At 49.6% G+C, this 54513-nt stretch overlaps 2 protein-coding genes across 2 annotated transcripts; both read right to left on the bottom strand.

Moving 5' to 3' along the window:
- Positions 1-546: 546 nt before the first annotated feature.
- CXCR2 (C-X-C motif chemokine receptor 2) lies at positions 547-9110 on the bottom strand. Its single transcript, XM_081582739.1, has 2 exons — positions 9059-9110; positions 547-3249 (listed from the first exon to the last, which is right to left on the bottom strand). Exons 1-2 carry the CDS (start codon positions 9059-9061, stop codon positions 2161-2163), a joined length of 1092 nt encoding a protein of 363 aa, XP_081438865.1. The 5' UTR covers positions 9062-9110; the 3' UTR covers positions 547-2160.
- A 9477-nt stretch (positions 9111-18587) lies between these two features.
- On the bottom strand, positions 18588-38379 carry RUFY4 (RUN and FYVE domain containing 4). The gene is made up of 11 exons (XM_081576089.1): positions 38334-38379; positions 38122-38228; positions 36349-36474; positions 35894-36000; positions 35470-35613; positions 34950-35019; positions 33123-33770; positions 32289-32395; positions 24219-24365; positions 19255-19365; positions 18588-18690 (listed from the first exon to the last, which is right to left on the bottom strand). The coding sequence occupies exons 1-11, from the start codon at positions 38377-38379 to the stop codon at positions 18588-18590; spliced, it is 1716 nt and encodes a 571-aa protein (XP_081432215.1).
- Between the last annotated feature and the right edge of the window lie 16134 nt (positions 38380-54513).

Raw genomic sequence — 54513 nt, 5'->3', positions numbered from 1 at the left:
CGTTGAAGAAATGAATTCAATTGTTTGTTTTGTCTGGGTGACATAGTCATTTTCCCATTCTGCATGACTGTGGTGTTTCGTCAAACCTGAATGATGGGTGTGTATGTGTGTGTTTTGGGTGGGAGAGAGGAGAGAGTGAAGGAGGACTCAAAGTGGGAGCCGCTGGCTGACCTCAGGAGAGCCCTCTGACTTTCGGCTACCCAATCCAGCTGATTTGGTAGACTTTCTAGGCAGTTCTAAGTCCCACCCTTGACACTCTTGACTACTGTTTCACCCAAGGAAACAAGATGCACAAGAAGATCCCAGGATATGTTTCCTTCTGTAATATGTGTTCAGCAGCAGGAGGCTTGGGCTGGGGAAGAAGAAGGAGGAAATACTAGCCTCCATCTTGATTTTGGACCTTTTCTCTATGTACCCCATAAACAACAAAGGGATTTATTTATTATAAAGACCCTCATTGAGGACCTCTGCTCACCCTTGCCTGACCTCTCTGTAACACTTGGGATGCTTTTTGTTGCAAGTAATGAAATACCCAACTAAAAGTAATTTACACAAAATAGACATTTAATTATCTCACTTAAGTAGTTACAGGTAGGTGGTTCCAGTGGATCAAGTTTGCCTTTTTAGAACTATATTTGTTTGTTTGTTTGTTTGTTTTTGATTGTGGCAAAATACACTAACATAAAATTTACCATTTTACCCTTTTTAAAATGTACAGCTTAGTGGCATTAAGTACATTCATGTTGTTGTTCAATTATCACCATTGTCCATCTCCAGAACCTTTACATCATCCCAAACTGAATCCTGGACCCATTAAAGAATAATTCCCCATATCTCCCTTTTCCCTAGCCTCTGGTGCCTATGAATGTCACTATTTTAGGTATTTCATATAACGGGAAACATAATATTTGTGTCTGGCTTTGACACACAAAAGTTTTAAACTTTGATGCAGTCCAATTAAACTATTTTTCCTTTGGTTAATTGTGCTTTTGGCATCATATCCAAGAAATCATTGCCAAATTCAATGATATGAAGCTTTCCCTCTATGGTTTCTTCTAAGAGTTTTATAATTATGGCTCTAATTTGAGGTCTTCGATTCATTTTGAGTTAATTTTTATGTATGATGTAAGGTAAAGGTCCATTTTCATTCTGTGCATGTGGATATCTAATTTTCCCAGCACAGTTTGTTGAAGGACTATCCTTTTCCCATTGAATAGTCTTGGCACCCTTGTTAAAAATCATTTGACTATTTATGGTGGGTTTACTTTGGGCTCTTTATTCTCAGGTTCTTTTTATTGTTTGACTCCATCAGCTTAAGTGTGCTGGGTATACTTTTTGCCTCATTGTTACAAAGTGGCTGCCTCAACAGAACATATCCTACAACCTTATTCAAAGTCAAGAACCAAGGATATGTCACTCTCTCTCTCTCAAATCAGGAATGCTTTCCAGGTGTCTCCTGGCCCCAGCAGACTTCCTCTTAGATAATGATGCATTGAAACCAGTTTGTACCAGATGATGAAAGTTGGTTATTATTATTTTCTAGATTTTGTGAGCTCATTGCTAAATACCATCACCCTTGAAATTGGCTATGGTGGGAGTATTTATATACACCACGGCACATGGCAAATGCTGCAAATCAAGATTTTTTTTCCCCCAGGAGAGTGGTTTACCAGCACACCATTGCTTTTAAGTATTACAAGTCAGAACAAGATGATATGGCCACTCCTATCTTAAGGGAATCTTGGAAAGTGAGTGTCTGTCATTTTCAGCCTCTCTCAAGGGAAGGGGACTTTGCTGGCCGACAAGGAAAGGGAGAGCTAGGGAAGTAACCAATGGTGTTTTACATTAATGGTTCCCAATAGTAGGAACTTTTTGTAATCACTGAAAAGAATATCTTCAAAGAATGTCTGCCAGAAGATGGAGCACTGTGGGCTCAGTGGTAGGATGCACCAAGCTCTATCGGTTGACATGGCAATTACAGCAAGAGGTGGGGCCCAGGACAGGCTGTCTAATCCATGTGATGGGGGTCTAACAAGCACATGGCCTCAGCAACTTCCTGTAACCACAATGGGGAGCTGCCTTGACAGGGGACTGTGAATGGCCAGAGGACGTGGGGCTTGGGATGATGCTGAGGGGAAGCGAGGAGCCCGGTGTGGAGTCTCAGAGGGTAGTAGACGTATTCCCTGAAGAAGAGCCAACAAAGGAAGGCCTGCCATCCTTGGCCAAGAACTCCTTGCTGATCAGGCCGTGGATGGCCATGATCTTGAGGAGTCCGTGGCGAAACTTCTGGCCAATGAAGACGTAGATGAGAGGGTTGAGGCAGCTGTGCAGGAAGCCCAGGATCTCGGTGGCGTCCAGGGCCCGGCCAATGTCGTTGCGGCGCTGACAGGTCTCAGTGATCACATGGGCCCTCATGAGGGTGTCCGCAACAAGGACCAGGTTGTAGGGCAGCCAGCAGAGCAGGAAGACGAGCACGACAGCAAAGATGACCCGCATAGCCCGGTGCTTCTGCCCCATTTGGGCTGAAAACAGTGTGCGCAGGGTGAGTCCGTAGCAGAACAGCATGACCAGCAGGGGCAGGAGGAAGCCAAAGGTCTGGGGCAGGACCCTCATCACCATCCGCCATTTTGTTGTGTTGACACCCAGGTCCTCGTAGCAGACTGCACTGGAATAGGGTGGGTGGATGGCCCTGCGGAAGATGAAGATGGGCAGGGCCAGGATCACGGACAGGGCCCAGATGCCTAAACATATGAACTTGACCCAGTGCCGCTTCTGGGTCAGCGTGCGTGTGGCATGGACAATGGCCAGGTAGCGGTCCATGCTGATGCAGGCCAGCAGTAGAATACCGCTGTAGAAGTTGACTTCCTTCAGGAGTGAGACCACCTTGCACAGGGGTGTGCCGAAGATCCAGCCCTTTGCCTTGGAGGCGGCCCAGATAGGCAAGGTCATGGCAAAGAGCAGGTCAGCCATGGCCAGGTTCAGCAGGTAGACATCAGTGACAGAGCGACCGATCCGGCTGTATAAGATGACCAGCATCACCAGGGAGTTTCCCAGGAGGCTTAGCAAGAAGACCAGGGCATAGATGACGACCACAGCATGCTTATTGACATCCAGAGATTCTGGCCGACACGGGGCAGAATCTGGTAGAATAGAGGGCAGGTCAGTGTTGTAACTGTAATTGCCAAAATCTTCATCGCTGTAAGTATCCCAGTTAAATTCTGCCATATTTGAAGTAATTTTTATTTCACCCTAAAGAAGAGAGATCAGGGTTACTGCACAGTAAAATCTCCCCAGCCCAACAGCTTGTACATCTCAGATGGAATTCTTTGTGTTAGCTTGTATATTATATGGAAGTAACTTTCACCTCAAGGAGTCACTAAAGTTCTAAGGTTTTGGAGACACATTTAGAAAAAATGATTTCACAAAAAGCGTCTAGTTTCTTTCAGTGTCAGAGAGGTTCTTATCACTTTTCCATGACATTGCCCAAACCATTGTTGAAACTCCCCCTTGTAATCCCTACAGAACATGCTGTCTTGGATCCTTGGTGGTGAGCATTTGCCTGTTGAAGCTGATTTTAATGTCAGAAACAGGAGGTACCACTCATTTCTCAACCTAGGGAATTAAGCAGGCAATCTAATTGGGTTAGATCCCTAGAAAAAGATCATAGCTTGACTATAAAGCTAAGAGATGAATTCTTTTGTCCAACTTTCTGAAAGTTATTTTGGAAGAACTGCTCCGGTTGTTGGTGCGAATGTAAATTTGTATAGCCACGACGGAGAACAGTATGGAGGTTCCTTAAAAAGATAAAAATAGAGCTACCATGCTGCTGCTGCTGCTAAGTTGCTTCAATCGTGTCCGACTCTGTGCGACCCCATAGACGGCAGACCACCAGGCTCCGCCGTCCCTGGGATTCTCCAGGCAAGAACACTGGAGTGGGTTGCCATTTCCTTCTTCAATGCATGAAAGTGAAAAGTGAAAGTGAAGCCGCTCAGTCATGTTCGACTCTTCACGACCCCATGGACTGCAGCCTACTAGGCTCCTCTGTACATGGGATTTTCCAGGCAAGAGTACTGGAGTGGGTTGCCATTGCCTTCTCCCCATATGACCCTGCAATGCCACTCCTGGGCATATATCTGGAGAAAAACATGATTTGAAAGGATACACGCACCCCAATGTTCATTGTGGGACTGTTTACAATAGCTAAGACATGGAAGCAACCTAAATGTCCACCCACAGAGGAATGGATAAAGAAGCTGTGATATATATATATAAATAATATATACATATAATGCAATATTACCTAAAGCCATTAAAAACAATGAAATAATGCCCTTTGCAATAACATGAATGGACCTAGAGAGTGGACCTAGAGAGTGTCATATTGAGTGGAACAAGTCAGACAGAGAAGGAAAAATATCATATGACATCCCTTATATGTGAAAACAAAAATAAATGATACAAATGAACTTACTTACAAAACAGAAACAGACTCACAGACTTAGAAAATGAACTTATGGTTGCCAGGGTGGGGTGAGGGAAGGGATAGTTAGGGACTTTCAGAAGGTCATGTACACACTGCTATATTTAAAATGGATAACCAACAAGGACCTACTGTATAGCACATGGAACTCTGCTCACTGTGGCAGCCTGGATGGGAGGGGAGTTTGGGGGAGAATGGATACACATACATGTATGGCTGAATTTCTTCTCTGTTCACCTGAAACTATCATGATATCATTAATCAGCTATTACCCCAATACAAAGTAAGAAGTTTGAAGTTTGGGAAAAAATAAAATGAAGTGTTCTGGAAAAACGATCTGAGTGATAGCAGCATAGGCTTTCAGGGTGCTCAAGTTAAAAGGAAGTTGTACCATCCAGAGTTTTTCTTTTGATGTGGGAGGCTTCCTCTGGGAACACTGTGTAGTTTGAAAAAATATATTAAAAATCATAAGCAGGTGGATGACTGATTTTCCCACATGGGTGAAAATGTAGCGGATTGTCTTGGGAACTCTGAGCAGGCATATTCTGCCATGCAGGGGTGAGCAGAGAAAGGTAGTATGTTCCCAGCATAAGAGGAGGGCCAGCAGGAAGCAGAGAAGGCAGATGGAGACACATGATCCTTGTTTGGGTGGCTTTCCAATTCTGATGGAGATCCTTCCTGTGTTGCTCACGGGTGCCTTCTTCCAAACCTGACTCTCCAGCAACCCCCGACCCCACCGCAGACTATCCCTAGCTAACTTCTGTGGGCTCTGCCCTTGTTATGGGGGTAGCAGAGAATCTGCTTTTGGGGGAAGCTGCAGCCACTCTGAAATATTATCCCAGTTTTCTAAAAGGAAATAAACTAAAGTGACCAGCTACTGAATTAGCTTCCTTTTGAGCCACAAACTGTATCACTGTCATGTCATTTCTTTATAACAAGATATGGCCATCCTGTGACCCTATGCCAGTCTGTAACTCACCTCAACATGGTACCCAGTGTTAAAGAGACGAACATAAAATAAGAAGCCTCAGGAACTACCTTATACTCACTCTTATGATCATAATAATAAATAAGGACTATAATGATGATGATGGGATGTGGAGAAGTTGGACTCTTTATATACTGCTGGTGAAAATATGAAATGGTACAGTTGCTTTGTAAAACAGCTGTTAAGAAGGCTAAAACATAGAGTTACCGTATGATCCAGCAATTCCACTCCTAGTATACTCAAGAGAACTGAAAGTGTATATCCCCACAAAAACTTGTATGTGAATCTTCTCAGCAGAATGCAGCCAAAAAGCAGAGGTAACTCAAATGTCGATCAACTGATAAATGGATATGCAAATGGTGGTGTACACATACAAGGAATATGAATCAATCATAAAAAGTAATGAAGAACTGATACAGGCTACAACATGCTGCTGCTAAGTCACCTCAGTCGTGTCCGACTCTGTGCGACTGCATAGACGGCAGCCCACTAGGCTCCCCCGTCCCTGGGATTCTCCAGGCAAGAACACTGGAGTGGGTTGCCATTTCCTTCTCCAATGCATGAAAGGGAAAAGTGAAAGTGAAGTTGCTCAGTCGTGTCCGACCCTTAGCGACCCCATGGACTGCAGCCTACCAAGCTCCTCCATCTATGGGATTTTCCAGGCAAGAGTACTGGAGTGGGGTGCCATTGCCTTCTCCGGGCTACAACATGAGTGAAACTTGAAAACGTTATCCTAAGTGAAAGCAGCCAGAGACAAAAGACTTCATGAATTTATTCTCATGACCGCATGGCTGCTGCCTAGCATCATGAAAGAGTATCTTATTGTACATTGCTTGCTTGGGAAAAGATCAAAATTCAAAATTCAAAGAACAGTTTCCAGCTAAGGCATATCACTTTTGCAGCATTGCAAAGATGAAAAATTGTTAGTTGAACCATTGTAAGTTGGGGACTGTCTGTATACAAAACCTCGCTGAATTGTAAACTGTAAATGGGTGACTTTTATTGCATATGGACTATATCTCAATTACAACAGACGAATCAAAGATGTGCAGAAAAGAATGTGTATGTGTGTATAACAGAGTCACTTTGCTGAACAGCAGAGATTGGCACAACATTATAAATCAATTATGCTTCAATAAAAAAGAAAAAAGGTATATTGGGCTTCCCTGGTGGTTCAGTGATAAAGGATCTGCCTGCCAATGCAGAAGATGTGGGTTCAATCCTTGGGTTGGGAAGATCTCCTAGAGAAGGAAATGGCAACCCACACCAGTGTTCTTGCCTGGGAAATCCCATGGACAGAGGAGTCTGGTGGGCTACAGTCCATGGGGGTCTCAAGAGTCGGACACGACTTAGCTAATAAATAGCAACAACAACATAGGTGTAAAGGAAATAGAAATATTAAATCAGTAATATCATCCTCATCATCATCAACATGAAAGTCCCAGGAAGTTTTCCTCTTTAGCAGAAGAAACTGTTACTGTCAATCATACATAGCAAAGAAGAAGGCAGAATGAGGTTAGGAGAAACTAGAAAAACAATGTCCCTTTCCTCTAGAGTGAAAGAATTCTTACCTTTCACTTTCCTGAGATGGTATCTCTCTGCTAAGTGATGGGGGCCAGATAAATTGCCTTCTCAGAACACAGAGATCACAAATAGAGCAGATTAAGTCAGTCCATGAACCTAAAAGATGTGATGATAAAGATGGGGCCCTGCCTAGCCAGGAGACAGGGACCATAGTGAGAGACGTGACTAGTACAGCTGGCTCAGCCAGTGTTGCTTGCAAAACCTGCGAGAAACCACTGACTCTGCCATCCCAAGGTCAAGACTAAGTTTTCTCAGAAGTCCCGAGTAACGAAATCACAAGGTGGGTCACTTCTGGGAGCTGATTATCAGAGATGCTCTTCAGGGAACACATGACCTAAGAGGAGACCCACCTTTGAGAGTGGATACAGAGCACGATGGATGCAGAGGGCTTGTGCCCTTAGAGGGGAGAACCCAACATTTACAAGCATCAGCTGCGAGAATGCAGAGGTGGGGCAGCCACAGAAACTGCCTCTCTCAAAAGCAGCAGCAACAGCCAAGCATGTGTCACAGTCAAGTCTTCATTCTGGATACTCCAGTGCTCAACTGTGCAGGAGATGGGCTGGAGGTGTATCGGCGAGCTCCCATTTCTAGACATGGAGGCTCAGCCTCAGGGACCCCAGGGCAACCATGCAAGTCAGGACAGAAGGTAGAGAACTCAGAAATGGGAACCAGACCAGGGCAATGACCTCCGGGCATGGGAGGCTGGGCGAGGGGAATGTTTTGTTGTTGTTCGTTTTTTAGTTTACTGGTCTCTGGTGAGGATGTTTGACAGTTGAAGGGAGATGCATATTTGAGATCCGATTTGTGCCTCCCAGGTACATGGTCTTGCTTGACAGTTACAAACAGATAGGCACAGCAAGGCTCAGAAACCAGCTTTTGGTCACAGAGCCTCTCAGTGCTGCGACCAGAATTTCAACTAGGTGTGAATGACTTCACATGCTATTTTCAGTCCACAGATCTGCTTCTTTAAAAAAAATCACAACTCAACGTATCAAATATAGTTGTGGACTTCTCTGGTGGTCCAGTGGTTAAGAACCCACCAGCCAATGCAGGGAATGCAGGTTTGATCCCTAGTCCAGGAAGATCCCACGTGCCCTGGAGCAACTAAGCCCGTGCACCGCAACTACAGAAGCCCGTGAGCCTACAGCCTGTGCTCTGCACTAAGAGCAACCACTGCAATGAAAAGCTCCTGCAACTAGAGAACAGCCCCCGCTTGCTACAACCCAGGGTAGCCAAAAATGAAAATAAATAAGTGAATTTGCAAAAAAACATAGTTGTAAGATGATTTCTTCAGATATCCTGAGTTTAACCTGGCTATAGTTCCCTCCAATTGTTTGATGTTTCGTGCATTGCTTTCTTTGCTATTCCTTAGACCCAGGATGAAAAAAACAACCTTCACAGGAAATAATAAACCAAATGTCCTTGAATTGACTGGCTCCCTGCTGGTAGCCAGCCAATCATGTCCTTGGTAACCAAACAGGACAGTCCCTCACTGAGTGAAACTGCCAGCCCCCTAGTGACTCCATGGAAAGCATGATTCTAATTTATTTCACAAAAGTTTTACACTTAGAAGAGCCCGAATACTTAAGGCAATCTTTTTAACAGCAGCAACACAATAATAATGCAACAAAGTCCAGGTTGTTTGAATACAATTCCAGTATTCTTTCTCTCTAGAAATAGAATCCACACATATTTGTGTTTAATATGGGGAAGGAGGGCCTCACTAAGATTTGGCTCAGACTGAATTCTAGCCAAGGCAGGGAGAGCTGGCTGGGGGTGGGAAGAGAAGAGGGTGGGCAGTGAGTTGCCCTAGGTGCTTGTTGGAGAGAAGGATATGGAAGAGGAGTAGAGGCTCTCCCTTTGAGGACAGGGTGGTCTAAAGAGAGAATGGAGAGGCTGAGGGGTGTGAGGATAGATGGAGGGAACAAATGGAGCCTGGGTGTCAAGGGGAACAGAGAACAGAGAAGTGTCTGGAAGGTGGGAGGGGTGGGTGTTCTGAGACTTACCATGATTCTGGGCTTGTCACCTGTGGGACACCTCCAGGAAAGGCAAATGTGTCTGACTGAAGAAAGGGCGGCGGTGCTGAGAACACAGTGAGGAAGTGAGTGGTGGATTATATTGCTCAATTCTGGGGTGGAGCCCCTGAGGGTGCGGGATGCTTTTGATAGTTTGAATAATTAATTTCCAGGTCAGCTCTTTGACAACTAGTCGTCATTTTATGAACTGGCAGAGTTCATTTTGGGAAGGGGTTTCCTAGCCAATCTTTCCATTTCCCAGATGAAGAAACTGAGGCCCACCCACAGGAAGTAGTTGGCCCGGCATGGCACAGATTTCTCGTCTCTGCCTTGAGCTCAGCAGCCCAGAGCTCTTTCAGCTGCCTTGCCTGTTTCTCCCCACATTCCAGCTGTGTTGGGCTTCCCGTGCTTACCACCCAGCAGTTCTACGGCTCTTCAACATCCTTCCCATCTCAAAGGGAACAGCTCTTTAAGGCACCAGAAATGGAGCTTTAGCCTTTGGCACATCTGGTGGCTTTCTTCCCTGGCCTCTCATCTCCACCCCACACATCCCCGGTGTTCTTAAATCCTCATAAATTCCTTCTCCACGCCACGCCCCTTTGAGAACTTCCAGCCCCACATGGGTGCTCCATTTATCTCTTCTTGTCTTTCACCTCCCTCCCCAATCATCCTCTCTGACCATGCTCCTCTTTTAGGGCATTGCTATTTTTTCTTGGTTTGTCCACTTGGAATTGGGTCAGTAGTAGCTACTAATTTTGGAACTGAGACCATCTTGTTTGTAAAGAATGACATTTGGTAAGGGTTAAAATCCCACCCAAGTTCAAACACATTTTTGAAAACAGATGACACCAAGCATATGTTTTGTCACATTTGCTATTGATAACAATTGGAAGGATAAATTCAGGTGGAGCTGTGAACATTAATTCACTGCACCCTCCCAAGTCCTTACCCTTACAGTGATTGATACCCCAGGCCCTCTGCTACTTGTTATTCTGGCCTCTTGCCCTGCAAGAGGGCCCACAGGGTACTCAGAGCCTGTGGAAAACTCATCTCAACTGCCTACCCCTAGGAAAGAATCTTTGAGTCCAACCGTTTAGCAAACAGTCTCTGTCACCTTTCTCTTTACTATGCTGGAGAACCCAGAGACTCCTGGTCAGGTGATGGTAAACCCAGACAGAGACCCAGAACCTGTGGAGAGAGGCCATGAGTGCAGCAGGGAAGAACTCTGCTAGCCTAGCTGCTCTGGGCAAGTGACTTTTCCTTTCAGATTCTCAGTTTGCTCATCTGTAAAATGAGACTCATTTTAGACTCAATGGTAGACTCTGACTCACCAGGTTGTGCTGAGGATGAAAGGCGGGATTACCCATAAAACACTTAAGACACATATAAAGCACAGGGCTAACATTTATTGTTGGTATTATTATTACTGAAATAGTTGATCAGCTGAAAGCATGGGGTCTCTCCCACTACATTGCCAAGCAAAAGAAAGCAGCAGGTCTGCTTTCCGGGCTGACTTCCAGGTATATCTTAATTTGCTTTAACCTGAAATAACAGTCGTCACTTTAGCTCTAATGATGAGTGCCTGATAGGGCCTGGCATCCAAGAAAAGTACTTTTCAGAATCTATATCATTTAATCTTCACAACAGCTACATGAGATGTGCATTTTCTGAATGAGGAAACCGAGACTGTGAAGTTAGGCAACTTACCTAGAGTGACGCAAATGAAATAAGTTTTAAGCAGTTTTTAAGACACTTTTTTTTAACCTGACCTCAAATCTGTCTGCCGCAATGAGGGACTGGATCCCAGCCTTAGGTTTCTGAGCTCCTGTAAGTACCTCTCTGTTCCAGACAGCTGGATGTAGAAAGGAGAGTCCAGATCTGACATTTCCCAACCAGTCTACTTCTTTCTTTCTTTTTTCTTTTTGCCATACCATGAGATTGTGGGATTTAGTTTCCTGACCAGGAATTGAACCCAGGCCCTCGGCAATGAGAGCATGGAGTGCTAACCACTGAGCTAGCAGGGAGTTCCCAAGCAGCCTACTTCTCAATTTTCATTAGACTGATTTCATTTTCACTGAGCCCACTGCAGGACTACAGATGGTGGGGTGAATTCAGAACTGTTTTCCAGTCCTGGTTCTGCTGTTAATGATCAGGGTGAGCTTGGACAAGTCATTTCTCTCTGGGCCTCCATGTGGTCCCCTGGAAAACGAGGAGGTTAGTCACATATGGCTACTTAAAATTAAATTAATTAAAATAAAAAAATTAGTTTTTTTCATTTCAAGTGTTCAGTGGCCACATGTGACTCAGTTCAGTTCAGTCACTCAGTCATGTCCAACTCTTTGCAACCCCATGAACTGCAGCACACCAGGCTCCCTGTCTATCACGAACTCTTGGAGTCCACCCAAACCCATGTCCATTGAGTCGGTGATGCCATCCAACCATCTCATCCTCTGTTGTCCCCTTCTCCTCCTGCCCTCAATCTTTCCCAGCATCAGGGTCTTTTCCAATGAGTCAGCTCTTTGCATCAGGTGGCCAAAGTATTGGAGTTTCAGCTTCAACATCAGTCCTTCCAGTGAACACCCAGGACTGATCCCCTTTAGGATGGACTGGTTGGATCTCCTTGCTGTCCAAGGGACTCTCAAGAGTCTTCTCCAACACCACAGTTCAAAAGCATCAATTCTTCAGTGCTCAGCTTTCTTTCTAGTCCAACTCTCTCATCCATACATGACCACTGGAAAAACCATAGCCTTGACTAGACGGACCTTTGTTGACAAAGTGATGTCTCTGCTTTTGGCTAACATATTGGATAGTGCAGATGTCCTGTAGGACATTTCTGTTATTGTAGGAGATTCATTTGTACTGAGCTGCCTCAGTGAAGACTTAAATATTTTGTTTCTGCAATTCATCACTTCATTTCTCAGGGGACTCACAGGAAGATACTGAAGTTTCCAAGTTCCTTCTATCAGAACATGTCCCCAGCTGCCCGAAGGCCAAACTGCTCACCCATCTGTTGTCGTTGCTACCGTTGCTGTTATTGGAACAGCCACTGATGCCTCTATGGTGACCCAGGGCTTGGTAGCTGTCAGGGATGTTGGACAGGAGAAGACAGCTTCTGTGTGGAAACTTCTGACTCAGGGCTGCTGAGGGGGAAGTTCAGGAGGCTCACCAGGGGAGGTGTCCCCACAGAGGAGCAACGAGTTCTGGCCTGGGACTCTGACTGCAGGTCAAGGCACTACCCAGCAGTTCTGTAATAGCACTGGGACTTTTCACACCTTCCTGGCTAATGGTTTCTAGAGGAGTCTGAAGGTGGTGGTTTGCTTTGTCCATCTCTGTCTCATTTTCAAAATATGCCTTCTTCTTTACAAGGGAAATGCAAGCAACCCCACCGCCCAGCTGACGTATGTGCTGAATTTATGTGTACATTTTCTTCCTTCCTTCTAGGGGCAGGATGAGAAGTACCCTTTCTTCTCCTTCTTTTGAATTCCTGCACCTGGCCGTGGGACCCACTGCCTCTCATAACGTTAGAGTCTTGCCTCCTGGTCCCTCTGCCTCTCTTTCCTGGAACCACCTCTTTCCCTGAACTTGCATATGCCTTTCTCTCCCTTCCTCTGTCCTAGGACTCCTTCAGCTACTTCTCCCCTTGGGAGAAGTATTTGCCTCCATTTCAAAGGCAAACTTCTTGAAAACACAGCAAGCAGTTGCTGTATCCACTTCACTAATTTCTTGTTCACTGCTCAACCCACTGCAACCAGCTTCCTTCCCACTGTGCTGCGGAAACAGCTTTTGCCAAGGTTCCCAATAACCTAGGGTTGCTAAACCCAGTAAATCCTTCTCTTAAATAAAGCTGTTTTAATATTATAAAAATAAAATGGGCATATTGTAACGAATACAGGTGATACAAGAGCATATAAATTGAAATTGGATTCCTTTCCATCGCTCCTCCTCCAGAGGAGGATACAGATACTCCTCCTCTGTATCTTGTGTACAGGTGTATCACCTGTATCTTTCAGGACTTCTCCCTATGCATAGTTAAAATAGTGTTAAACTAGTTACATTGTTTTTCACTTTAACAATGTATCATGTTCCTATTTCATGTAGTCCATATAGATCCATCTTATTCTTTTCAGTGATGACATCATGGTCCATGGCAAGGATGTAACATGATTTATTTGGTAATTACCTTATAGATGAATGAAACCCTCATAACACAGTGGTAAAAAATCTGCCTGCAATGCAAGATACCCGGGTTCGACCCCTGGGTGAGGAAGATCTCCTGGGGAAGGAAATGGAAATCCACTCCAGGATTCTTTCCTGGAGAATTCCAGGGACAGAGAAGCCTGTCAGGGGTTGCAGAGTTGGACATGACTGAGCTACTAACACTTATAGGTGAATATTTAGGTTCTTATTATGAGCATCTTTGGATGTAGGTCTTTGGGAATTTGTATGTTTCAGTAGCTTAAGTACAATTTTGCTGGGTCATAACTGTGCATGTTTAAGTGTTGATAAATATACTACTCTGCTAAGTCGCTTCAGTCATGTCCAACTCTGTGCGACCCCATAGACGGCAGCCCACCAGGCTCCGCCGTCCCTGGGATTCTCCAGGCAAGAACACTGGAGTGGGTTGCCATTTCCTTCTCCAATGCATGAAAGGGAAAAGTGAAAGTGAAGTCGCTCAGTCGTGTCCGACTCTTCGCGACCCCATGGACTGTAGCCTACCAGGCTCCTCCGTCCATGGGATTTTCCAGGCAAGAGTACTGGAGTGGGGTGCCATTGCCTTCTCCGAAATACTACTCTTCATTCTTCAAAAGACTGTTCCAGTGTGCTCTCCTATTATCATCTCTTATTACCTACAGGTCCTTATATAGGTCCTTATATACAACCTTAACAGGTCCTTAAGAGGTCCTTATATAGGACCTGTTACCCTATCCACTCATACTGTCTCATAATTCTCAGTTATGGTAAAATATTTTCTCCCAATCAGCTGTATGCTTTTAAACTTTCTTCATGGTGAAACGGATACTATTCAAGTCTTATCTGATCTCTGCAACATTTCACCCCACCGACTCCATTCTTCTTTCATTTCTCTGAGAAACTCTTTTGGTCTCATTTGTTGCTTTGTTTCTTGATTCATTCCTCAAATATGGATGTTCTTTGAAGTCTGCCTTGGTCCCCATCTCTCCCTGCTTTCCCTAGACCAGCCCACCTGCCTCCTTGGCTTCAGCCCCTGTCCAGTCTGGGTCAGTGTCTCCCACACCTATAGTTCTCAGCTTCTCTTCTAAGCTTCTCTCTAAGCTCAAATTCTTACATGCAACCACTTCCTGAAATCTACCCTGAGGTCCCACAGATGCTGCAAACTCAACATGTAGAAAACTGGTCTCTGGAGAAGGAAATGGCAACCCACTCCAGTATTCTTGCCTGAGAAATCTCACGGACAGAGGACCCTGGTGGGCTATGCAGTACATGGCATCGCAGAGTCAGACACAATTTAGCAACTGAACAACAACACACAACCAGGCACATTGGAATTTAGAGAAATAGTTTTTGATGGAAATATGGCATGAAATGGAGAGTGAATGACCTAGCAATATGGAATACAGGGTTTTGTAAGAAATTAATATTTGTGTATGGAATAATAGTTGCAAATATTCAAACAATAAAGTCTGTGGCTAAAGGAAAAAAAAACAACTAGTCTCGTGAATTCCCTGACATGGGTGCCCCCGCTCCTTGACGGGGGAATGGGCATGCCCCTCAGGCTCACCTTGCTCCTCCTCTCTACCAAGGCCATCTCTCTAACATCTTTCTGTATTATCTCCTCCTCAATGTCTTCATTGATGATGTTAGGCCCCACTTTATTCTCTTGCCTAAGCTACTGGATTCATCGTGGGACGCCTCTGAATTTCAGAGCAAATCTGTCTGAGTTAGGATCCCAGCAATGTCAGTGGCTGTAGACTTTGGGCAAGTTATTGTGTCTTACTGGTTTCAGTTTCATCATCTGTAAAATGGGGATGATTAGAGCACTCACCACATAGGGTTGTCATGTGATTAAATGAGTCTATATTTACAAAACAGTTAGAATGGTGCCTGGCACTGTTGGTTCCTGCTGCTATCACTGTGATCAGATCACTATTTTCCTAAATGTTCTCTGCCTAAGTCTTTCCCCCCTCAATCCATCCTCCACTCTCTATCAGAACCATTTGCCTCAAATGTGAGTTTGATCACCTTCTTTCCCTCTTACAACTCTTCAAGAACTCTCATTGCCCTCAGTCAGTGTCAAATTCCTGATCTGGGCACCCGGTGCCCCTGCCTCTGACCCTGGATGCTTCTCCAACCTTATTTCTAGCCATGCCCTCTGGAATACTTAACTCTGGCCACAGGGAACAACGCATAGTTCCCCCACTACAGATGCTCTGGTTCCTCTTGGGCTTTGGCACACATTTCCTTTTCCCTCTTCCCCACCTTCTTGGGCCAGCCAGCTCTCTCTCCTTTCAGTTCAGCCCTGTTGTCACCTCCATGCATTGCCACCCCTCTCTCTGCTTCTCTGCATCCCCGGGCTTACCTCTACGATGGCATCAATTTCAGGGATTTATAATCATCGGTTCGACTGCTTCCTCCTCCACGCTGCGAGGTTCTTGAAAGAAGGGATTATATATAGATGAAATTTTGTCTCCCCAAAGCTATCCCACACAGAGCTTGGCACATTCTAGGTGCTTGATATCATTCTGTTGAGCACCGAATAAACTGACAGAGTGAGAGAACTGATGTATGTTGGTGCATTTGAGTGATATCTGATTTAAAGAAATAATTATGTCACCCAAATTTCCCAGGGCACTCCCAGCCTGTGAGCACAAATGAAGTCTCATCAACAGTGATAACCCAGATTGCACTGGCTCAGACCCGTGTGTTCATGCAGGGCTTATTCCCAGTAGACTGCTTCCCAGGAATATGGGGGGATCTGTTGGAGGCATCCCCTAGGTGTACCTCTGGTGCTACTGGGCTAGACTTGTGCCCTGGGCTCTTTTCTGGTGCACTGGTGCCCTCACAGTGCCATACTCTGGGATGGACTATGGTGACCCTTGTGGAACCTTCGGCTGGAGGGTCCCCAGGGTCTAACAAGCTTCCCAACATCTTTGTGGAGCTTCTGTGCTCTCTGTTGGACTTGGTGGGGACTCTTTGGGGGGCAGTGTTGAGCTAGAGGCTGGTTTTCAACATTGCCCTTCCATCTCTCCCAAATAAGGGGAGACAATCAAGCTCCCCCATATCTGGCCCCTGATTTCTTCCTGAGTTCTCTTCCCAGAGCACCTTGCTTCCTCTTAGAACATAGGCTTCTGCTGGGTTCCCTCTCCCCCATCAGTTCATCAGGTAGGTCTGAGCTCCCTGCTGGAGGTCCTACTAGAATATGATGTCTTCTGCTCTAATAAGAACCAGCCCTAATAAAAGTATCTGAGCAAGTCTAGTCTCCAGGAAGGGACCACTGTCCTTTAGGGCAGGGGTGATGCTATTGCCCTGTTTGCTCCTGTAGCCCCAGCTCAGCCCCTCACTCTGCCCATTCCCTACCCCCCCAACCCCCCTGCGCCAACCTCGCTGCTGCCTTTGTTAAGGAGAAGTTCTCACCAGCTCTCCAGGGCAGGAACTGCTGTTGCAAAATTCTTCCTCCTTGAGATGGTAATGGGATGAAATCTGGGCGGCCCTGACCCCAAGAGGCGGTCCGCAGGCTCTGGTCAGAGCCTCAGGGTTGCCCAACTGCTGCAGAGGCTTTGGCAGTCTGCTTGAGGCAGAGGGGCCAGGAGTAGCATGCCTCTTTGAGACAGTCAAGTCTGCCCTATAGCCCAAGTAGGGCAGCTAATCACCTAGCCACAGAATGGGGTCCACTCCTCTTCAGAAAGAGTGTTCTCAGAAGCACCATAGCTGGATGACCACTGTGTGTGTGCTTAGTCGCTCAGTCATGTCAGACTCTTTGCGACCTCATGGACTATAGCCCACCAGGCTCTTCTGTCCATTGGGTTCTCTAGGCAAGAAGGCTGGAGTGTGTTGCCATTCCCTTCTCCAGGGGATCTTCCTGACTCAGGGGTTGAAGCTGTGTCTCCTGCATTGCAGGTGGGATCTTTACTGTTTGAGCCACCAGGGAACTCCTACTGAGTAACCATAATTTGGGTAAGACTTCTTGAGCAGTCAGTGTATATGATCTCATACCATGGAGCTATAAGAGTCCTCATCAACTGTCTTTAGTATTGAAGTCTAGCTGCATAAGCACTGTAGAGAGAGTTACCTAGACTCAGCCCCTTCTTCTGAAGTGCTCAGAACTTGGACCCACCAAGTCATCATAGTGGTTGGAAGGAAAGGGCAGACAGTCTCAAGGCTCCCCTCAAGCCCACCAAACCAGATGCCCTGAGAAGTAACTGGTACTCCTGCACCCTGTCAGTGAGAAGGTACGACATATTAATATAATCTCTTTGGGAAATAACTCTGCCATTTCTTAAAACTTAAACATATACCCACCATACCTTGTCATTTGATGCCTAGGTATTTACCCAAAAGGAATAAAGGCATATCTCTACACAAATATGTGTACACAGGTGATGAGAGAAAACTTACTTGTAATAACCTCAAATTGGAAACAACCCAAGTATCAGCAATAGCTGAATGTGTCAACTAATTCAGTATATCCACGCAGTGGAATACTACTCAACAGTGAGAAAGGAACTCTGGACCTCTATCATGATATGGATGATAAAATAATTATGCTGAAAGAAGGCAGATAATAAAAAGTGTATACTGTATGATTCTTTTTGTACAAAATTCTAGAAAACGCAAACTAGTCTCTAGTGACAGAAAGCAAGTAAGTAGTTGCCTGGGGATGGAGAGAGTTTGAGGGTAGAGACGACAAAGGGCACAAGGAAACCGGGGCTGATGAATGATGTGTCTATTATTTTGAATACAGTGATGGCTTCACAGTGATGGCTTCAGGGTGTATATTAAAGTCAAAACTCATCAGATTTTATGTAAAGTGTATTACATGTTAATAGTACCTGAAGAAAGCTGTTAAAAATAAAATACAACATAGGCCCCCAAAGCAGACTCCAGACAAGAAGCTCCCCTGCGTCGTGAAGGGTGGGCTGACTGAGGAATGAGTGTGGAGGGGAAACATCTGGGCCACCAGGTTTTATTCTTGGACAAGACATTCTGAGCCTGAAGGGACTTTAGACCAAGATGGTGCCCACTCTCTCATGTCACAGCCTGACAGCTGTAACAGGGACTGAAGGGACTTTAGACCAAGATGGCACCCACTCTCTCATGTTACAGCCTGACAGCTCTGCCAAAGTCACTCAGCTCATCAGTGGGAGATGCAGGGTTAGAACCTCTTTCCTGACTGCCACCCCAGCTCCTTCCACCTTCCACACCACGGTCTGTCCACTCAAGTGCTGTCTGCCTTAGACAGCAGGACTGGTCAGACCAGAGGGCCGGCAAGGGCCAAGGGGAGGGGTCGGGTGGGATGGAGCAGCCAGTCCTGGACGGGTCTCGGTCAAAGAACCTGGGCGTCTCTCCTCTGGGAGCAGGGTGGGCAGTGGCGCTCTCTCTTCTTGTAATCCACAGAGCAAGCATGGCAAACCAGGCCTCCACAGAGCCTGGGGAGCAGAGGCAGAAGAGTGGGTGCAGGTGGGTGCATACGAGGGATGGGTCATGAAGTTTGCGCATCTTTGTGTCTGTCTCTGCATTTCTCCTCTTCTGGCTGAACGGCCCTGGGTCTATCTCAGGAGGCCTCCTCTTTCCTAAAAGGTGTCCTGATGCCCCACCTCTCCAGGGTCCTCCAAGTGGCAGGTTCTCCTGATGGCCCACTGTCCTTTCTCTTGCTATCTGTCCTCTCACCATGTTCCCAGGGCAAGGTGAAGAGAGCAGCTTCCTTTGGACAGGAACTCTCTTCCCAGATAAGATTAGCTGGTCGATTAATCAGTCAGCTCCTGGAAGGGCCACCCAGTCCCATCTTGCAGAGGCCATTCCTTGTCTGCCCCCTTTCTACAGTTCTTGCTCATGTCTCTGCTAGGTATTGGATAAAATGAGTGGCCAGCTTCAAGTGGCCTTTCACAAATGCCTACTTCCTGTGTCGCTCCCTTCTCTGGAGTGGGCACGGGGCTGTGGGCTGGTGGAAACTGGGCTGTTCTAGAGGAAGGATTCTGTACCCCACCCGTTACCTGCATGGGTACCGCCGAGACAACCGGCCAAAGATCTTGCTGCAGACGACACAGCATCCAGGGGCCACGGAAGAGAGATGCTGGACTTTCTGCCACAGGATATCCTTCTCTCTGATGGGCAAGTGGTGGTGGGGACACACACGGATGGAGGGAGAGAGAGGAAGAAGATGATAGAGGAAGATAAAAAGATGGAGATGCACAGATAAAGAGACAGAAACAGACACACAGAGACAAAGAAGAGGGAGAGACAGAAAAATAGAGGAAGCCACACAGAGATATACACATAGAGAGGCAAAAAGATGAGAAACAGAGGAGCAGAAAGACAGAGACATAGAAATGGAGAGGGAGACAAGGAGGGAAAGAGATATAGGCACTCAGAGAGAGAGAGAGGAAGTCAGGAAGTTGGAGAGGGAGACAGACACACAGAGAAGGAGACAGGGAGATCATTGTGGAGGGAGAGAGAGAGACACAGGGGAAAAATGCAGAGACAGACACGGACAGAATCACAGAGAGAGAGAGAGACATATGGAGCAAGATGGAGAGACCAAGAAAGAGACGTAGTAAGGGGGAAAGACACAGACAAATGAAGAGACAGTGAGAGACACACACACATTAGAGATCAGCGAGTCTCCAGTTTTTCCAGGAGGATGGACGATGACACCCAGGCTCCCTTCACCCAACATAATCTTGACCCATTATTTAAGAATCTATTCATATCCCACCTCCTCCAAGAAATGCTCCCTGATCCTGGAAGCCCGGAGGGGGCTCTTGCCCAGCTTCCTATAGTATATAATGCCTATTATTTTTATTTGGCACTCACTCAATACAAACTGCCTTGTAGTTATGTATGTTCATGCTCCCCCAAAACTATCTTCACTGTTTTGTTTTTTTTTAAGAATGTTTAGGAATGTGGGTTGCTTAACATTTTTACCAAAATGACATGCACAGGCACGATTTAAACACTGAACAGTCCAGAAGGAATTATATCAAAAGGAAATCGATATACCTCCTTCCCATTCTCAATGGCAAACCACTTCTTACATCCTTTATGTTTTTTTCATTGATATTACTTCCATATTGAAGTAATATGCTCATATTCCTCCACCTTGATTTATCAAGAGAGAGTATCTTTCATATAGCTCCTTGATATCACAGGATACAGCTTATTTATTACCATCCTTACTAACTCCTTCTTCCTCTCATTGCAGTTTTATCTCCATTTTTGGTTCCTTTATTGGGTACTCCTGGAATTTTATAGAATATACCCACACATTTATTTCTCATTCATTCTATTAACTATAGACAGCATCATATGACTGCCATTCTGTAATAAGATGGTGTCAGCATCCCTTTTCTTCAGCGCTCCTCCTTCTCCACCTCCTAATTTGTCATCTACTCCTGCAACATCCAATATGGTGGCCAGTAGCCATATGCGGATATTTAGGTATATGTTTAACTTATTATTTTTATTGAATGAAAGATACTTTAAATTCTACAGTACTTTACAATTTTCAAAAGTTTCACATGCACGATAATCCCACAATAACTTCCTTTAAAAAAAATCCCTTATATTGCCCCTCCCTCCTTTCCTTTCTTCACTGGTAACCACTAGTTTATTCTCTATATCTGTCAGTCTGCTTCTTTCTGTTTTATTCACTAGTTTGTTGCATTTTTTAGATTCCACATATAAGTGATATCAGGTGTTTATTTAACTTAAAGTTAAATAAAGTTAAAACTTCATTTTCTCAGTTGCACCAGTCACATTTGAGGTACTCAGTCGCTACATGGGACTAGTAGCTACCATATTGGACTGGGCAAATGCAGAACATTTCCATCTTCACAGGTATTCCTCTTGAATCCTATTATATACTTGACACTGTTTAGGTAGTAACATTTAGGTTTGTTCTATATTTATAATTGTTTTCTCTGCTTTACCTTTAGATTGATTCTAACATTGAAAATAATCAATGAGCAGTATTTACATTATTAGACAATACATAAACATATTGCATCATCTGGAGCTGAGTTCTGTGATATTTCCTTTCTTGGAAATTTTTTGTTTTTCTGGAACTTTCTAATTACTTTTCTTTGCTCCTTGCATGACTTGCATTTAACATGGCCTAATCTGCACCCACCCCCTTCTTCATCATCTCAGATACTCTATTGAAGATTTTTCTCTCCTGAGACCTCCCTCCTGGGCCCTCCACACTTCTGCTGTAGTCTGAACTGACTACTTCCTGGGCTTGCTGCCCACTTGTCATCTTGGGAATTCCCTTCCCTTTCCTCATGGGCTAGAACTACTATTCCTGAGTTCCACATCTTCTCCTTTCTTAGCTTACTTCCTGTTTCTCTGGAGCACATCCTTAATTAACTTCTGAAGAAAGTCTGTGTGGGAGGTGAATTTTATGTAATAACCTGTCTATCTGAAAAATGTCTTTTCTCCACCACCTCCCCACTTGTTTCATAGTTTGGCTGGATGTAGAATTCGAGGGCAAAAGCCAGTTTTTCTTAGAACTTGAAAGCATTACACCATTGAGTCTTAACCATTGAACCCTACGTCACTGAACCCTTAAAATTTGTTGGGTTCTATTTCTTGGACCTGTCTTTTAGGATATTCTCCTTATCTTTGTTTTAATGAATTTTCATAATGATGTATCTAGATGTGGTTTACTCTGCTCTTTCCTTTATTATGCTGGCTGCTCAGTGAAATCATTAAATCTGAAGAACAACTCCCATCAGAACTGGAAAAGCATCTCACAGTTTTATTGGATAATCACTTTCTTTTTATTCTCTCCTTTTTTGGAACTCCTGTTAGTTTGGAACTCCTGGATTGATTCTCTGTGTTTCTATTTCTCTCATGTCTTCATTTATCTGTGCTTTCATTATGCTTTCTGAGAGACTACCTTATCTTTCTTTTCCAATCTGAGTGAATTCAAACATTTCAGTAATCATATTTTTAATTTCCAAGAATGTTTCTCATCTTTTGATGGTTGCTTTTCATAGCATCATGGACAATGGATCTTTTTTGTTTGTTTATCTTTGTCACTCCCCTTTATTTTCTAGGCTCTCCTCAAATGTCTGGGGATCCTCAGTTGTCATTTCATGTTTAAGAAAGAGGTGATAAAAGCTGTTAGAGCTCCAAGGCGTAGATGGGGATGACTGACTAGTAGCCTCACTTTAGGGCAGATTGGGCAGGGAGCTAGCTACCTGCCACTTCAACTTTTAATTATTTGCCTGATGATAGACCCCTCACTCTTAGATGTTCTGTAGTTGGGGAGGCAGGCAGAAAGTACTGTACATTGTACACTGCACAGCTGTACAGAGCAGGACGTAACTGCTCTTTCTAACGACTTTATCAATAAATTTTCCCAGTTTCTGCCCCTCATCTCCCTTCTGCCATCTGTGTTCTTGGTGTCTCTGGGCCCTGGAGTACTAACTTGGGCTAAATCCAGTGTCCCCTTCTCCACCTATTTTCTGGCTTCTGGAAATTAGCTATAATCTCTCACTTGTGGTTGGCTCCTCCACTTTCCTCTCTGTTTGTTTTATTCTTTTACAATCATTCTAGTGAGAGCTCAGGATAGAGGCTGGATAACGTGTGGTCACCTGATGTGAAGAACTGACTCATTTGAAAAGACCCTGGTGCTGGGAAAGATTGAAAGTGGGAGGAGAAGGGGATAACAGAGGATGAGATGGTTGGATGGCACCACCAACTCAATGGACATGAGTTTGGGTAAACTCCGGGAGTTGGTGATGGATAGGGAGGCCTGGCGTGCTGCAGTCCATGGGGTTGCAAAGAGTCCGACAAGACTGAGCAACTGAACTAACTAACTAACTAATTAACGTGTGGTCAGTCTACCATTTTGACACAGAAGTCAACCTTCTTGCTCCACCCTCCTTTCTTTTTTGGCTTAGGGCCATGTCTTCCATAATGCTTCTGGGAGGGACATTGTACTATGTGGTTTGGGACCTTGTGATTAATTTCTTTAGCAAATTAGGAAAAACATTTGTCTCTCTTGGTGAACTGGTATTGCTCCTTCGAATGGATGGTGAAACTTTCTGCATTTCTCTTTTTCATCCTGCTACCAAGATGTTCCGAGTTAAGTTTTAAACCTGACACTTCAGGAGTATCTTTTTCATCTTTCAGGAAATCTTCTATTTTTCTTTAACAATCATATGTATGTATATATATATATATCTCCCTCTCTCTATTCATATATGTCTTATTGTTAGCTACCTAAAATTCTTTTGTGAGATATATAGCTAATTTTTTTTAGCTTCTTCCCAGTTGACAGCTCCTCAGGGGAGATTATTCCTTAAATTCTTCTTTCTTTCCTGGCTGATCTCTCCTTTGTCTCACCTTTAATCACTTGGATTTTGTGTGAGAGGATGATCCCTCAGCAGCCTTCCAGTTCTAATGGAACCTGAGTCCAACAGTCTCATATTTTCTGAACGAGGTAAGGGTACAGTGTATATCTGGGAATTATCTCCTCACTGGACTGAAGGGTAGAAAGCAGGTTTTACGCATTTCCTCCTATCCTTCAGTGAGCTTAGTGGTTTGGGATGAATCCTGGCGAGCTCAGCCTCTGGAACCCAGGACAGCTGACCCAGGACAGGCCACAGACCCAGCGGTCTGAGGAAGTCCAGCAGGCAGGCAGGATAGGACATGAGATTACCCTCCAGTTAACTTCTGGGCTCCTTTCCCTTCTCCTAACCTTGGTTGGTGCAAGTGTTTGTGGAGGTTGGAGGGGGGCTTGCCTTAGAGGCAGAGGACTCTATGCAATTTGTACGCTGTGTGTCCTTGGTGGCCAAGTCAGCCTCTCTGACCCTCAGTTTTCTCATCTGTGACATGGGGACAACAGCAGAGGTGGCTGAAAGGAGGAAATGAGTTGGTATACACAAAGGTCCAGAGGGCATGCCTGATACCATGCCCTCTCCTGCACCCCACCCCGGGGTCCCGCCCTTACTGAATCAGCTCCAGCACCCGATTCTTCATGGCTCGGACCAGGTCCCGCTGCCCGCCAAGCTCCTCCTCATACACGGCGTCCTTCCTTTCAGCCTCCCGTTGCTTCTGCTCCAGCTCTGCCTGCAGCCGGGCCCTCTCCTCCTGACACCTGGGCACAGAGGAGGGCTGAGTTCTGAGGGGATGGCGCAGCATCTGTGTCTGAGCCGGGCTGAGTGACAGGAGCCCCACCTGGGAAGCTGGTGGTGCCCCTGCAGCTGAAGTGAACACACACACCATATATTCACAACACTGCACACACACACCACATATAACACACAACCACAACACATACAGGCACACACTACACTAGACACTACACACACATACACTGAACACACTCACAACATAGCACACACACACTACACAGTATACACACACACCACATAACACCCCACATACCATACAATCACAACATAGCACACACACACCACATATAACACACATTTGCAACACATACAGGGATACACGCCACACTAGACACCACATACACTACACACACTCAGAACACAACACACATACACTGCACACTACATACACACCACAAACCATACATTCACAACACAGCACACATATATCACATAAACACACACAATTGCAACACAAACAGGTACACACACAACACTATACACTACACACACATACATTGAACACACTCACAACATAGCACACACACACTACACACTGTATACACACACCATATAATACCCCACACAACACCCCACATACCACACATTCACGACACAGCACACCCATACCACATATAACACAAATTCACAACACATATAGGTACACACACCACACTGGACACTACACACACATAGCACACACTACACACACACACCCCATACACAACACCCCACACACCATACATCCACAACACAGCACACACACCACATACAACACACATTTACAACACATACAGGCGCACACACCACCCTAGATGCCATACATACATACCACACATACTCACAACACAGCACACACACACTACACATATACTGCACACATCACATATACCTATACCACACCCAGACTAGACATACACACTCACAATACAACACATCACACACATACAACTTGCACATCATAACACACATCACACACATGTACATAACATGAACACCACACACACCACACAACAAGCACATACTTCATACATATTCACAACACATCAGTTCAGTTCAGTTCAGTTCAGTCGCTCAGTTGTGTCCGACTCTCTGCAACCCCATGAATTGCAGCACGCCAGGCCTCTCTGTCCATCACCAACTCCCGGAGTCTACCCAAACCCATGTTCATCGAGTCGGTGATGCCATCCAACCATCTCATCCTCTGTCGTCCCCTTCTCCTCCTGCCCCCAATCCTACCCAGCATTAGGGTCTTTTCCAATGAGTCAACCCTTCGCATGAGGTGGCCAAAGTATTGGAGTTTCAGCTTCAACATCAGACCTTCCAATGAACACCCAGGATTGATCTCTTTTAGGATGGATTGATTGGATCTCCTTGCAGTCCAAGGGACTCTCAAGAGTCTTCTCCAACACCACAGTTCAAAAGCATCAATTCTGCGGCGCTCAGCTTTCTTCACCGTCCAACTCTCACATCCATACATGACCACTGGAAAAACCATAGCCTTGACTAGACGGACTTTTGTTGGCAAAGTAATGTCTCTGCTTTTAAATATGCTATCTAGGTTGGCCATAACCTTCCTTCCAAGGAGTAAGCGTCTTTTAATTTCATGGCTGCAGTCACCATCAGCAGTGATTCTGGACCTCCAAAAAATAAAGTCTGACACTGTTTCCACTGTTTCCCCATCTATTTCCCATGGAGTGATGGGACCAGATGCCATGATCTTAGTTTTCTGAACGTTGAGCTTTAAGCCAACTTTTTCACTCTCCTCCTTCACCTTCATCAAGAGGCACACACCAATAACTCCTACAACACACTACATACACTCACCACCCAACACACACATCACACCAATCAAAGCACTGTGTGACCTGACACCTACAGATTGACTTATCAACCGATCAAAGCAATGAAAACAGGGTCTAGCCTTGCATGTTCCTTTAAACAGAACAAGCCAATATTTTCAACTGTTTTCCTTCTTTCTCTCTCTCTTTAATATTTTCATTTTAAAATATAATTTTTTGGAAAGGCATGCTCATAATCCTGGCTGATCTCTGGGGGCAAGCGGGTGTCTGGGAACCCAGGCTGGATGGGCAGTGCCAGCTGAAAACAACTGTGGTGTTTGGAGAGAGCAGTAAGTGATGTAGGATTTGAAGTGACTTTTTGGCTTTAAAATATTTTGAAAAATTGCATTACATTGTCTTTTCAGTTAAAAAAAAAGTCATATTAAACATATGGCTTTCTTAAATTTGTTTCATTTTGGGCTTGGAAACTCCTCAGTTCTATTCTTGCCTTTTTCTTTTGTCTTAGTGGCTTCCTAGAAGTTTCTAAGAAATCTAATGGACTGGAAATAAAAAGGTCCTAGCTCCAGGCCCCCACCTCTTACTCCATTGTTCAGACAGGTGGGTGTTGTAATGGTGGTGTCTATGACCTCTGGATGTATGTGTGTGTGTGTGTGTGATTGTGTGTGTATACCCATGCCCCTAGGGGAAGAGGTTTGACAATGAATTGAATTATTAATTTAAGAATTTCTGCCATAGCATGCTGCAGGGAGGAAAACTGGGTGGGCCATGACATCAGACAGACAACAGTTAGCCACTGAAATCCAGAAAGGCCAGTCCCTGCAGCCGTAGGGAAGAGTGACTTAACAAACATTCGAGTCCTCAGTCTCTTCAGTTTCTTAGCATTAGGATTTCATTTTCCTAAGCTAAGTTACTTGCCCAGTGATCCCAGGGTCTCTGGTGTGGGCAGCGCAGGCCCTAATGTGACCACTGCGGTTAGTCAGTGTCTTTGGGGTTAGAGGGAACATTTATTAAGCACCTGTTATTAAGTCACTTCAGTTGTGTCTGACTCTTTGTGACCCTATAGACTGTAGCCTGCCAGCCTCCTCTGACCATGGGATTCTCCAGGCAAGAAATTAAGCATCTACTGTGTGTCAATGACTGTGTTAGGTGCCAGGACTACAGCAATGCCTAAGGTTCTTGGTGGAGCTTATAGCATGTTTGGGGAGAAGGCACTGGAGACCCACTCCAGTACTCTTGCCTGGAAAATCACATGGACAGAGGAGCCTGGTAGGCTGCAGTCCATGGGGTCGCTAAGAGTCAGACATGACTGAGCGTCTTCACTTTCACTTTTCACTTCCATGCATTGGCGAAGGAAATGGCAACCCACTCCAGTATTCTTGCCTGGAGAATCCCAGGGACGGAGGAGCCTGGTGGGCTGCCGTCTGTGGGGTCGCACAGAGTCGGACATGACTGAAGTAACTTAGCAGCTTAGCAGCATAGCATGTTTGGAGCAGTGGTCAAATGAGTGATGGACCAATAAGATAATTAAGTGTGTGACAACGACAAAGGAGGGGCAGAGACGCAGAGCTGAGGGAGCACTCAGGAGGTCTTCTTAGACAGGGTGACCTTTAAGCAGATCTGAAAGACAAGGAAGCAGCCTTGCAGAGCCAGCGAAAGGGACATGCCAAGTTCTGCAAGTTGGGAAGAACTTGGCTTGTTTGAGGAAACGAAAGAAGGATGCGTGAAACTATTGGATTGGCCAAAAAGTTTGTTTGGGTTTTCTATAAATTGTAACAGGAAAACCCGTATGAGCTTTCTGGCCGACCCTGTATAGGGGTCGGGCTGGAGTGGGGCAGCAGGAGGCGAGGCGGGAGGTAGACAGTGTCCTCAGTGCTCCAGGAGGAATGGACTTTGATTTCAGTGCCATGGAAACCACTGCAGCATTTTAAGTATTTAAGGGCTTCCGTCATAGCTCCGTCCGTAAAGAATCTGTCTGCAATGCAGGAGAATCGGGTTCGATTCTTGGGTCGAGAAGATCCCCTGAAGAAGGAAATGGCAACCCACTCCTGTATTCTTGCCTGGAAAATCCTATGGACACAAGAGTCTGGCAGGCTACAGTCCATGGAGTCACAAGAGTCGAACACAATTTAGAGACTAAACTGCCACCACAGACACTCCTAGGGCAGGAGGTGTCCTCTCTTAACACGGAGGGAATTAAAGTCTATTGAGAATCTACTATGTGCCTGGCACTGAGCTTAGTGCTTTATAGCCTTGTTTCATTGAACTTTCACAAATTTATGGGACAGGTGATATGATCATCACGTTATAGGAAAGAAAACAGACCTTCAGAGAGGGAGTAACACTTGCCCGGGGTCACACAACTTGATAAGTGGAAGGAGCAGAAATCTGAGAGCGGGTCTGCTCAGCTCCTATCTCTTCTTGCCTCCCAACACTTGCATGCATGCAGGGCCCTGGTCACCAGAGTCTGTGGCACCAGGGCTGAGTGGACAGCAGGTAGAAGAGTGTGATGCATCCTTACGGTCCTGCAGTAGCCTCCGGGGAGCTCAGTGCTGCCACCCAAGATGGGGGGAAGATGGGATATTTACCTAGTTTCCCATTTGAAGACCTTCCACTCGTACCTGTCCTAATCCCTTCTGCTTTGAGGTCTAACCCAAGGGGCAGATCTGCTTGGAAAGAAGATCTCACAGAGCATCTAAGCTGGAAGAGAGTCAACTATCTCCTTTTGCAAATCAGGGACCTAAGGCTGAAGAGGGAAGGCCAGTGTCCCAGGGCCACACAGTCAGAAAGTGAGGGAGCGGGTATGGAAAGCCCATGTGTATTTTTATAGTCCTGGGTTGGCCTGCTCTGGGGCCTGCTGCATCTCCCCTGTGCATCTAGCCTGGGGCTCTGCACCCTGCCCATCCTGAGTCCATTCTCCCCACCAGAGCCAGAGCCATCCTTCAGAAACCCAATCGGACCATGAGACCCTTCTGTTCATGACCCTGCTTCTAGAGCATGTGGAGGTCTCTGCTCTAGCCACACGCCTGCTTGTCCCCAAGCTCACATATCCTGGGCCTTTGCATCTGCCAGTCCTCCTGCTTGCAGGACTGCTCTCGAGATACCTGGTCCAGCTTTGCCTGTGGTTGGAATTTCTGCTCAAATGTCACCTCTTCAGAGAGTGCTTCCCTGACTCCAATTCTAGATGATTCTCTTCTCTCTCTCTCTGGCCCCTGCAGGACCCATGACTATCTAAAATTGTATTTCTATTTGTTGATCTGTCATCTGTCTCTGCAGGCCTCTGAGAGTAGATGTGCCTGTCCTGTTCCCTGCTGTGCCCTCCCTGCCCGTGGCCACAACAGAGGCAGAGCGAATATTGTTCACTCTAATTTTTCACTCTCTGCCTGGGCCCCATAGCCCTTCTCACTGGTGGTGACATACTGTCACCAGCTTGAAGCCCATGGCTGCTTTCCCAGGGATGCGTGGTCTAAGTTCCTGGCTCCCAGGAGGCAGGGGGGCACATTCTTGTCCCGGCCTCAGAAGCTTCTGTTACTCTCCACTCGCCTTCCAGTGACTCTCCAGTGGGTCCTCTGGCCCACCTTCTCTCCTCCACTCCACTCAACCACCCGTCCAAAGCTCCACTTCGTGTCTAACAGGGGTCTCGAACTTGGCAGGCTCCAAACCCAACGCCTGAGCTGTCCCCGCCGGCTGGCTCCTTCACACAGTGACTCTAGCTTTCCAGTTAGTCAGGCCGAAGGCCTGGAGTCATTCTCGACTTCTGTCTTTCTCTCTCACCCCACATCCAGTCCCTTGGGAAGCCTGACTTCAGGATCCAGCTGCTCCCTGTACCCCCATCACCGCTAGTATATCCCAGCTCCCCTTCCTTATCGGTCTCCCCACTTCCAGCTTGGATCCCCTGGAGACTAGCTCTGTGGAGCCAGGGGCATGAGTCCTTGAAGACATATGCCAGCCTGGAACAGGCACACCCACGCAGACAGAGGGCAGATTAGTGGTTGTCCAGGGCTAGGAGGTGGAGGAGGGGGGTTGGGCAGTGTCTGCTAAAAAGTACCAGGTTTCTCTTTGGGGTGATAAAAATATTCTAAAATTGATCGTGGATGCACAACTTTGTGAATACACTAAAAACCCCTGAATTGTTTTTTAAATGCAGAGAAACATATTTTTAATAAGCAGAGTTACATCATGTCCCTCCTTTGTTCAGGAGGCTCAGTGGTTCAAAGTCATGCCAAAGTCAAGGTCCTCTGATGACCCACTAGAGTTTCCCATTACCCACCTGACCTTTTCCTCATCCTCTCCCTCTTCCCCACCACTGGGGCTATAGTGGCACTCCTGATGCCATGCTTATTCCCATCACAGGGCCTTTGCTCCTGCTGTTCCCTCTGCCTGGAACGTTCTTCTATTACATATACAAATGGCTCCTTCTCACTTCCTTCAGGTCTTAACTCAAACTTCACCTTTCTAGGGAGGCCTCCCCTGGTGAGGCCACCTCATTTAAAATATCACCCCTGTTACTCCCCATTCCTCTCTCCTGTTTTAGTTTTTTGCTTCTTAGAACTCATCACAATCTGACATTCTTGTATTTAGACTGCCTCTCCCACTGGTGTGTAAGCTCCACAAAGGCAGGCATTTTGTGTTTTATCCTTGAAAGTATCTTCTGTCTGTCTGTCTGTCTCTTTTCCTGTTTGTCTCTCATCTTCTGGTTCCCTGTCGTACAATCTCTCTTTCACCCTCTTGATCATCATAATTATAACTCTCATAGCACATAGAACAGGCCTGGCACAGTGTGGACATGTGGAGTGTTTGTGGAATGACTAGGTGATGGATGGGATAATGGGGGCAGGACAGGTGGCTGTGAGACAAGGGCTTGCCCAGCCTCAGGGAGCAACTGGGGCTGGGTGATCTTTCCAGAACCTCCCAGCTTCTCCCTGCAGCCTATCTTGGTCCTCAGAGATGGCCTTGGGTGGGCAAGGTCCCTGCACTCACTTAGGGTCTGAATCATGGGATACTTTGCTGAAAAAACACACAGGACTCAGCTGAGCATCTGGTGGTAGGAGTCCCTGGGGACCTTTTGGGGTTGGCTCCTGGGTCCCAGGCCTCTCTGCGCCTGTTAAGCAGTCAGTAGATGGCTCTGTGATTCATTGTGAATCACAGCTACGCAGGCTCCCCTGGGTTAGGGCAGGTGTCAGCCACGTGGGAGAGGCAAGGCCGGCGGGCAGACTGAGGCACACAGACACCAAGGGAAAGACACATGGTGAGACTGAGTCAGACCAAGGATGAACATCGCGTGGTGTCATAATTTAAAAATAAACTGTGACCAAGAACCTAAGAAAATGAAAGGCTGAGGAGGAAAGCAGAGACAAATGTGCACTTTAGACCCCTGAGGTGGATGTGATGATGGGAAGACGAATGTGCTGGTTGCTAAGAGAGGGAGAGATGGGGGGATTGATACACAGGCATAGGGGATACTGGCCTTTAGCACACTGGTTCTGGAGTCAGCTGCAGGGTCTGGATCTCAGCTCCTCTACTACCTAGCTGATGTTGGGTGAGTTGTGTAGCATCTTGGAGCCTTAGCCTCCTCATCTATAAAACGGGGGTTCTTGAAGGACTGATCTCCTGAGGTTGTTAGGAGCAAGCACCTGGAAGAATGCCAGGGATGTATGTGCTCCGTGATGATAGTTATGATTACAGTGATCAAGAGGGTGAAAGAGAGATTGTACAACAGGGAACAGGAAAAGGAAAGGCAAACAGAGGGAAAGAGGGAGACAGAGAGAGAGTGGGGCAGGAATGTGGTGGACAGGGGGGCTTCGTGGATGGAAAAGAGAGAGGGGAACCTGGAAGAGGCAGCACAAAGTGGCAAAGGGGAGTGTGGGAAGGGAGGGACGCATAGTGCTCTCCTGGGGTTACTTAGGGAGGTCAGTGAGAGAGGGGGCTGGCAAGGTGTAGCAGGAACAATGCTCTGTATACCTCAGCACCCTGAAGTTGTGCCTGCACCCAGCCTGGTACATGGGAGGTGCTCAGAAGATGCTTGCTGGTGTGACCGTGAATGAGAGCTTTCTGCCCCGAGGTCTTCCAGCTCCCATACCCGGTTGTGATGCTGGTTGCCTAGGTTACCTGCTGAGCTGCTCCTGCAGTGCCTTCAGCTCCCCTTCCTGCTCCTTCAGCAGCTGCTCCTGGTGCTGGGCTTGCTCCTGGGTTTTCTGCAGCTCATGTCTGAGGCTCTGAGGGCAGGGAGAAGGTGAAAGGAAATGGAAGCTGAAGGAGGAGGGCAGACCCCAGCCCGGGACTTGAGCTGGCAAATACCCCCATGAGACCCCAGGTGATTGGAAACAGCCCTTGGGTGGAACACAGGACTGGGGACAGCTCTGGGAGCTGTGGTGCCTGGCTGTGCCCCTGGGTGAGCCTGGAGCCATGATTTCTTCCTTCACTAAAAAATCCAAGTCACTGATGGCAAGTATCTGGAAGCCTCTGCCTAGGGAGGATGCTGGAGGAAGGCTTGAAAACAATTTGGGTGACCTCGAGGAGAAGCAGCCACAGGAGCAACGAGGTGGGTGGGGCCTGCAACAGCAGAACTTAGATATTGGGAAGAAATCTGCCAATAAAGAGGGTTATGGAACTTGAGGACAAGCAACTGCCCTGAAGAACTTTTGGGAAGGGATTGCAAACTCAGATGCCTACAGGGGCTGGGCAGGTAGCATGGATGAACAATTTAGACCTGGTGTGAGGCAATAAGGAGAGGTGGGGATTGTGATAAATTGAAGAATGCATGTTCTTCATGTGATGAATCAAAGAACTTCAAACGGTATCCTCAAATCATAACGGTTCTGTGTGGACCAATACAAATTAGTCTATGGGCTGGAAGGGCCCAGGGCCACCCTTGAAGACACCCGCCTATGGGCCAGGTTAGAGCAGGGAGCAGAGACAAGTACAGAGCTCAACTGTTCTCACCTTGACCACATCCTGCAAGGCCATCTCTGCTTGTTCCTCCCTCCTGATCACACTGGTCACTCCTGTCTGCTCTTGAGGCTTCTCTGCAGTGGAGTCTTCCTCAGTTCCCAGGCCCTGAAGGACCCAGAGCTCCCCTGGGATACTAGGCACCTTCCCATCCTGCTTACCCCATGACACTACATCCTCTATTGTCCCTCTGGGGCTGGAGGCCAGCAGTCTGTGGATATGACTTCTCTCTGCTTCCCCTTCATGAGTGCCCTCTGTTGTCCTCTGGCCCTCCACACCCAGCAAAGCTCCCTTGCCCTCAGCCTCTGACCCTATCACCTCCTTCAGGGCTCCTCTGGCCCCCTCCCCCTGTCCCTGGATGGTGGGTGTTGAGTCCTCCAGGCAGATCCCTGTCCTTGGAGCTCCTTTCTCCTGGTCTTGCTGAAACTCCTCCCCCTCTAGTTCCCACATGCTCGGGGGGGATCCAAGGCTCCTGGGATCTTCCTTCTTCTTTTCCAAAAAGTGGGGATGACGCCTGTATTGCTGGGACCTGGGAAGTCCAGCCAACCCGTCTTCCCTGGGTGCATCTCGCAGACAGCTGGCTTGGCTGGTGTGCAGCTCTTCCAGGTGGACTTCTGTGGAGTTCCCATATGTGGCTGATATCTGCAGAGAAGCCCCAAACCCATCATCACTCTCAGCACCAGCTCACCATCCTGGTGCATGGGAGAAGCCACAGCCTTAATCTAGTGTGTTTGCTAAATATATGAATTCCTGCATCCTCCTACTAGAAGTCTGATTCAGGAGATTTGGGGTAGGGCCCAGGAATCTGAGTGTTGACAACCTCAGGTGACCTGAGGCCTGGGCTTTCATCTGATCAGGGAGCAATAGTGCTTCTCAATGCCCTTTCCTTCCTCACCTCCAGTCTGCATCTTCCTCCCTCCTTTACCTCCATCTTCTGCATCTATCTGATTCCCCCTAAGTCCTTCCCACAACTTTCCTCTGATCTTCCCCCCTTGAACTTGACTTCTCTGTGTTTCCTTTTTCTGATCTGTAAAATGGGAATAAAAATATCTCCTTACAGGGTTGTGTTGAAAGCTTAAATAGACCAACAGCTCCTAAGAGTCACCTCTGTTAAGAAGCCTTCTCGGGGCTCCTGTGTTCCCAGGCATGTCTGGTCACTGCATTTAACTTTTGTTGCAATGTGTTCCTCTAGGGTCTGTCTCCCTGAACAGATCTGGAACTTCTCAAGGTCCGAGACTGAGCTATAGTATCTGCACCCGGGTCCTGGAAGCTGGCAGGGTGGTGGTGCAAAGTAAGCCCATGGAAGGATGAGAAACACAAGCTATTGCCCAGTGGGTGTGTAGCAGGAGCCTTGCCCTGCACTGCACCTGGGCTGATGCATCGTCACAGCCCCCGCCCCCACCCCATGAGGCAGAACAAGTTTTGTGCCAAGGACTATAGTTAGTAAAGGATGGAGCTGGGGTATGAAGCAGGCAATCTGGCTCTTTAGTCACTCTGAATTGAATTGACATGTTTGCAAACTGTCCAGCAGAGGTGGTTTCCTTGGGCTGTTTCCCACAAGCTTCCAGTCACCCTCCCCAGGCTTCCCTCCTCCCCGAGGCCCACAATGGCGCCTGCAGGTGCTGCCAGTGGTTCCTTTCTCTCCCTGGTAGATATCCTCACCACCTGAGGAATGTAAGCCTATGCTACTGTGGCTCCCGAGGTCCACATGTTGGCCTCTCCATCTTTGTCCAGCTGGGTTAGAGCTCAGTTACTTTTCAACCTGGGGGTCCCAACAGAGATAGAGAAGAGGTAACTAGAGTGAAGGTTGGGAAGAAGCACCTCCTTTGGAGAATCTTTGGTCTTTCTGGGTCTTCTTCCCTGGGCCTGGCTGGAATTGGAGCAGTGGGACCTGAAAGTGAAAGAAGCAGAGAGATGCTAGGTCTCTCTCCAGCAGTGGTCTTGGTCCTCAGATGCAGGATACCTCATCTTGCCAGCCACCCATTCATCCCCTGACCCTCCCGCGTTCCTGCCTTTTCACCCTGATGCATGCATTCCTTCTGTCCATCTACCCATGCATCCCACCTTCCATTCATCCTTACATTCCATCCCAACATCCATTCATCCTTCTAATCATCTACCCCAACAATCCAGGAACTCTCCCATGCAGCATCATGGGACATCCTAAGATGACACTAAGAAGACAGAAGTCTAGGGAGGTGGAGAACAGGGAGTTCAGGGAGTAATAAGGGAGGGAGGAAAGATGGGGCCAGGGACTGAGGGCTTAGGGTTAGTTTGGGTGGGTAGTGGTACTGGGAGCAGGCATTGTAAAGAAGCTCCCCTCCGTGCTGCCCCCACTCACTCTGAGAACATGGGCCAGGCCCCATCCAAGTCTGGCCGCTGCAGGTCCAAGTCGAAGGTCATCCCGTTGAGAGCATAGAGGGAGTCCAGGATGTCTTCCCGGAGCTCAGAGCACACCAGAGGGCTCCGGGGGCCATACCACTCCCTGTGTTAACAGTGATCCAAGCCCTTGGCCTTTGGTTCTGGTGCTATTGCCACCCCCGACCTCAGAGAATCCACGTCCACTGCACACCATATTGGGATGGTTCTGCAGAACAGGGTTATGGCCCCTGGGGACCAGGAGGCCCAAGCATCATGATGCTACCAGGACTAGGGCTCTAACTTCCCCCTCTGCCCTTTCTTCCTTGACTTTCCCTTTACAACCCTTCCTTTATTTGTCCTTGATATCAAATCATCCTTTTTGGGATAAAGAGGCTCTTACCCACCTGGTAAGCTGTGGGTTCAGGAGGCAGAGCTGCAAGGACTCGGCCAGTTGTCCGTGGGCAAGGCAGAAGCGGATGAAGGCCCGGCCTTTCCCCAGCGGAGTCTTCAACTGAGAATGCATAGGGGACGAGTGGCTAGATGGAGGTGTTAGGACAGAGGGAACTCAACCAGGACAGAGGGAGAAAAGATGGAATGACTGCATGGTTGATGAGAAAGAGTGTTCTGGTACTCAAGTCTGTGGGAGGAAAGAGAGTGCCCAGAGGGGTGCTGAGGGCAGGGCTAATGACAGGTGGGGAGCCGGTGAGGGCTCCTGTGGTCAGGGGAGCAGGGATGGGTGAGAAGGGGGACCTCGGGCAGGGCTGTGTCCCCTCCAGCCCCCGAGCCATCTTTGTCAAGGGCCTGGGGGCAGGACCCTACCATGCCAAGGCTAGCCTCCCTGTCACCTGGCCCTGGATACCTTGTCCTGTGAGTGGACGAAGCGGATTGGCTCTGTGTTCCCTCGCTGCTGCCACAGGGCTGTACAGAGGAAGTCCCAATAGTCTTTCCGAGGCCTCAAGAAGCTCTTCTGCTCTTTCTGGTCAAACTGGGAGCAAGAAGGGGGAAAGGAAAGTGTGGAAAGTCTTCCTGCCAGAACCTGCTCTGCCATCCAGTGTGCTGAGTGGGCACGTGGTGGCAGGGAAGGGGCTCGTGCAGACAGAGCCAGCTTAGGGTCCTGGTCTGCTCTCACTGGCTGTGTGACCAGGAGCAAGCTGCTTGATCTTTCAGAGCCTTTGATGTTCTCATTCATTCATTCATCCCAGAAGTACTTATTGAGCACTTACTATGTTCTGGGTCCCATTTTAAGCCTTGGGGATACAGCAATGAACAAAGTGAATAAGCAAAACAGATAGTACATTATATTGCACTGACTGATAAGGAGAAAAAATAAAGCGGAGAAAGGGAATGGAAAGTGTGTGGTGTGTGCATGCATGTGTGAGATGTGTGTGGGGTGTGTGAGTGTGTGATGTGTATGTGTATTGTGTGTTAAAAATGTAGATTAGGGTGGCTCAAGAAAGCCTCACTGAGGAGGTTTTACTCAAGTCCAGATCTGAAGGAAAATGTGCCATCCAAATTTCTGGGTGAGGAGCATTCTAGGCAGAGGGAACAGCAGGTGCAAAGGCCCTGAGGCAGGTGCTTTCCTGCTGTGCTTTAGGAAGAGGCAGGTGTGACTGGTGTGCAGCACCTGAGGGGCAGACTGGCAGGAGACCATATAGGCACACAACATACACCACACACAAACAAACCTCACACATACATCCACACTCACACCATACACATGTACATGCACGTTGTCAGAGAAGGAGGAAGGGGATGTGTGTGGGGGGTTGGTTGGGGATGGGCTGGTCAGCAAGCACCACAGGGGGTTAGAAGAAAAATTAAACAAGAAAGAAAGTGAAAGTTGCTCAGTTGTGTCCAATTCTTTGCAATCCCATGGACTATAACCCGCCAGGCTCCTCTGTCCATGGAATTCTCCAGACAAGAATACTGGAGTGGGTTGTCATTCCCTTCTCCAGGGGTTCTTCCCAATCCAGGAATTGAACCTGGGTTTCCTGAATTGCAGGCAGATTCTTTACCATCTGAGCCATCAGGGAAGCCCAAATTAAACAAGGCGGGCATGTAAAAGGTTTAGCTGGCCACATAGTAGGTGCTCAATAAAAGCGAGTGCTACTGATGATAGGAGCTGTAACCAGCAGCAAGGATGGCCAGCCCGGGCACATCCATGCCTCTGAAACTTTTGTCTTTAGGGCAGGAGCCTGCCTCCAGCCCTGCCCAACCCTACCCTAGCCTTGCTCTGGTTCACTTCCCTCCAAGAGTGAGGTAAGATGTCTGGAAGGATTTGCCAGTTGACAGAGAGGAGGCCCCAGTGGCTCAGTAGTAAAGAATCTGCCTGTAATGCAAGAGACATGGGTTCGATCCCTGGGTTGGGAAGATCCCCTGGAGTAGGAAATGGTAAACCACTCCAGCATTCCTGCCTGGAGAATCCCATCGACAGAGGAGCCTGGTGGGCTACAGTCTGGTGGGGTCGCAAAGAGTCGGACACAACTGAGTGTGCACGCACAGTCACAGAGACGAGGTAGTGTGTGGTAACAAAGAGTGGCAGGGGCTCTTCCTTCAGCGCCTGGGAAAGCTCATTTGGTTACTGGTTATTGGGACCTGGAGAGATGGGAGAGACGGGGAGGGGAGGACCTACCTGCAGCAGAAGCTCCAGGCAGCCACAGAGTCTGTGCAGCTCAGCACTGGCATCTGTCACTGGCTGCTGCCCGGCCCTGTAGCCCTGAAGGATGGCAGAGACAGCAGCTGTGGGGAGGATGGTGGACGTCAGACCTCAGAGAGGAGTGGGGCTCCCGAGACCCCTCACCTCTCCCCAAGTGCCGTCCCAGAGCTCTCTCTGGACACACTCACCCTTCAGGTCCCTGGTCATCTTGAGGACAGCCCCCTCTTCCGCCATGAGTGTCTGAAGGACGTGATTCCTTATGGTCTAGAATCTGGCCTGGGAAAGAGCCTCCGGTTACAGCTGCCCAGCGCTCTCCTCATACAAAGGAAGAATCGGAGCCTAAAGAACAATGTGACATTTCTGGGGTCACACGGTGAGTCCACTGGTAGGAGAAAACCCCAGCTCCTTCTTGCGAGGCAGGGTGGGAGGAGGATGGTGGGGTTCCCCCACCCCCACAGGGAGCCGTTCCTGGGAGGCAAGTACTGTGCCTTTGCCTGATACCCTTGTCTCACTCAGTCCCCACAGTAACCCTGGGAGGTTATTAACTCCATTTTATATAAGGAGAGGGGTCTCAGAGAGGGTGTTCTATCCAAAGTCACCAAACTCTAAGGGATGAAGCTAGAATTTGAACTCAGGTCCCTGTGCCTGCAGGGCCCATGTTCTCAACCCTGACTGGCCGTGAGCAGTCCTATTAGGTCTCATGTGTGCAAGCCATATGGATGCTGGGCTGAGGGAGTGAGGCCCCATTCCCCACAGGGGGCCTTGCCCGAACAGTCATCATACTTGGGACACACATTCATCCTCTCCTGGGCCCCAGCTGAGTGGAAAATGTGTGTTCTTTGAGGAAAAGGAGGCAGGAGGCAGAAGCAAGGAAAGGCCCCAGAGTGGGGCCTGGGCCAGAATGCTGGGGTGTGGGGTGTGGGGTGTGGGGAGCAGGGTTTTAATCCTGCTGCTCTCTCCCCAGGGAATCTTGGCCTGTTCCCCCCGACAGTGGGTCCTGGGGCTCATAGAGGAATAACGTGGCCCCTAGGGCTCGTGGGCTTATTCTCTGAGCCTGAAGTAAGGACAGGCACAGGATGGGAAAGCCAGGTATTCTGCCTCCCACGCTGTGGTGGCTGGAATTTGGGGGTGAGAGGGAGTGAAGGAGTGCTGGGACGCAGAGGAGGGGAAGGGAAAAAGAAACGAAGGGAGGATGAGGGAGGCTGGGGGGATGGCATTCAGGGAGCATGGTGCTGAGAGTCAAGAGACCTGCTCCCCCAACCCGGCCCTGTTGCGAGCTCACTGTGTGACCTAGGGCACATCCTTCACCTTTCGTGGGCCTGGATGTCCCCACCTGTAGACCAGGGGGTTGGATGGAGGGTCTCTGCAGCTCCTTTTAGCCCAGATGATCTCTGAAATCCACAAACACCTAGCTGGACTGCCTCCCCTTCCTCATCTCTATCCAGGACTCCTCTGCCCTTGCTCCTGGCATCACTCCCTTTCTCCAGCCACCCCCAGAGACCCAGAAGTCTCCTGGCTACTCACCTGGAAAGGCCTGGCTCTTTGGGGCATGGAAAGCTGGGGCACTGCAGCCTGAGCCTGTCATCTGTGACTGAGCGCTCCGTACAGCCTCTCCCAGAGTCTGCTGTCTGGGAAGTGACTCACGCCCAGTCCAGCACCCTGGACAAAGGGGAAATCTTGCTTAGAGCAGGAGGAACAGAAGACTGTACACAGGGGAGAAGTGGTAGAGGCAGGGTCAAGGGCACCAGAGTAGATGGTGAGACGGCAGACGGTTCCTCTTAGGCAGACCAGGGGTAGATTCACTAGTTGGCAGAACAGGGAAGGGGACCCAGAGGTAGAGGCAACTGCTGCTTTGCAAACGCTTTGCAAGTTCTTCCGCTTCTCATCAAGGTCACTTGCTCTTGTCTTTCCTCCTTATCACCACCAGGTGGCACAAAGAGGCTATGATGCTGCCCCCATGATCACCGCTGGGCTTCACTATCACTTAGTTGGCGTGTAGTACAGGTGGGGAGAGGAGATCAAGGGTCCCACCACGTGTCTGCCTCCTCCTCCCCGTGAGTGCTGATCACCAGTGCCATCTCCCCAGTTCTGGGAATCACCCCAGAAAGGTCGAAAGTGAAAGCACTGGTGAAAGGCTGTATCCAGGAATGGGCTGGGTGGATTGCCCAGGTGGGCTGTGACTCTCCCACCCTGGCTATGGCTCTGCCTCCTTGAGTCTGGGGTTTTTCCCCCGTGGGGTCCCCAAGAGCTAGTATTGAGGGCGGGGAACAGAGCAGCAGGCCCTTGCGAGGACAACCCACTTTACCCACCCCCGCCCTAGGAGATGCGCGTAAGCCCTGGCGCGCACGCGGTACCCAAGCTTGGCTCTGTCCTTCCGTGGGGACTGCCTGCCCGTCTCTTCTTCTCTGGGACTTGGTCTCCCGAGTGCAGAGGCTCCATCCCCCCTCTCCATCCCCCGTGTCCCCGTCTCTCCCTCATTATCTCTCCTTATCTGGTTCCTGCCTCTCCCGTCGCGCCCGCTGGCGCTCTCTCCTGGCTGGTCCGCCGCCCCGGGGTCCCGAGACCCCGCGCGCCCCACCCCGCGCTACCGCGCCCTCGGGTCTCCCTTCTCACTGGCTGCATCCGGGCGCCGGTGTCACCGCCCCTCGCTCGGCCCCGCGCTCCCCCGCTTCCTGGCACTGCGGGCCAAGGAGGCTCCGGGCGGGGACGGGCTGGGGGCGTCACCGTCCCCCTCCCGACGCCGCCGGCGCCCTGGGACGAGCGGTGGCCAGGGCGAGGGGCGGGAGGGCGCCCGGCCAGATGGGTTGCACGGTGAGCTTGATGTGCTGCGAGGCGCTGGAGCCCGGGCCCCTCTGCGGCCCCCAGCCCCCGGGGAGCCCCCTGGCCCCCGCGCCGCGGGAGTACCGAGAGCCCCGGGGCTCAGTCCGAGCCCAGAGCAGGCGGCTGCTGCTTCAGGTAGGGCGCTGTGCGGGTAGGTGGCAGGCAGATCCTGGCTCACCTGAGACAGGTAAAGAGCTCCACGGGGAGAGCACCCGACATGGGTCAGGGCGCGCTGGAGCCTGGACCAGGTGAAAGGGCGGCGTGTTAGGTCTCATGTGGCTGTCTTGTGACCCTTGGAGAAGGGTGATGTAGGACCTGACCCTTAAAAGGACAAATAGTTCAGGTGAGATTTTAGGAGCCACCCAAGAGAGGCAGGGTTGGGCTTGCTGGGAAAGGTACTGAAAGACTGAATTTTCCCTAAGCTAGTCCAGCAGTTGACTGTGTGTTCCTGCCCGTAGCCGCACTGTTGTCTCTGACCAGGGCTCCATAGTCAGGAGGGAGGGGGCCTTCTGAGTCAGGGAGGGTCCAGTTAGAGCCAGGACCGACCTGAAGATGGGGGGGGAGCTCTGCACTCTCTGTTCTGGGTAAGTCTTGGAGCCTTGCAAGTGGGAAGCTGACCCAGGTGGGTGGGAATAGGCCGGTGTAGGGAAGCAGGTGTTTGTCCTGGATAAGGCCTCTGTCCTCTGAACTAGCAAGCTTGGTATAGGTGTGGGCATTGGATTCCTCCAAGGAGGAGGAGGGATACTTGGGGTCACTGGGGACTAGACAACCTTGCTGTAGGCTTCCTGCACAATCCCAGCCTACCTCCCTGTTTGGGGGCTGTGAAGGCTGCAGCCTCCCAAGTTTCGTTTGCTGTATGGGGTTTGGATTATGCTGGTGTCATTTGTCCCTCCACCTGGGGCTCACAGAGTTTGGGCAACTCAGAATGTATGGTGTGGGTAATCCCTGCTCCCTTATCCCCCTTATTTGAGGCAGCCAGTGAAGCCAGGTGTGTGCGTGTGCATACGTGTGTGTGCGTGCACCGAAGTGACTCCTCTGCCCCCCTTGACTGGATGCCCTTCCAGATCAAAGATCTGGCATATTCGTGGTTGTACTCACAATGCCAGGCATAGGGCTGCGCTTATAAACTGTACTCTGTCCTTCCCAAACTCTAGCGCCAGTCTTCACCGCAATGACTGACCATGGTGAGGGGACAGGCTTGGTGGAGTGTAGATGTTTTCTGGGTCCTCACAGTGGCTGGTGGCCCAGGGATGATCCTGTTGGAAGCCTGATCCCAGCTTTGGGCCCTGAGGGTAGGATGAGGGCTGAGGGTGTCAGCTGGGCATCCCAGACTACCGCCTCTCTGTCTTGGAAAAGGGGCAGAAAGTGAAGGTGATGTGGCCTAATTCTTGGACTCTATATCTCCCTCCCCAGATGTCATCTAGGCTTCTCCCAGCCTCAGAGCCTCATGAACCCTCGTCTGTCCTTGGAAGGTTTCAGGGGGAAGTGAGTTCACAGTCTCCCTTCCCTGTCTGTTCCTATTGCAGACCCTTCCTGACTTTTCTCTCTGTTTGTGGATATCCTGATTTCCCATCTCCCTACCTTCTCTACTCTGCATGTGGTTGTGGGGCAGGGGATGGTGGGTGGGAGCCAGGGGGCCACCTGAGGGTGGGCAGGGACAGGCAGTCAGGACAGTTCAGAGGAAGGAGCCAGGGGCCCTAGAGGAGGATGATCAAGGAGAGGGGAGAAGGTGGGGGCAGGGAAAGTGGGCGTGTGGGCCTGTGGACACCCACATGTGACAGCCACAGGGACGGGCATGGGGACGAGTGTCTGTCTGCATTCGGATGAGCTGGTTTCTGAGTGACCTCTTGAGAGAGCCTGGTGCTCACCCATGACTCAGTCTGCCTCCATCTGCAGGATGGAACTGTCTCAGTCCTAGCTCATGCCCACCACTCCTCTGGCTTCAGCGGGTGGGGGGGGCAGGTACTGTCGCCAGTGTGGTCCCCCCTCTCCAGGCCCCCCATTCATACTGCAACTCTCAGGAGACTTCGGTCACCCTGGAAAGGGCAGCCGGGCTGCAAATCACCTGCCAGAGGAGGTGTTTTATCACGTTCTTGTGGTGGATAAACATCTATCGGGCACTTAGCCTCCCTTTGGAGTCAAGGCTTAGAAGCTACTCAAGCATTTGGGCTCCTGGCCAGGGCACTCCTACCAATGGTCCTGCCACTGAAATGCCACCCTCCCTGTCACAAGACCCCCTTCCCCTCCGCCTCCTTCCATAAACCGAATTTCTCTTCTTGGGCCACAGGCTGTGCTCACATAACCTGTCCCCACCTGCAGTCTTGCTCCTCCCCTCTCCCTTCTGGCAAGCCCCCTTCCCACCAGGCCATCTTGTCCTCTAGTCCCTGCATGCTGGCCACACTAACCCCCCTAAGCAGTCTGTCCTCTACTCAGGCCACACTGCCCTCCTTGCTCTGGTGGCCTCTTTGTCCCCCTCAGGCCCCATTGCCCACACCTCTCTCCTCCCCTGGCCGGAATCTGTGGCCTGCTCCTCCTCTTGGCTTTGAGGAAGTTTGCCCCTGCCTTGGTACCCACACCTCTGATCCTCAGCTCTGAACTAGTGGAGCCTGGAGGTGTAGGCCTTGCACCCTTCAGGCGGCCTCCTCATGGTCCCATGACTGCCCTACACTGGGAGCCCTCCCTTAGTCTTACACAGCAGCCTGCCAGCCTCGGGAGAGGGGAAGGTGGGGCTTGGCACTCCTCCGGAGCATTCCCGCCAAACCTTCTCTGACCTGGGCGCCAAGGGGCCTGGAGGGCATCTCCAGGTGCCAGCCTCGCCTCCTCGCTCTCTGCCATATCCCAAGACAAGTGGCTGCTTGTCGGATGCTGGTAGGAGCAGAGGGGAGGAGACTCCGGGGTGCCTCTGCCTCCTCTCTCTGGAAGCCGGCTCCTGGGGTCAGTTCATCCGGCCTCTGCCCAATAGCCCAGAGCCCTCCTGAGTTTAGGAGATCCCCAAGGATAAAAGGTCCTGCAGCCCGCCTTGCCCCCACATTCCTGTTGTGGGGTCCTATATCTGTGATGGGAGTTCTGGGGTCTCATCCACCTCTCTCTGCTCTGGGTTGAATTGCTTCCTCTATTTCTCTGTCATACATAACCATAGACCTCACAGTTGAAGGAGTTTGGTTAGTGGCTCTGAACCTTGAAAGGTCATAGATTCCTTTGAGAATCTGATGAAAGCTATGGATTCTCCAGCTAGGGAAATGTGCACAGGCGTGTGCACACACATATACACACGCAGACATGCATGCACACACACACTCCACCACTGTAGGATCACTCTCGCATAATATCATAAACCCCCTCAAGACCCAGGTCCTGATCCATACCAACCCTGCACTGCACAGATGAGCACACAGAGGCCCACGGAAGGGAGATGACTCGTCCAGGGCCACACGAGGGATAGCAGAGCCATAACAGAGGGATAGAGAGGACCATAACCCGTGTCCTGACCCTGCATAAGTGGGAATTTGGTTCCCAGACTGCCTGCAAGGTATGCAGGTCTGGTCATTCATCTATTTAACAAACTTTTTTTTTTTCTTTAGTTTTGGGATATTCATTGCCCCAGTTTGTAACAGAATTAACTTCACTGTAAGTGTATGCATTGAGCTTCCCAGATGGCTCATTGGGGAAAGAGTCTGCCAGCAATGCAGGAGCTGCAAGAGACCCAGGTTTGATCCCTGGTCTGGGAAGATCTCCTAGAGGAGGGCATGGTAACTCCCTCCAATAGTCTTGCCTGGAGAATCCCATAGACAGGGGACCCTGGCGGAGTACAGTCCATGGGGTTTCAAAGAGTCAGACACTACTGAGACAACCGAGCACGCTTGCATCCAGGTTTATGTATTTCTTAAATTTATTTTTATTGAGATATAATTGACATATCACATTGTATAAGGTGAAAGTATACAGCATTTTGATTTGTTGCGTTTATGTATTGTGGTGTGATTACCACTGCAATGTTGGGTAATACCTCTATCATGTCACATAATTATCACTTCTTTTTTTGTGATGGGAGCAATGAAGATCTGGTCTCTTAGCCCATGTGCATTTTTGAGCACCTGCAGTGAGCCAGCCATGGAGCTGGCAGCTGAGGCCCGAGCAGGAATGCAGGCAGTCCCTGTTCTTTTTCTAAAAAAAAAATTTTTTTTTAAATTTTTTATTGAAGTATAGCTGATTAACAATGTTGTGATAGTTTCAGGTGAATAGTGAAGGGACTCAGCCGTACAGATACCTGCAGGCAGCCCCTGTACTTGGCTTCAGAGTGGGTGTCAGTCCAAGAGGAGAGGGAGAACCAAGTGCAAACAAGCAATTGTGCAAATGCATTGTTGGAACCAGTGCGATGGAGGAGAAGTAATGGAAGTAATGGGGGCTACCAGAGGGATTGGAGTTAGATCGGGAAGGTGGAGGAAGTGGCATTTACCCAAGGAGCTGAAGTGCTGGTAGAAGTTAGAGAGGAGAAGCGTTCTAGATGGTGGGACCAGCACACGTGAAGGTCCTGAGATGGAGGAGAGTTGGGAGCGCCTGGGAATTTTACAAAGGCTTTCTCCAGCTGCTCCCCTTGAGCCCTGAGATCCATGCAGTGTGTGTGTGTGTGTGTGTATTGGAAGCAGGGAGAGGCAGAGCAACAAGACCTGGGGAGGTGGTCGCTGTCACCTGGGGGAGAGATGATGGTGGTTTGGGTTAGAGAGGCCACAGGTCATGGGGAGGGGTAACTGTGGGGTGGGTGAGGCCAGGACTGATTCCAGAGGAGAAGGACAGGACATGGAGATGGCTTGGAGGTGGGGTGAGAGGGAGCAGGAAGGAGGGTGTGAGGTGAAGATGACTCCCCTCATCTTATAAAAATACAAGGTGGTAAGGCTTCATTGGGCATTCCTCCACTTTAGTGAAGTATTTCATAAATGCATTAAAGTACACAAACTTTCCACAAAATGAGCACGCTCCTGTGGCCATGTAGCCAGCACTAGTCAAGAAATAGAGCCTTGCCCACACCCAGGAGGCCCTCTTCCCTGTCCCCTTCCAGGTACTAATTGCCCTCTGAGGGTTATTCACTGCCCGACTTCTACCAGCATAGATTTGCCTATTATAGAACTTCTTATACATGGAGCATGTGTGTTCTTTTGTGTCTGACTTCTTCTGATCAATGTGATGGTTGAGAATTTCATCCACGTGCTTGTGTCTGGTTGAAGAGCGTTCCTTCCCACTGCTGCCTAGTGTTCCACTGTGTGAAGCTATCAATTCTGCTATTGACAGGCATTTAGCTTGTTTCTAGTTTGGGGCTATTGCGCATGGCACTGACGTGAACATTTTCACTCATGTCTTTCGGTGATCCTATGTTCTAATTTCTGTTGGGCAGACTCATCCATATGTCTTGATGGGTGTCTCTTTGTTGCTGTTCAGTTGCTCAGTCGTGTCTGACTCTTTGCAACCCCATGGACTACAGCACACCAGGCTTCCCTGTCGTTCACTATCTCCATGAGTTTGCTCAAACTCATGTCCATTGAATTGGTGATTCCATCCAACCATCTCATCCTCTGTCATCCTCTTCTCCTCCTGCCTTCAATCTTTCCCAGCAACAGGATCTTCTCCAATGAGTTGGCTCTTTGCATCAGGTGGCCAAAGTATTGGAGCTTCAGCTTCAGCATCAGTGCTTCCAGTGAATATTCAGGGTTGATTTCCTTTAGGATTGACTGGTTTGATCTCCTCACTGTCTAAGGGACTCTCAAGAGTCTTCTCCAGCATCAGAGTTTGGAAGCATCAGTTCTTCGGCACTCAGCCTTCTTTATGGTCTAATTCTTACATTTGTTCATGACTGCTGGGAAAACCGTATCTTTGACTATATGGACCTTTGTTAGCAAATTAATGTCTCTGCTTTTTAATATACTGTTAGCTTAGTCGTGCTAATGGTGTGGTGGTCCTGCTTGGAGCAGAGGGCTGATTCTACCTGGCCTGTGACACTGCTCTCTGTTCCCCTCCCCATCTTCCCTTTCTGTTGAGGTCCCTCAGTGCTGAGGGAGAAACTGAGGCACAGATACACTGGGCAGGTGCGGGTTCCGGATGGAGTCACTTAGGAATCTGTATTGCACTGAGTGGCCTCCCTTTCCCCCCTGGACGGAGCCATCCACTTCAAAGTTCATCCTAGGAGAGTCTGGGCAGCCTGTCTATGCTTTTAATTTTTTAATTTTTTTTCTGCTTTTTGATACGCTGTCTCTAGAAGACTCAAGTATCTCAAGAGTCCGAGGCATCATTCTATAAAGGGAGCACTTCACCGTCTTGACAATAGGCATGAGAGACATCCAGGGGAAGGGGAGAACATTATCTAGCTCCCTAATATGTCCCTTTGCGGTGACTCTTCTCATCTTGCCACCCCTCGCCGCCCCCCATGTGGGGCTCATGTGTCAGAGAGGAAGGAGGAAGAAGCCCTGGAGGTCTGTATTTGAGTCAGGGTGGGTGGAGGGCAGCTGACCACCTCTTTCAGTTTCACCCACTCTCTGGGGGTAGGCCCAGGTCCCTGATGGGTCAGGAGTATACAAGGCTGAGGGCTGTGCCCTCTAGTCCTCTCTCTTTGCTGAGGGCAGGAAGCCAGCCACTGCTTCCTTGTTTGATGTATGAACTTGCTGGGAGACCCTGGCACCAGGAGGGAGTGCAGCGCCAAAGGCAGGCAAGCCAAGACAACCCCTGGAGGGCCAGCAGCTGGTGAGTGGGAAGCCAAGGCTGCCATCTGCAGAGAAGCCCAGTGGTGGGGAGCGAAGGAGACCCAGGCGATGCCAAGGGTCCAGGTCTTCTTGCTGACTGTCCCAGCTCGGAGCCCTAAGTTGACCCCCTCCTCATCAAGAGACCCCAGCCCTGGTGCTTCCAGCCAGCCCCTCTCTCTCTCAACCTGAATAGCCCTGGAGTCCACAGCAGGACGCTGGATCTCCAAACAGACCCCAGGAAAAGAGGGTGGAGAGGCCTCAGCTTTAGTGCTCCTTTCTGGCCAAGACAAGGGGAGTGTTGGGTGCTTTGGGTGATGTCTATTCACTAGCCTGTCTCCCCTGTAAGTCTGTGAGCCAGTTTAGTGGATTAGGTATCCCAGGATGTAGATCAGATAGATGCTCAGTAAGGGCTATTCAGTGGATGGATAGTGGGGGTGGGCAGGTGAAGACGCTGGAGAAGGAGAGAGAACCCAGGTGGAGGCCTGGCACAGGGGACAGTGATGGGCAGGTGGGGCTGTTGTTTTTCTGCCTGGAAAGCCACCTTCTCCCCTGGGTCGTACACTTTTCTGGACACCCACTGGGTGGTGGCTGGGGCTGGAGTGTGGACGGAGCTGGGATGAGACCACCTGGGTCAAGCTCAGACCTGATTGCGGGGTCAAATAGGAATGTCCGGAGGGTCAGAAGAGCAGGCATTTTGACGGTTTGGAAGGCATGGGAAGGGAGCTAAGACCCTGGTATTCGGGGGGACCAGTAGCGGGTGGCAGTCCCAAGGAGGCCGGTGGTGGTGAAGGGGTTGTCTTCTGCTCTCAGCTCAAGCTTTTGCCTCTGCCTACCTCCTCTGGGCATTCCTGCCAGCATCTCCTCAGGAACTTCTAGGGGCCCCCATCAAGCCCCATTCACCCCTTCTTCTTGCCACAGCTGAAATCAGAGTTGTCAAGAATGGCTGAGTGGGTCCTTGGACTCAACTTTCAGAGCCTTCTGGCAAAGCTTTGGACTGATGTTCCGTAGGCCCTGGTGCGCTGTATGTGACACGTTGGCTCTGTTCTTCCCAGTTCTCATTTGCCTTCTCACCTCTCAGCCCATCTACCTCTCCACCTGCCTGCTCCTGCCTCCCTCTACCATCTTCTCTATTCCATCCACCCTTCGTCCTTGTCTCCATCACCCTTCTTCTCTCCCACACACCCACCCTCTGCCCAGGCGCACACACGTCATCTTCCCCAGTGAGTCCTCACTCTGTGGTGGGAGGGGCCCTGTGGGGGTGGGGGCGGGTGGAGGGGGCCAGAATGCAAACACCTCATCCTGAGACAAGGTGCAGGCAGGCCTGTGCAAGCTGGCACCTGGCTCTAGGGTAGGGAGTGGCTCTTCTGCCTGGGGCAGTTTGGAAAGCCCTCCCAGAGGAGGTGACATTTTGACCTGGGTCCTAGCAGGTGAGTAGGAGTTCACAGAGGGGAGCCAAAGCCACTTTTTGTCAGGCCGGGGGGTATGGAAGTGTGTGATGTCCTCAGCGGGCTGGAGTAGAGGGGAGCAGAGGAGAGGCTAGGAAAGAGTGGGTCAGCATGGGGAGGGCTTTGAATGCCAAGCTAAAGAGTTTGGACCTTAGACTTCTGTGAGTCACAGAGAGCCTCTGGAAGTCTCAACCAAGGTTGGAGGGGAGTCTGCATTTTAAACTATGGTATAGGGTAGGGGATAAGTGACAGGTGGGTGTGAGCTAGCTGGTGGGTCATTCTCTTGTGACTATGGCTGGACCAAATGGGGATTTGTGTGTGTGTGTGTGTGTGTGCAAGTGTGTGCATGTGCTTGTGTTTGTGTGTGTGTGTGTGCGCATGTTAAGGGGTGCCCCCTGGAAGCTGCTTCCCCTTCCTCGTCCCTGACTTCACCTCCACCCCCCCCTCCCCTAACCAACAACCCCAAGAACTCGGGTCTGGCAGACTAGGAGTTAAGCTGCGAGCTCACCTAGGGGAGGTACGTCCCTGGCTCTCTGCCTCGTCCCTTTGGCTCAGTTTCACCTGCTGCCCAGCCCAGACGTCACTCCCACAGAGGCTGGGCAGGGGACAGGCCTGGCTTTGTTGGGACCCTGAGACCTGGGCTGGGCCTGTTGTGTCTGCCCTGGAAGGGCTGGAGGACGAGGAATGCAGGGGGCGGGAAGGGACGGAGGTGCCTGGACCTGGGGCTGTGAAGAGTCTGACTGCAGAGTTCCTAGGCTGCCACCTCTGACATACTCTGGTCACGTGCCCGAGGGCACAGTTGGGGGTGCTTGGCCAAGGGTGGCAAGAGGAGGGTGGGGTTGGAAAGTGCTCCAGGGCTGCTTTTCTCCTTCCTCCTCTGTTTCTTTTGGTCCTACAGCCCGGCCCATCCCTGCCCCGGGGAGGTGAGGCACTCTTGCTTGTAGGATCAGGATTCTTTGAGGCCCAGCCCTGGCTCTCCTCCTGGTCTCCTCTGTTTCATTTCCGCCTTCTTTCTCTTCTTAAATCTCCCTCAAGCTCTATCTCTCTGTTTCTTTCTCTCTCTGGCTTGTCCCTTCCTTAGGAGTTTCAAGTCCCTTTCCCAAGCTTTCTTCCTCACCACAGGCGGGAGATGGGGATGGATGGATGGCCTCTCTCTGACCAAAGAGGCAGTGTGGAGTTGTGGTTACACCAGTGGCCTTCTGGGGTGAACCAAATTCAGCTTTGGGCTTTGCCACTGCAGGGCTGTGCATCCCTGAGTGACTATGTAACCTCTCTGTGCCTCCGCTGCCCATAAGAGCACTTAGCGTGAAGCATATCGATAACATTTAATAAAGAGTAGCTGTTGTTGTTGCTGTCGTTATGGTTATGGAATGATTGTATTAGCCCAAGTCCTCCGAGAAACAAGATGGGATTAAATGTGTAAAGATTTTATTAGGGGAAATGCTTGAGTGAGAGGAAGGAGCCGGGGAAGGCTGAGAGAGCCTTTAGCAGGCAGCAAGAGTCTGACCCCTGGCGAAGGGGAGACAGGGAGCCAGAGAGGGGCAGAAGTGTCCCAGACCTCCCCGTCCTCTCAGGACAGAGAATCCAGGAATCACAGTTAGCTGACACGTCTCCTCACCCCCAGGAACTGATCAGCCTTAAAATCAATGGTGGGTAGCAGCCCAAGGGAGACATGGATTTCAAAGCACAACTGGGCCCCTGCTCCTGCCGCGGGAGGCCTGCAAGTTGCCCTCTGAGGCCTTGCGACTCAGAGGAGGATGGGGTCTTTGGTTCTGGAGTCTGAGGTGGGGTGGGACAGGTGGAGGGGGTGACCCAAGGAGCTAGAAGGAAGCAGTGACCTGGGCCCCAGCTGCCATGGAGCATGGGCCCCGGGCCTTCTTGGTCTGGCTGCCAGGCCTCCTCACTCAGGGCCTGGCTTCAGGCTGGGTCCTGGCTGTTAGCTTAGTTGTGCTAATGGTGTGATGGTCCTGCTTGGAGCAGAGGGCTGACTCCACCTGGCCTGTGAGACTGTTCTCTGTTCCCTACCCCATCTTCCCTTCCTGCTTGAGGCATCTCAGTGCTGAGGAGGGAAATTGAGGCACAGATTCACTGGGCTGGTGCGGGTTCCGGGCGGGGGCACTCAGGAATCTGTATTGTACTGAATGGCCTTCCCTTCCCCATTGGACAGAGCCATCCACTTCAAAGTTCATCCTAGGAGAGGCTGGGCAGCCTGTAACTACCCCTATGCTAACCTTAGGTGTCCTCCGAGACTGGCCGGAGTGTGGCGCAGGGGTGCAGACAACCGAGCCAAGCTGCGACACCATTAGTGGAATGAAGTTGGAGCAGGAACAAGCGTTTTTTGGTCATTGAGCTGAGGCCGTCTGTGGGCAGTCAGACCAGGCCCAGTCTGGCCAGACTGTCCCCCCTCCACTGCCTGCCTCAGCTCCCCGCCACTGCAGACTGCATTGAGATGTGTGAGCCACCCAGACGGCCTCTTGAACCCCAGCCACTGACCATGCTAAGCGGGGCTAATTTATTCCCTTGCTTCTTAAAGGAACTGCAGCAAAGCCAGTGGGAGCTGAGTGTGTTGGAGGCGACTGGTGGGGCTGGGGGTGGGGAGAGTGGTTCTCCATGGTTCTGCTGTAAGACCCCAGCTCCCTGTGTGACTCAGCACTGTCCTTCTCAAGGCTGTCAGCTCAGAGAGGAGAGCCTGTCGTGAAGGGAGCAGGAACTTGCGGACAGACAACTGAGGAGTCTTTGCTTACTGCTTCCTAGCTGGGAGTCCTGGCCAACCTAGTAGCCTCAGCTTCCTCACCTGTAAAATGGGGATGATAGAGCCCACCTTGCCAGCTGTTGTGAAGAGTGTATGCCAAGCTCTGGGACACAGTGGGCAGGGGCATAGTTCGAGCCTGTCCGCACTCAATTCTTGTTGGCCCCTCTTTCCCTCTTGTATCACCCTCTGCTGTCTGGACGCCTGAATTCTGAGGTCAGCTGGGGATGGGTGTGTGGAGAGGAGGCTGTTCTGGGATCTCTGCTCTGGAGTTCAGGGATTAGGGATGGGATGTGCGGGCTAAGTCGAATTCAGTCGTGCCCGACTCTTTGTGACTCTATGGACTGTAGCTTGCCAGGCTCCTCTGTCCATGGGATTCTCCAGGCAAGAATACTGGAGTGGGTTGCCATGCCCTCCTCCAGAGTATCTTCCTGACCCAGGGATTGAACCCGTGTCCTTAACATCTCCTGTATTGTCAGGCAGGTTCTTTACCACTAGCGCCACCCCAGATCTGACAGAATGAGGGAGGGTGTATGGTGGGAAAGTGTGGAACCACTCTCAGTGGGCCAGGCTGATCTGGTTGTAAGTCTGTGCTCTGCCACTGACTAATTTTGTGAGCCTCAGTTTCCTAATCTGGGAAATGGGAATGATAACACCTACTCACAGTGTTAGGGAGGAGGTTAAGTTAGCTGATGTAGGTTAAGTTCCCAACACTTTGTAGGCCCTCAATACACATCAGTTTCCTTCTCCCTGTGGAAGGGGCCTTTGAATCATCTGGTCCACCCTTTCACTTGCTGGTTTGGCCAAGGGCCTCACATCTGAGCCCATTTCAGAAAGAGAGGGAGGGTTGGGGAGAGCCCTGGGCTTGGGGTCTCCGACTTGGCAGACAGGTCAGAGGTCATTTAGCAATAATAATAAATGCCCTTCAAACCAACCTCACATGATGCCACAACAACCCTGAAAAGCAGCGTGAGCGGCATCATCACTCTGTTTCACAGATGGGCAGGCTGACACCCACAGATGGGCAGTGAGTGACTCGTCCATGGTCTCATCACTGTCAGTGTGGATCCAGGATGCGAACCAGGTCTTAGGGTCCCTGGCTCTCTGCACTTGGCCCATTGCCTGCCTCTTACCCATTCTCTTCCTGCTGAGCAAGACAGGAGCCTGAGGCAAGCTTAGCAAAGAAACAACAGAGGCCAACAGCAACTGAGAGATAGTAAGTGAAATTCAGTGGGGAGAAAACTGTAAGAAAAAGTTATCAATATCCTCAGAGAGATCAGAGAAGAAAATGCATCCGTGAAACAAGAACAGCAGGTAATAACATAAAAAGAATAACTGTGCTGGGGAGGGGTATGTGGTACAGGTAGAAGGAGAGGTTCCTCTTGTTCTCTGCAGTCTCTTGGGAGTAAAAAGTCAGTGTTCAGTCAGTCAGTCCTTCTGGGACAGACGTGCCCCCCTTCCTGGTCTGACTCTCAGCCTTGAAAGCACCCACCTTCCTTCCTGCCAGACTTGAGTCAGTGTAGGGGGTACACGGGCGGTTAGTCTGGTGCAACGACTGTCCTTGGGGTTGGGGGTGGGGTTAGGCCTGTTGCCCCTTTCATTCAGGCTGGGCAGCCACCTGTCTCTTGATTGTCTCCAGCAGGCTGGCCAGCAGGTTGGCACTTCTGGCTGCCTCCTCCAGGAAGCAGCTTCTCGCCCCAGCTTTCTCCTCACCCTCTGGGCACATGAGCCCCACACCCACCCCCAATTCCCCTGCCCTCTGTGCTCCCTAGTGGCCTCCACGGCTGTGAGAACAGCCCCCATCTTCCTTCCCAGACCCACTGACTGGGCATTTCCAGCTCCGGGGTCTCTCCTCTCCTCCTCTTCTCATTTATCTCCCCCTCTGGGAGCCAGAGGCTCTTTGTGAAGCTCTTTGTGTGGATTTGAGCTCTCAAGGCTGGGCAGGGGTGGGGGTGGGGTGGGGTGGACAAAGGGACACCCCTCTCCCCTCTCCATTGTCCTGTGTCTTCCCAGGAGACCATGTGTGTGTGTGTGTGTGTGTGTGTGTGTGTGTATACACGTGAGTGTGTTCACATCCCAGCTTGGCCTCTCTTATATGGGGTGACAGGAAGAATCTTGAAAGGATTCATAGATGCAAACCTATACCAAGGCTGAGAGACCCTAGTGTGAGAAAGAAGATTGGGTGCCTTGAGGAGGGGGTGATCCGGCCTGGGAGTGACTCTGGTTCCAGTTGGATGGTGTCACCCCTCCCCACCCCTGAGACCATCATTCGCCTCCCTCTTTTCCCTTCCCTGCTCCTTGTCTCTTCTTACAGCCTCTCTCCATCCACTCCCTTATTCTCACCCTGGCATCTGCCCTCCTTGGCACTGACCCCCTTACTGAGGAGAAACCAGGAAGGCTCCCCTCCCGGCCCCTGGATGTTAGTTCCAGGGAGACCCTGTCACCTGCCGCCATCCCAGTATTCTAACCTCTCTTGACTTCTGTCCTGAGCTCAGCCCTTCTGGCGATGACTCCCTGATCTGGGCTCCAGCTCTTCCTCCTTCCGTCCATCTACAGGGTGCCTCCTCCCAGGGGTGCTATTTCCGCAGCCTCAGCCATGGCTCCCTTGACCCTGGCTGGCCTTCTG

Source organism: Giraffa tippelskirchi, chromosome 3 (genome assembly GCF_054371585.1).
Source record: "Giraffa tippelskirchi isolate mGirTip1 chromosome 3, T2T-mGirTip1v1.2.pri, whole genome shotgun sequence".
Lineage (NCBI taxonomy): Eukaryota > Metazoa > Chordata > Mammalia > Artiodactyla > Giraffidae > Giraffa > Giraffa tippelskirchi.
The sequence above is the reverse complement of the archived record's forward strand: the minus strand, read 5'-3'. Positions and strand labels throughout refer to the sequence as shown.

Coding starts and splice junctions, on each gene's coding strand:
- RUFY4 (XM_081576089.1), bottom strand. CDS start 38,379: ATGGCGGAAGAGGGGGCTGTCCTCAAGATGACCAGGGACCTGAAGG. Junction 36,001..36,348: donor TCGTCCACTCACAGGACAAG/GTATCCAGGGCC, acceptor ATGCATTCTCAG/TTGAAGACTCCGCTGGGGAA. Junction 24,366..32,288: donor CTGCAGGAGCAGCTCAGCAG/GTAACCTAGGCA, acceptor CTCTGTGCCCAG/GTGTCAGGAGGAGAGGGCCC.